The 71,111-nt window shown below is 53.8% G+C and overlaps 1 protein-coding gene, 1 long non-coding RNA gene and 2 pseudogenes across 2 annotated transcripts in view; 1 reads left to right on the forward strand and 3 right to left on the reverse strand.

Moving 5' to 3' along the window:
- Nucleotides 1–1,342, reverse strand: part of LOC119113372 (uncharacterized) — a 2,590-nt gene extending 1,248 nt beyond the window's left edge. Inside the window, exon 1 of the long non-coding RNA XR_005095900.1 lies at nucleotides 1,254–1,342. This is a non-coding gene — a long non-coding RNA (uncharacterized LOC119113372). The remainder of the gene's footprint in view (nucleotides 1–1,253) is intronic.
- A 1,170-nt stretch (nucleotides 1,343–2,512) lies between these two features.
- On the reverse strand, nucleotides 2,513–6,644 carry LOC119113893 (NHP2-like protein 1; annotated as a pseudogene).
- Nucleotides 6,645–15,378: 8,734 nt separating this feature from the next.
- Nucleotides 15,379–25,705, forward strand: LOC119114113 (diacylglycerol kinase epsilon-like; annotated as a pseudogene).
- Nucleotides 25,706–31,560: 5,855 nt separating this feature from the next.
- On the reverse strand, nucleotides 31,561–50,518 carry LOC119114114 (putative leucine-rich repeat-containing protein DDB_G0290503). The gene is made up of 17 exons (XM_037238329.1): nucleotides 50,453–50,518; nucleotides 49,070–49,317; nucleotides 47,030–47,135; nucleotides 46,523–46,609; nucleotides 45,332–45,390; nucleotides 44,013–44,108; nucleotides 43,312–43,485; nucleotides 40,260–40,274; nucleotides 38,617–38,797; nucleotides 37,986–38,126; nucleotides 37,404–37,535; nucleotides 36,509–36,649; nucleotides 35,735–35,860; nucleotides 34,434–34,604; nucleotides 34,006–34,119; nucleotides 33,501–33,591; nucleotides 31,561–31,580 (listed from the first exon to the last, which is right to left on the reverse strand). Exons 1-17 carry the CDS (start codon nucleotides 50,516–50,518, stop codon nucleotides 31,561–31,563), a joined length of 1,968 nt encoding a protein of 655 aa, XP_037094224.1.
- Between the last annotated feature and the right edge of the window lie 20,593 nt (nucleotides 50,519–71,111).

The following is a 71,111-nucleotide window of genomic DNA, read 5'->3' on the forward strand; positions in this document are numbered from 1 at the left end:
TCAGCGAAGACAAGTTCTAGGGAATCGTTCAATCTGATGCAACAATGGAGAGTTAGACAAGGTCACACATCTCTGAAATGGATTTATTAGGCAATGCAAATACTGAATGAGCAAATTATCTTGACCTAAGGTCAGGTATGAAAGTCAGACCAAGCTCAAAACCAACCTGTTTTATCAATCTAGGGCTTGCTGTTTGGGGGTACTTTCTGGTGCTCATTTCAAATTTACTAAACACAGAAACCACATTATACATTGTCCATGGACTTCTGACAGGTCAGAATAGGTCATTGAGCTAAAATGACCCCAGTCAACATTTTTCTTTTTTTGAGACATACTGCCCAGCATAATCTTTGTCACTTATCCACATGCAACACTCAGAACAGTTTTGCATGATTTTGGTCACCATGACCTTCAAAAGGTCAAAAAAGGTTACTGACCATGAATGAGCATGTGACTATTTGCTTAGAAACAGATAGCTGGATTGTGGAGATACTTTGGAAACCAACCAGGAACTTGACCTTGTTTGACCTGATTTGACCCCAAAGTCATGACCTACAAACCTCAAATTTTGACCCGAGTTCACATACAGATCAACATATCCTGCAAATTTGGTGTCTAGCTCTCTTAGTTCCCGGGATATCAGGGGGGTCAAACCGACCCCCCACCCGAGTGAATTGTATCTAGCTGGCCACCCGGGCACATGTTAAGCTTTAGCCACCAAACTATGATGCTGGCCTGAAATTTCATAATTACATGGTGTAGGTCAGGGTTCACATGGCAAACAATGCTTTGCATAGGCTCTCATCCCAGAAATCCATCTATTCAAAGGGACTTCAACTTATCTGTTAAGAAAGAAGTGATTTCCACAGCCACAGGATGGGGAGTCGGCAACAGTACCCATCCTTCTACCTCAGGCACGACATATACATATAAATAATATTCTGCATATCAGCATATCTGCAGAGCCAAAGTTTCCTGCATGATGTCCCTTCAGCAAATGCTGAGCAATGGTCAGTTATAAGTTGATTAACATTGCTTTTGTCATTAAGGTCACCTACATAGTTTACATCACTGAATGGTTGGCTGACGTATACCGCTATTTCATATTCACATAATGAAAAGATTAGCAACTCCCAGGTGTGGGAAAATGTGATCAAGTCAGTGTTTTCCATTTCTGAAACTATTCGGCTAGACATCTGCAATAGAAATAAGCATAAACGAGGCCAGAGAAAAAACGCTGTTACCCTTCCCACCTGGGTGCTGTCTTCGAAAATATCGTTTACGTGCAAGTTACCACCCTAATTTTACAGATAGAACCCCGGATACATGCCGAGCGTCGTGGAGGACCATTTAAATGCATGCAAGAAACGCAGCGCAGTCAAATGTCTTTCAGAGTGTCAATATTGTCTTCCCGTATTTTTTTCCTCTGATTTTCTCCTCACCGACCCCCCTGAAGGTGTCTATGTTGATATAAAAAGCGTTCATGTCGGCACTAGATTTACATGTGTATTCAGGGTGATATTCGGGACCAACAATATTCTTAAATTTAAAAGGGTATGGCTGCAAACTGCACTGCATGATCTTCAATAGGTCTATTTTGGTTCAATACCCCATGCAAATGTGAAACACTTCCCTCATGGAATATTCAATATGTGACTGACAATCCGCGCCAACGCATTGCAATCATCCGGGGTGTGAGCGGGATTTCCCAGGGGGAAGGGGTGCAGCTCTATTCATTGCAAAACAAATAGCATCACACGCGCAACATAAACGCTTAGTTTCTTTCATGACACTGTTATAGCACGGCCAGTTTGCACTTAGGTTAGTTTTCGGTTGTTCATTTCGTTTCTCCAATTTTCAAGAAATCTTCAAGTGTCTACGTACGAACAAAACTTTGATAGGGGTGGGGCCCGTGCCTCGGCGTCCCCCACCTCAATCGCTTCACTTACATAGCCCGTTCAAAACCGCTGCCAGGCAGCACGCAGGGGCCCCGGCGCTGCTACACGCTCACCCCCACGCGTCTGGGATTGGCATCACATTGGCATTCCCGCTAGCATCCTGCCTTGCATGTTTCGCAATACCTGACGCCGACGGAGCCCTTACGAAGACGAGATCTACGAAAACGTCTCGCGCAGAGCAACGTAAGACCTGGAACGTTATATTAACTAGTTTAGTGATGCAAGCACTGAGACCGCCGCGTCGCACTAGGTAAATGCAGTAAATTGCGGCAGGTACCGGACGATCTACAATGTTGCAACAGCACTGGCCGATCTACAATGTTGCAACAGCACTGGCCGATCCACAATGTTGCAACAGCATGGCCGATCCACAATGTTGCAACTGTACTGGACGATCTGCAATGTGCCAGAACGCACCCAACAGAAACTCAATAACTCACACAACATATTTGGATGACTGGGAAACCTCGCCGCACGCCCCGCTTCCGGGCGCGCCATTCATCATGTTCAATCCCGGTCTGTCTCCGAAGATGGACGCAAGCCGTTATGCCAATGTGTCGTGTATTTGTCAAAAAATCACTCCTGGCGCTATGATGGATTTCCTTCCCATCATTTGGAATAGCTCAAAACGGCACCCCACCGCGCGGCTAACAGACAACTCCCTGATAGTTGGGTGGCCATCAGAACAGTCGGCGACGCCATATAGAGACGCGGGATCGTTCAAACAGGCGCGATGAATGAAACAACGCAATATGACGTTCTGGTCGATACAACATCGGAGCCGACGAAATGACACATCCGACCACAAAAGCTTCGCACACACCCGTGACGGGACGCCGCGTCGGACGTCATCCAGTGACGTCACCAGAAACCCGCCCCGTCTCCGATGACGTCACAGTCAGCCGACCGGGCGGCGGCGGCGGCGGGCCGGCCGCCTAGATGAGCAGCTTCTCAATCTCCCAGGTGGAGACTCTGGATCTGCGGCTTGAGCTGCGAGCCTTCGTCGACGGTGACCCGCACAGGCGATGACGGCACGGGACACGCCGCAGGCGCGACCAGCGCTGGCGACACGGGTCACAGGGTCAGGCAGGGTCACAGGTCAGGGCACAGTCCACCAATCGGGCAGAGCATTGACGGTGTCAGAGGCATCAGAACTCAGCGTTAGGCCAACCAATACCACGCCAGCAGGATTACGGCACAGGTCAGAGTTCAAGAATGGCCTGAGTACCGGTCATGATTCAGGGATCGTACCTCCCACCTGAGCCAGGGGTGTCGGTAGTGCAGTGGTTAACGCGCCTGCGTCGACCCACTGCGCGTCTGGGAAACCAAAGGTACGGGGTTCGATTCCCCGCGGTGCCCGCCCTTCCTGCCACGGTGAGAGGCAGGCGACGCCATATAGCCTCAGCAGCTGAGTGCGTCATAAACCCCCAACGACCGGCCGACGACCCGAGCCACTTTATCATTAATTGTCATGAGCGACTTGCGCCTAGCACCAAATACTCCGTTGAGAGGTGAAGTAAAACAAGCACCAACCACCATGGTTAAATCTGGGTGCATGCATGCACCCAGATTAAAAAAAATACTCCCATCAACACACTGCAAGTGATCCCCATTTCTGTAAGTTCCCTCACATCAGCATCGGCTCACCCTGCTTGCTGCGCACGAAGACATAGGGGAACGTTCTTGTCCTCGCACAGCAGAGGTAGGTGAAGCAGGATCTCGAGCGGCTCGGCGTCGGCTGTCATCACGATGAACTCGGCCAGCCCACGGTTCAGCGCCTTGGTCGCCTCGTTCGCCCCCTTCTTCAGCTGCTTGTAGTTAGCAGCTTGCTGCACCAGGTTCAGGATCTTGGCAGTGAGAGCGGCGTCCGCCAATGGGTACGCCTTGGGGTTCACCTCCGGCTCCGCCTGTGGTCAATTTAAGTATTTCATGAAGCGATAATTTTTCATGACACATTCGCTGAAAGTTCTTTGGCCATTAGTCAGTGACAAACAGATCGCAGGAAGGGTTGATCATTGTTCTACACTCAGACCGCGACACATTTTGAATGTCTGACGTGCACCCAGACCAAAACAAACCAGCAGATCATGGATGGAAAAAATTGTTTGGACCACTGTTCTGTCAGGTGTGTTGGTAAGTACACAATGTTTCAAGCCAGCTAACTCTACAGCTGTAGTGAGGCATTACTGAGTCCTGAAAGACTGGAGGCTGTCTGCCTTCCATCCATATATGCAGCACAGCACGAATTCTCTCCGGGATCACCAGGATTCAAACCAAATGAGGATGAGTCTGAACAATTAAACCATTTGTGGTACTGATACCCCCTCCCAATCCTTTCATAGAATTGATTAACTAGCACATGACACATGGGGTTGATGATAATCATGAATGACAACTGTAAGAAAAGCAGCCCTTCCACTGAACTTTGACAGCTTGTCCGCTGATCTGAAACAAAAGCCTTCTATAATGTTGCAATACTCTGGACTTGATATGTGAGAAGATTACATGGGATTAGCCAGGAGGAACACTGGCAAAGCTAAACAAGCTTCATACATGCATACATAACAAGGGTGGTATTTGAACCTGATGAAGTTGGACCACTGAAAGCCAATTGGGACTATTTCCTACAATTCTTAGATAAACCATCATCTATATATATATATGCCTTCCGATCAACCCAACCTGTGGCGAGGTCGGTTCTGTCACTTTAAATGCTCCCTATTTGCCCTTCACAGGTATGGCCTGTGGCCAGTGGCAGCATCGCGCAAAAAGCCAGGTGACCTTAGAGGACAAGACGGACATCGCCCAGCATTCGCATTCGGGCACCATGTTAAGCTTTTGTCACTAATTCCAGCTGTTGTCTGGGATGGCATGATCGGATGGTAGGGGTCAGGACTTGTGCAAGCACTGCTTTGTGTGAGCTCTGATCCCAGAAATCCCCTGTCGAAAGAGTCTGGATCAAATCTTTAAAAAAGAAACTAGTGCCACAACAGACACATGCATCAACTAAAATGTCCCAAACATTGATTTGCCCCTACCCTTGATTCATCTCCTTCACAACACAGACAGACAGGGGAGACGCAATAGGTCTACACTGTCCTTTTCAAATTAAGTCAGCTGCACACTGCCCATTTGGATGGTAATATCCCTTGTATCTCCCTGGCAGCAGCAATGATTGTAATGGTACTGAACAGCTACAAAGAAAACTGTAGCTCCAAAAGGTTGGACATTTTTAGCTTTTGAACAACGCCTCACCATAAAAAGGTAAAGCTGGAGAGTGGCCTGAACAGGATTGCACAGTTGGTAATGTGCCATTTTGCTAGGTCAATACCTCAGCCCACTACGCCCATCAATGATCTCTTTTTCCAACACCTTAGCCTTGCAAGCCGTTATATGAAAACTGTTCTGCAGCAATGCAAAACTTTCACATGATTCCTTTTTTAGTTCTCAGAATAATTATTGTAGTCTTGTGCTTTGAGCGCTTGTTTTGGCTTTCCCCACATAACAGTACAAAATATTTACCTAAAAGCATTGAGCACACCTTGACAGGGTTTGTTAACTACAGCAGCTGCATGGCACAATCAGAATACAGTGGTTAGCACCAAGCACCATAATCTTCTTATGAAAAAGTGTCTGTATATCATTTTCTACCACTCAAACACACATTGTTTAACTTCTGCTCTGGCTGGAGCAGCATCAAGTTTAGCTCTCATTATCAGATATGGATGTAAAGATGAATATTACTGTCAATCTGTGCAGCGATACATTCACCACAAATGTTTGGAGGTATAAATAATGAAGCTGTGAAGTTTTCCAGATGGAATTCATCACATGTCCTAGTTCTGAATGCCTCCAATGTTTCCAAAAAAAGTTTTGCATATTTCTAACCAATATTTAACTAAGTTAACTTGGAGCTGAACTGCCCATGTTCTATAACCTGACGTACACCACGTGTGGATCAGACAATCTTGGCTGCACTGATATGCACACTTAACATATTTGGAAATGTTTGAAACCTGAAAATATCTCTAAAACTGACAAGAATCTGCTATAGGTAAAAATCTAAGTAAAATGTATGCAAAAACTACACCAGTCTCGGCAGAATCTAAGATCAGATTAGTTTGGAGGAACTTTGAGGATGCAAGGAGGAAGTTAGAGGAGCAACAGGAACAGGCCCCAGGCTAGTTGGGCAGTGGGAACATGCCAGAGGCTAGCGGAAACAATGGAAACAGGCCCACAATATCAGAAGATTATGTTGCAAGCATACTTAAGGCAATGAGGCCAAAAAATCAAGTCAGCGCTACTTGGCCTAGTCTGCATTCAGGGTGGTCAAACGCGAGCTTGTGTCCACCAATGTTGCGTGTTTTTGAAGGCACACACTTCAGTCCCGGAGTCTGGTACAGGCCCTAATCCAAGACAAGACATTTGCTGGCTCAATGGATAACTTTTTTGCTGACTGGACGTCCAGTGCATTCCACGAAATAGTTCCTTACCATTTCGTTAACTTCGGTGCAGTAGAAAAAGTGCTGTTATAAAGCTGCCCCCTTAGACACTGTTTGATGATGGATATGAGAAGCCTCTCCGCGACTTATGTCGCTTCACCGAGGGAAATGAATCTCCACGAACCGCACCACCAACACAGCCAGACTCTTCCCGCCCGGCAGATTTCGGAATGAGCCCACGTGGGTAACGTTCACGGACTCAAGGTACCAGGTTTACGAGGGACACTAAAGTACTGCAATTTAACACAAAAAACAGTCAGGTAAACTTTATAACATCTAAGTGGTCAACAAAAAGGGTTCACACACGACCATTGAAAAACTGTTTTACAAGCTGAAACTGAAACCATGGACGAAAAACTAATACTCAGATGTCACAGAAGATCATAAGTGCGGTTAAACGCGGAGGTCATATTGCAAAAGTCGTCTTATTGGGAAACTTTTCACTTGACTCCTGTAATTGTACAAGTAAAATTTAGGTAGGTAATCCTAATATTTAATTTGATATTACCGCCGTCATGAAGAATTATATATTCCCTTAACCTATATATGTAATTCTTATTGCATCACTGGCGCATTAAACACAACGGATGAGAAGATAAAAATGTTAAAAGCACACTAGCGTCCGCTTTGTAGAAACGTCTAGGGAACTAGTGAATGCCGAGGCGTCATCATTCTTGCTTTGCCTACACCGCAGAATTATTCCTTTTATTTATATTTGCTTGTCATGCAAACAGCATAGAAAAATGAGTGCTCTTTCCCCCGAGCGTCGGAGGGGCTGTGTGGCGTCGGCTTCGGGGTGACTGTAGAAACTGTTACTCATTAAAATAACGTTGAGGATGTACGGGAAGCTGTCTTGTGCACACAAAATAAGAAACGCGTTACAGCAAAACTTCCATCTTACAACAGTGAATACTGCGACCAATTCCTCACGCATTCCCACGGTAGCTGGTATTCCATGCCATCACTTGTTAAGTGGATTCATATCGTCAGACCATTGCTTGTTCTGCAACTAAGACTTCTCTGCTTGGTTGGCCTGTTTACCCTCCACCCACAGAAAGCGTTAGTTAGCAGTCCATAACATGATCTTTACGTCAGTAGTTGCAGCAACGAGCTATAAAGTTTAACGTCTGAAATCACCAACATTTTCCAATCGCGACTGCAGGAGTTTAAAGGCAACTCGGCCTGTTGATCCTTGTCTGTTCGAGATCCCGCTCAGGCAATCGAACAATGCCATTTTATGGATGTGATCGGTGCGCATAGGCGGATCCTGGGGGGGCACGGGGTCATGCCCCCCACCCAAACAAATGAAAGTATGTTCCCCCCCCCCCAAAAAAAAATCCCGGAACTTCATAAAAGTTTCGTCAACTGACCGTCTGTTTTAACTTTAACTGTTTTAACTGTTTTGTTTTAACCTCTGTTTAAGATTCAAAAGCATTTCGGTGCTTTTTTCGGTTTTGAATGGCGTCCCTACTAGGTACTCGCGAACGGCACCATGAACTGGACCCCGGATCCCACACCAGCCAGCTGGCGACGAACGGTTGCCCCCCCCCCCCCTAAAAATACAACTCCGGGCTAGATCCGCCCCTGTCGGTGTGGCATGTCTTCCCGAGCCGTGTCTGTTGGTAACTTGCCCACCGGCAAAAATATGCTGGAACGCCGCAACCATGTTTCCTCTGCGACGTCGGTATGAGTACAGCCAAGGCAGTTGGAGGACTTGGATTCTCTCATGATATGGCAGGCGCCCTACTTCTTGGACAAGACGCGCAGCTCATCGCTGGTCCGGCTCCAGCTGGTCCTAAAGCAGCTTGCCGAGCGGACTTCAGGTGGTGACGTCACACCCAGGTCATTGTCAACCTCATGCCTCTAAACGTGTTTGCATAATTCGGCCGATTGACGTCATTCACGCCGATTGACGTTGCAGTGTATTGCGGTTAACGTGCGATCTTTGTCTCGGAAACAAGCGTAGCGGTTGCACATTGGTGGAGGGGTGGAAAGGCGTGATTTGTACCTCGTTGCTTTCCACGCACCGTCATATAGCTAACGTTCGATGCTGCCCGAAGTTGGAGGGGGGGGGGGGGGAGGGGGAGAGAGTCTGCCGCTCTCATCCGCGGCCCGCGGAAAAACACACACTGATACCTTGGTACCTGGCAGGCAGTTTGTGTTTTGGAAAGAACAGGCCATTTACGTTTGAAAATTCTTCAATATCCAGGGTCCCCCATTCAGGGCACCCCACGTGTACCTCGGAACTTAGCCCAGTAATTAACAGCCGCCTGGTGCAAGGCTCAACGCAGCTTAACCACATAGCCCCCACCCTCTATCGTTACCGAATAATGCCTCGTCGGCACGCCGGAATCCCACATCAACTCATGATACTTTGTCGCTGGAATCACGCAACGGCACACCGGAATCCCTCGTCGGCTCTTAACACTTTGTCGCCGGAATCACATGTTCGCTCGCCGGAATCATATGTATGAACCTCGCCTCCTGGAGTCACCGTAATGATTCTAACAACAGCGCCCGCGGTGACCGAATTAACTAACAAGAGCGCCCGCGGTGACCGAATTAACTAACAACAGCGCCCGCGGTGACCGAATTAACTAACAACAGCGCCCGCGGTGACCGAATTCTTGAGCAGCGTTAAGGGTCAGTCACTCATGGTCATCTTAGGGAATCCCCTTCTGTGGCCGCAAGCCAATCCATCAAGGAAAAACAGCTAACTTTTCCGACAGCCCAATGCCCTTTTCCGACTTGCACCTTCTGGGAATCGCAAAAAGGCAGCTGAAAGTCGAATCCCACGTTATGGATGTGTCCCACCTCATCTGCGAGTCGCGGAGAGATCGACCGACAGCCAACTCCCTTATTTCTGTAAGGAGTGGGACCTTTCAGCCCCGGCTAAACAATCAATCAATCAACTCATCAGTCAATCAATCAAGCAATCGGCCGCGGCCTGCGTGCCGCGTGGGGCTTCTCCACCGTTCCCCGCGGAGATCACGACGTAAAACATCTCAGAAACTCATTTAGCATCTCGTGGCAAAATCATTTGATTGCAGTCGTGAAAAATTCACAGTCGCCCCCAAGCTGCACTTAACAACCGAAGCATGAGAGATTATCAATTTGACGTATAATGTGGACCTGACTATGGCGCGTCATCCCAGTATGTACAGCCGGGGGCACCGCAGGTCAACGAAGGGGTCAATATGTTGCCTTCGTTGTACTTAAATTCTGGGTACATAACGTACCCCAGCTGCCACGTCAGGCCTGTGCATTATTCGTTCCAAAATTATCATTGGGTCAATATGTAACGACGTTTTATGTAATATATAATTTTTTATGTAATTTTTTAATGTAATTGTAATTTTTATGTAATTTTATGTAATAATGTAATATATAATGGTCAATATGTAACCCTTGTGCTTGTAACATTCCGGCAAAATCGACCGCCCGGCTCGTCGTATGGCCTGGCAACACACAAGTGATAACTGTTGTATTACCGGTATCAGAGTACCCTAAGTTAGTAATCATATCAATGCATGGTGATGCCCCCCACCCCCCATTTAACTTAAGAATCCTTTAAGGTGGTGTTCCACATTTATATGGGGACTTGAATTAAATTAACCGTTTCGGGGACAGTTCACAGCCCTGCTCTTCTTAGACCTAAACCCCTCTAGTTTTTGAGCTCCAAACACGCGAGGATGTGCAGACCATTTCGGGGAGAGTATTTCAAGGTCACCTTGGCAATCATGACGTTGTACTAACGCCATTCAAATCCCGCCATCCCATAAACTTTGCGGCGATCAAGGTCAAGAAAAATGTAAGGGTCGAGTCATTCACATGTGGCGTTCGTGAGCAAGAGCTCCAGGTATATAACGACAGTTAAATGGATCCCAATCGATGCTGCACAAGGTAAGATGATGCAATCAAACAATGACGTATCGAGGAGCATGTTTATTAAACAGAGCAACTGTGCTGCCTTAAGCAGTCATTTCTACTTCAAAGTATATCAAAAGTCACAAGTGAGGTTTTTCATCATATCTTTTGGTTGCTTTAATATCCTCAAATGCGAAACACTCCTTTAAGTGGTGTGCGGTGGATGCGACCATGTGTACACTATGCCATGATCGAATCACTATCGGCAGACAATGTTAACTCTTCACCTGCCGACGTGACTTTTTTAATCAAATCACTCCTTGATGGTACATTGCTAGAGGCTGCTGGCCGGCTCGTAGCGTAATTGCAATCATGCGGCGGTTAGTGGAAACAAAATCAATGCGCAAAAACAAAACTCACAAACGCGCCCGAATAGTTCGGTCGTGTGCATGAGATACACGGTGATCGGGCTATCGTCTGCCAGTGCAATACGCTTGCCCGATTAGGAATCCATTTTTTTCGGTTGACCCCAGAGTGCCACACTGAACGATAGTGGGCCGGCCGCAGTAGCAATTGCAAAATGACGGCGTCCAATTTATAATACATTTAGTCTTTCGCCGTGGAGGCGACCACGTGTAAAAGGAGCATTGACGGTCGACACAAATTGCTCATCGGGCGACACGACATTTTCTGTTCAAACCTTCCAGGAGATAAGCATTGCTAACCGCCATCGGCTAACTTCGACCGGCGGCGTGATTACCGACATTTAACAGTGCGGGTAAAATGATTTCAACACTGCGCAAGTAATGCGGCTGTGCGCTTCCCATAATGCTGCTGCTGGGCTGCAATCGGCCAGCGCAACAAAGTTGTACGATGGAGACATCCATTTCACTCTGTCACCCCCCCTTCCTACAGTTACCCATTTAACACTTTCGGTCTATTCACAGTGAAGATTTGCAGTTACAGCGTGAAATTTAAAATGTGTATGCTGCGGCTGCGACCATTTGCAAGCGATTTCATTTTCAAAGCACTATCTGCCGGTAATGTAAGTTGTTCATCAGCCGACATGACCCCTGAATGAGCCCGTCTACAGGCCAGAATGCGCCTTCTACAGGCCACAATGGCCCTCCGCAGCCAATGACGGCTCCTTCACGGGCCAGAATAGGCACTCTAGAATGAATAGATCTCTGTACATACCAAAATGGGTCCTCCACAATCGGTAACGGGCTTCTACAGGTCGGAATGGGTCCTCTACAGTTCAAAATTGTCCCTCTACAGTTGACACTGGATCCTCTACATGTCACAATGGGCCATTTACAGCTCAATCCGAGCCGCCTATATGCCAGAATGGGCCCCTCTTAAGGTCAGAACGGGCCCTCCGCACGCCAGATTGGGCCTTCCATGATGAATAATAGGCCGTCTACATATCAAAATGGATCTCCTCAGGCCAGCATGGGGCTACTACAATAAGAAGCAAACCTTCTTCAGGTCAGAATGGGCCCTCTACAGACGCAAAATAACCCTCTTCTGGTCAAAATGAATCCTCAACAGGCCAGAATGACCAATCGACAGGTCAGAATTCAGGTCGTTTCATTCAGGGACAGGTCGTTTCTGGCCTTAATAGTGCCCGTTATGACCTGTAGATAGTTCCTCATAGCCTGTAAGGGGATTGAGTCTTAACTGTGGAAGGTCAATTTTGATCTGTAGAGGGTCGTTCTGGCCTTCAGAGGCCCATTGTGAACTGCAGATGGCCAATTACCGACTGTGACGGGTCCATTTTGACATATACAGCGGCCCATTCAGGCTTGTAGATCGCCTTTTTGCACTCCTTAGATTTCGGACTCGTCTGGTCTATTCTGAATGAGTCGACTCGGTCGCACAAACCAAGACATAGAAAACGTAAAAGTTCCATGGAGCGTATCGAGTTGCTCTCCCGGTTAGAAAGCGGTCCAGGGCACGGCGCAGCCCGGCAGACAGAGCGTTCGGAAAAGATCTTCGCACCTACTGAGCTTCATGTGCCGTCCGTTAGTCAAGGTAATGATGGCAACAGAGTTCCACGCTGACTGAGCGGTGGACTGCAGTTGCAGAGTCTGTCCCGCGGCCAGGGGCCGTAAGGGCTCGGATACCTCGTTGTTGATTTATATGTGGTGGGCTAATAAGGCGTATTGCCTTCGAAACGTGCCTTGTCAGAGATGAACACAATATGTGGTTTCGACCAATGACCGATTTACATTGCCCGCCCCTAGTGGTCGTTGTGTGTGTAGGAGGGAGGGGCGATATCCCCTCTCCCCTCTGAATCCACATACCAGAATGGGCCCTCCACAGGCCCTCTATGTTGAAGGGCGGGGGCAGAGCTGTTCCCATTACAGCCCCCCCCTCCCCCCCCCCCCCTATCCGGTCCCGCGTCCTTGTAAGCTTGCTCTTTTGCGGGTCAAAATGGGGACCTGAGAGCATCCGCTTCAGAAAGATTCATTAATCCGTGTGCTTCGTGTCAATTTTGATGACTTTGGATAACAAACTGAGTGATATGCGGGCCATAGTCTTCAGTTGTTTTCGTTGGTCGAGCAATTTTGTTCGTAGTTTCTGAAATCTGAGGCAACCGCATTGTTCTCCCGTGGTTGGCCTCTGACTCTGACTCAAGTCTTCCGTGACTTGTTAAAATTAACACAATGATCAGAAGTCATCATAATTATAACAGTTAGTGTAGTTGTATACTGCAGTTAAAATGCTACATATTTCAAGAAAGTCAGATGGCTGGTTTGCGAGTATCAAGCCGGCTGCAGAACGCGCAGTGATATAAGTTATTCCCAAGTTGGTATACGAATCCGACAGTATCAGCGACAGTTAGGATATGACGCTGCTCTTCGGTCTGTGACCATTGTCAGCGGTGCAAAAAGTGTCCGGGGTGCACATAAATACGGTGAGGTACGTTGTGGCTAATTTGGGTGGTATGTGTTTTCGAAGTCTCTGCGCGTGCCGGTGTCAGATCCCATGCTGGTTAATTATTGTTAATGAGACGCCAGAGAAGCTCATACCGGTCTGCAAAAACTCTGTCCACGGCGCCCACGCGACATCGGCCCACGACAGCTCATATTTGCATGTGTCAACCTCAGGCCAGGGTGAACTCTATTATTTTTCCAATTATTTTTGTGCTAAAAGTTTTGCCTGAAATTACCTACTTTCTGCAACAGTTCTGGTGTACATGAGCTGAATTTTGTGTAGTGATGTTGCTGCTATACTGGGCATGTTTAGCATAATATGTATTTTAGGCAGCCTGGGCTGATACGTGCATTGACCATTGACTGGTGTGATTGCCACATGGACTGAGCAGTCAGCTGACAGCTTAACATCTTTGGACTAAGATGCTGCCACAATTTAATCACTGGTACCTCATGTCTACATTTAGCAGGAACCAGATTAAAGTGAAAACATGGCAAATTTTACCAGTAAAGAACAATCTCTGGACTAAATGAACAGGCACAGGAATGATAAAATGACTAGTTCCTTAGCCACTCAGAGCAGCTAAGTAAATAATAGTTTGCCGATGATTTGGTCACAAATGTGCCACAGTAATTATGGCAGACAGCTCAAATTTGGCTTGGGAGGGATCTCAGGAGGGACTATGGTTACAAGGATAACTTAACTGTCACACTAGATTTAGATTTCCCTTCATTTTATTTGCTATGCATTTTTATGAAAGTCAAAATGGAAAACAGATTGTAAGATTTGCGGGATTATGTTGGTACAACTTATGTTAATGATAATGTCCAATGATTGATCTTAGCCATACATTTAATAGGAAGGGATGATCAGACTTGGTAGCTTTTAATACCTCCTCAATTTTACCAGATTGGTGAAATTACCGTTTTCTCAGGACTGTCCATTTCATGGAAAATTAGTAGAGCTCCTGGGAAAAGAATATTTTGTAACATATTTCTCATTGCTGATTTTTTTGAAGTCCTGTTGCTTATTTAATGGTTAGAAACTAAGGAAACTGTAGAATTTGGGAGGAATGAGCTAAGAGCAAGTAAGACATGTCATCCTGTGAGCAGCAGATATATGCCTGAACTTCCAAAAAAGATCTTAGAATCTTACCAAAGGGTACCATAAGCATGAAACCCTATAGGACCTTGGACCCACCCTTGGAATCCAGGCAGACATCTGGCAAGCGGGGTTATCTTTTTGTTTGGGCTGATAAATATGATATTGAAAATAAAGGGTTTGTATAGTCATCTATTATTATGTGTTATCTATATATGGTGTTATGGTGGCATGGCAAGAGTAAACTTGGATGAAAAACTTTGTTTTAAAATGGAGGAGTTTGGTCCATGTACCAGGCCACACTAACAGGAGTATTACATTTTATTAAAGGAGTCAAGAGTACATTTTTCCAGATTCAATAAAATCTAATTAGAATCAATTTTTCAACACTTCCTGTAAATTATGATACTGACTCCAGCTGAGGCATTGGGTATGCTATTATAATCACATGCTGGGCAGCCTGATCTTGACTTGGACTCAGTATGCAAGCTTTATCCAGGACAATTTGGATCAGATGCCTGTCAGATAAAATTACCTGACTTTTATGGTTTGGTTCACAGCCTGATAGTGTTGCATACATCTGATGTTTATCATCTGTCAATGGTACTGCACATCAGATGGCATGATTTAGTGATGTAAACAGTTGCTGACACATGCTGCTGTTCAGTAGGCACATGGCACATGTCCAAAGTGGGCTGGCATTTGTGGCACTGGCCATCAGCAATGAGTAGTTGTACTTTATTGCTTAAAAGTTTTTTGGAGGTATGGGGACAATGTGTTCCCTCCTTCTTGCCATTCTGTGCAATCCTGTAGGGTGATGCCAGATTTATGCAAGGATGAAGAGAGGTAACTCTCTCCCCCCCCCCTTTCCTCGATACCAGTTTAAGTGTGGCTACTAACAGGAACCCTCCAGAGCAGCCTGGTCCAACCGCGCCAGCGTCGGTCAGCACGCCCTCCTACTGCGGCGCCACTCCGCCACGTGACCGGGCCGCGCCAGCCTGCCCCTGGCCATGGAGGCAGAGGTGTCAGTTCGCGACGCGGCCGCCTCGGTGTTGGTGGCGCTGCTGGTCGGCTTCCTGGTGCGCCGCATGCTGAAGCGGACGCCGCGCGTGCTGACCCGCGACACCCGGCGCGGCCACCGCTGGTCCCACACCGCATGTTCTCTCAGGTGGGACACTGGGGCATGGACTCAGGCGCTCAGTCATCCCGAGTCGGCGTGGTCGTTGGGGCGTCCTGCTGTGCCGTGATGCTGGGCGAAGAGCCGAGGCTGATCATGAGTTCGGTAATTGCCCCGCGAGGAGCTCATGGGAGAGCTCAGTGGTTAGCTCATGGGAGAGTTCAGTGGTTAGCCCATGGGGGGAGCGCAGTGGTTAGGTCATGGAAGAGCTCATTGGCTAGCCCAGAGGAAGATGCAGTGGCTATCTCAGGGGAGGACCATATGCCCGACGCCTCACAAGCTGTCACAAACAGGAGCCCACTTAGACTCTTCCGCTCGCCGCCCGCGCCCTCACACCCCTCCCCCTCCGTCCGCCAGCCGAGCTACTGCAACATCTGCGAGTCGCTGCTGATGACGTCACAGGGCGCCTGCTGCGACGCAATGCGGCGTGTGCGCCTGCCATCCGTGCGTGCGCTCGGCCAACAAGCAGCTGACCTGCAAGGCGGTGACGTCACGCGAGACTTCCCACAAACACCACTGGGTGCAGGGTGAGTCGGCCGGTGACGCGCCACCGAGCGCATCGCCCGGTGGAGAGAGGGAGGGAGGGGCGTGTAGGGAAGATCAGGATCGCTCCACGGTAGAGCGTGTGGGAAGGAATCGGCTGGCGTGGAATGACCTCCGCAGTTGAGATATCCTTAAATTGAAATAATGCTAAAATCTAAACTCTAATCATGTTAATCAAACTTAAGTCCTTGTCGCCTACCTGTGTGACAAGGAGGTTGGAGCGGACCATGCCGGACTCCATGCAAATGGATGTGCCCGCTGCCGCGCATGCCCTGCCGCGTTCCCCGTCATGGATGAAGCACGGGCACGATTGGGGAGTGCCCGAGCGAAGTTTGGGTTGGGTCCAGTGAGAGTTGTTTCGGCACCAACGGGGTTCTGCGAGTATTGTTACACGGTGATGGAGGATATAGGTAGCCACGGAACCGCTGCTTCGGCCGGAATGCGTGTGATTTTGCTAGGTATATCATTCTCATTTCAGAACGGTCTCAAAACGAAAGTAATATGCCTGAGCAAAGGACATCGAGCTTTTTCGCAGCATGCTGCGAACTAACAGCTCTGCCACGCACGTGCTTCGAGCTCCGCAATGATCAAATAAGTGACATTGTAACATAAGTGGCATTGAGTGGTTGGGTGTCGTGGCATGGGTGCCAGTGACGAGGACCGACTCCAGTGGCATGGGTGCCAGTGGCGAGGACCGGCTCCAGTGGCATGGGTGCCAGTGACGAGGACCGACTCCAGTGGCATGGGTGCCAGTGACGAGGACCGGCTCCAGTGGCATGGGTGCTAGTGACGAGGGCCGGCTTCACTGGCATGGTGTGCTAGTGACGAGGACCGACCCCAGTGGCATGGGTGCCAGTGACGAGGACCGGCTCCAGTGGCATGGGCGCCAGTAACGAGGACCGACTCCAGTGGCATGGGCGCCAGTGACGAGGACCGACTCCAGTGGTATGGGTGCCAGTGGCGAGGACCGACTCCAGTGGCATGGGTGCCAGTGACGAGGACCGGCTCCAGTGGCATGGGCGCCAGTAACGAGGACCGACTCCAGTGGCATGGGCGCCAGTGACGAGGACCGACTCCAGTGGCATGGGTGCCAGTGGCGAGGACCGACTCCAGTGGGCATGGGTGCTAGTGACGAGGACCGGCTCCACTGGCATGGGTGCCAGTGACGAGGACCGACTCCAGTGGCATGGGTGCCAGTGACGAGGACCGACTCCAGTGGCATGGGTGCTAGTGACTAAGACCGACTCCAGTGGCATGGGTGTCAGTGACGAGGGCCGACTCCTGTGGCATGGGTGTCAGTGACGAGGGCCGACTCTTGCGGCATGGGTGCCAGTGACGAGGGCCGGCTCCAGTGGCAGTGACCGTGTCCGGTGCGTGCTCCGGCTCGTCCGCGTTGGACGGCCGCCAGCCCGCGGCTGTCCCGCGCGGACGGGCCGAACCGTGCGTCCGTCTGGGAAGACGCGCCGTTTGGGGACTGATGTGTGGGGGATGGGGAGAGGACTGCGCGCGGGCAGCGACGCTTGACCTGCGCGTGCGCGGCCGGCCGCAGGGAACCTGCCGTTCGACTCGGCCTGCGAGGTGTGCGAGGCGGGCGTGGGCGACTCGCCGGCGCTGGTCGGCCTGCGCTGCTGCTGGTGTCAGCGCACCGTGCACGACGAGTGCAGGAGGAACATGTCCGAGGTGAGGACTGCGGCGGGGAACGTGGGCGAGGTGAGGACTGCTGTGGGGAATGTGGGTGAGGTGAGGACTGCTGCGGGGAAGGTGAACGAGATGAGGACTGCTGCGGGGAATATGTCCGAGGTGAGGACTGCTGTGGAGAACGTAGGCGAGATGAGGACTACTACGGGGAGCACGTCGATGGTGAGCATCGCCGCTAGGAGCATATGTCCAAGGTGGGGACTGCCGCTGGGAAGGGGCATGTCTGACCTGAGGACTACCACTAGGGGTCATGATGGCGAGGACTGCTGTTGGGACGTGTTTCGAAGGAACCGTCCGACCAGGTATCAGAGATGTCTGACCTTAAGGGTAGTACCTGAAACAGGGCGCGTGGCGCCGGTCCCCTCTCCGTCCGGCTATGTAGCGCACCTGCGTGACCCGCCCTCTGTCACGCCCACCTGCGCGCGGCAGGTGTGTGACCTGGGCGAGTTCGCCGAGTTCGTGGTGCCGCCGCACTGCGTCAAAGTGCGCGCCACCCGCACCGTGCCTCGCCGCCTGGCCATCTCCCAGGTCGCAGAGCCCGGCGCGGCCGCCAACAGAGACTGGACGCCGCTGGTGGTGATCGGTGGGTGAGGCGGCGTCAGAGGCGCGCGCGCGCGGGGGGGAGGCGCCTTCGCGCCGCGCTGCCGACCGACGGTCGTGTGACGTCACGGACGGATACTCAGATGGGGCGGACTGGAGGTGGGATAATTATTGTCGTTATGTCGACGGTCAATATAAGCCCAGTGGACAGCAGCCTGGTAGACAGTATGCCGGGACAGTACGATGATATCTACGATCTTAGCGGACGTCACACGTTGTAGAATTAACAGAATTTAGGCGTAGCTGGGTAGTTCGTTCTGCCCTCAAACTATCCAGATAAAACCCATGTTATACCTCCTAGTTATATTGCCGTTGTACCTCCAATTTGTATTGTCGCTCTGTCCGCGTAGATCCGCGGGCGTGTACGCGAACATCGGCAGAACAGTCGGGATTCTGATCACGTGCATCGCAGGCACTCACTGTGGGCGGCCGCCGCGCTCCTGTTTGTTTGGCGTGGGTCAAAGGTCCGGTCGCAGACCTCGTGCGCAGCGGCGTGCTCTGCACCCAGCTCTGCATCGCAGACCTCGTGCGCAGCGGCGTGCGACTGCACCCAGCCGGCGTGCTCGGCTGGGACCCCGTCTGCCTCTGACGTGACTGTACCCAGCGGGCGTACCCAGCTGGAACCCCGTCTGCCCCTGACGGTCATTGTACCCACCGGGCGTACTCAGCGGGCGTACCCAGCTGGTACCCCGTCTGCTTTTGACGGAACTGTACCCAGCGGGCGTACCCAGCGGGCGTACCCAGCTGAGACCCCGTCTGCCCCTGACGTCACTGTACCCATCGGGCGTACTCAGCGGGCGTACCCAGCTGGGACCCCCCGTCTGCCCCTGACGTCACTGTACCCATCGGGCGTACTCAGCGGGCGTACTCAGCTGGGACCCTGTATGCTTCTGACGCCGGTGGAGCGGCCCTGTCCGCAGGTAATCGGAAGTCGGGGAACAATGACGGCGAGCAGGTGCTCTCGGCGTTCCGGAGATATCTCAACCCGGCGCAGGTCAGCGCGCCGCCTGCCCCGCCGCCGGCACCTGGTGGTGTCCAGTCACGCCCCGTCGCTCGACCCCAGCCCAGTCACGCTCCGTCGCTCGAACCCCAGCCTGGTCACGCCACGGCGCTCGACCCCAGCCCGGTCACACTCCGGCGCTCGACCCCCAGCCCTATCACGCTCCGTCGCTCGACCCCAGCCCTGTCACGCTCCGTCGCTCGACCCCAGCCCGTCACGCTCCGTCGCTGGACCCCAGCCCGGTCACGCTCCGTCGCTCGACCCCAGCCGGGTCACGCTCCGTCGCTCCACCCCAGGCCGGTCACGCTCCGTCGCTCGATCCCAGCCCGGTCACGCTCCGTCGCTCCACCCAGCCCGGTCACGCTCCGTCGCTCCACCCCAGCCCTGTCACGCTCCGTCGCTGGACCCCAAGCCCGGTCACGCTCCGTCGCTCCACCCCAGCCCGGTCACGCTCCGTCGCTCACCCCAGCCCGGTCACGCTCCGTCGCTCTAACCCCAGCCCGGTCACGCTCCGTCTCTCGGCCCCAGCCCGGTCACGCTCCGTCGCTCCACCCCAGCCCGGTCACGCTCCGTCGCTCTACCCCAGCCCGGTCACGCTTCCGTCTCTCGGCCCCAGCCCGGTCACGCTCCGTCGCTCCACCCCAGCCCGGTCACGCTCTGTCGCTCCACCCCAGCCGGGTCACGCTCCGTCGCTCGACCCAGCCGAAACTGAATCCACGGGGCCGACCAGGCCTGCGCTTGGCGCCGAAGTCGGCGTCGCTGTTGTGGTATAGACTCGGCGATTGCAGTTTGGGTGAAATGTGGATCAGAACATGACGGGTTCTGTGGGATTAGCTCGTATTGTCGTATCTCCCTCGTGCCGTCGTTGTATGTGACGGTGTTGATTTTGTGTCATCTTCCGTTCTCCCTACGCATATCATGGCTCCCAGTTTTTGAATGATATTTCAGTATTAACCAATAATTGCGTCTATTTGCGTTCATACCATATCGAATGAAGGATCTCAGCTTTGCCATATGTTCCAATGTTTGATAGCTGCAGTGGGCCACGTAACAAAATAAGTTCAGTGTCTTTGCCCAGTAGTTGACTTGTGCGTTGGTATTAGACCATGCCATTGTGGTGGTAGTGGGGGGGGGGGGGGCTACCACCAGAACTGGTGAAGACCTCAGCTACTTTGCCGGTGTCCTCCACCAGATCGCGTCCCGGCGGAGCGGCCCGCGGAGGACGGTCGGGGACAATGCCATCTAGTGAGCCACGTCCAGACTGTCAGTTGTCGATGTCGCCGACAGGTGGTGGACCTGGCGGAGCAGCGGCCGGAGGACGGCCTGGAGTGGTGCCACCTGGTGGGCTCCGAGAGGTGTCGCGTTCTCGTGGCCGGAGGTGATGGCACGGTCGACTGGGTGCTGAACGCCATCGACAACCTCAGGCTCGAGGCAGGTCACTGCACTGCTCTGGCACTGTTGTCGTTTTTGCAGCGGGGTAAAGTTGCGTGTGCCAGTTTGGACTGCTCAGCCCCATGTATTGTTGCATTTGAAGAAGTTTGGTTATGTTAAGCTGTACCAGTTTCGCACGGGACGGCAGGTGCATGGCGCTCTGTGTTGAACATATTTCTTTCTTGAACGCGTTGAACATATTTCCGTTTATGTAAGCCCTGAACCCTTTGGTGTGAAGCTTATTTGGCGTGGTCGGATGGTCTCATGTCCATCAGGTATTTGGGAATCGTGATTGTGTACTAACTGTACACATTGGCTGACTAACACAGCATCACACTGCGGTAAAGCCTTACGGACATCCATGAAGTCTCCGCCAGCCATCATCCTGCCAGTGGGTTGTACTCCAGCATGAGTTAACCGTTATCAATCACATTTTCCACGCCGATCGCCAGCCAATGAGCGCCGACATGTCCGCCTGTGTCTCTGCCGCCATCTATGCGCCGCCACCAGCGGCGGTGTTTGCGTGGGCCGCCGCTGGTGGTGCTGTCCGCTGACGCTGGCGGTGCCGCGCAGCCGCCGCCGGCCGTCGGTATCCTGCCGCTGGGGAACCGGCAACGACCTGTCGCGCGTGCTCGGCTCGGGCGAGGCCTACACCGAGGTGGACCCGCAGCGTGTCATTGCGGCGGCTCGCCGACGCCCGGGTCATCCTCGTCGACCGCTGGCTGGTAAGCGGGCTCCGGCGATGGCCGCGCCGCTGACTGAGCTGGTGCTGTGCCGATCCGGGGGGCGAACCCCCGCGGTTTGACCTACTTTTAGGGATAGCTGGATAGGAAGGGCATCAGTGTGGGATATGATTTGCTCCATTGAGTCCCCCCCCCCCCCATTGTTGAGGCCTTCGCTTGCATCTAAAACGTGAGGTAAGTAGTTAAGCCACTGTACTTACTGACGTCGTTGTACTGGTGTGGCCAGTATCAAACTATGTCTGAGGTTGTGCGAGTATGTTAGAGGCTAGGTCAAATTTGCGCGAAGTTTTCTTTTGTGGTTCTGCCTAATCTGTGGTTGGTAGAACCAAAAACAGCTGATACGATGACCTGGTTAAGGTCGATTTTAGCTTGGGTTTTTTCGGAATATTTGCTGGGTTAACTTTGGGAATACTCTGATATTTGCGGATACACTAATACATACGTTGACGCATACGAATATTGGGTATAATATCCCAAACATGAAAGATCAACTACAGAGAAGCTTCAACAGCTGTCAGGTAGATTCATTCTTGTCAACCCTCTCGCCTGCTAGAATGTAACGGACCCGTGACCCCCACGTAGGTCCGGCTATAATTAACACTCCGCAGCTCCCAGGTACGTTACTGACCTGGCACGCTGGCACTGCTCGGTGGAGCACACTGGCTGCCGGCTCATGTGACCCCCGTGAAGCGGATGCGCCTGATCCTGCCCCTCCCCGTCGGAGGTGTACCGGCTACGCCCCGCCCTTCCCCTGCCGGAGGTGCAGCAGCTGACCGCCGAGCCCTGGCCGTGCCGCAGGTGCAGCTGGACCCCCTGCGGCACGTGCACCTGCCCGGCTCCACGGTTCGCATGACCAACTACGTCAGCCTGGGCGTGGACGCGCTGGTGACGCTCAACTTCCACAAGACGCGCGAGTCGCCGCACTACCTCTGGAGCAGCCGGCTGGTGAACAAGGTGCGTGCCGGCACTAGAGGTGGGGAGGGGGGGGGAGGGGGGGCGGGATGACGCCTGGTGCGTGCCGGCCCGAGAGGGGGAGGCTGACACCTGGAACAGCCGGCTGGAGAGGGGGGGGGGAGGGGGCCGACACCTGGAGCAGCCAGCTATTGAACAAAATACCTGCTGGCCCGAGAGGGGGCGGGCTAACACCTGGAGCAGCCAGCTGGTGAACAAGGTGCTTGCCGGGCCGAGAGAGGCGGGCTGACGCGTGGCCAGGCCTGGGCACGCCCCTTCAGTCCGGCTCCTGACCTGCTGACCGGGTGTGCTCCGGAAGCCTCGGCTGAGTCATGTGGCGCGTGTTTGTTCAGGTGGGGGGTCGCTATGGAGCTCTGGGAGATCTTCACAGGTCATAGGCTGCCTGTTGATTTGTTAACGGTAGTGAAGTTTCTCTAATTAATGGTGGTTTATTATTTACCTGCTCTGGCTGTTTTGTGGCTCAAGTAGAATTGAACGACATGTATGTCCGAAGTCCAGACTCTGGACCCTTTTGGTGAGTTCATCCATATAATGGCAACACAATACAGCACAGACACTAATATAATGCAAACAAAAGGTGACCATTCAGTCAGCTGAGCACTCACTGACGGTGGCTTCTGCGGGTGTCTATGATACTTCGTTCTCGGGTTTGCGTGCTTACTTTGCGTATTCTCCTCTACCATGATAAAACCAGGGTTTGAATCTTTCCGGTTTCGTGCACGTGCGCTCACGTTTTTGCGTGGTCCGCGAGATAGTCGCGTCGGCAGACTCTCAATCGATTACGCCACCTTGAAGCGCCTGTGCGTGACAGGGTGCCCGGACTCTCTTCTGACGCCTTCCGGCCGTCTCAAACGTACCCCTACGGCCCGGATGTGACAGCCGCCCTGACCTGTCGCCCGCAGCTGATCTACTTCTGCTACGGCACCAAGGACGTGCTGGAGCGCGAGTGCAAGGACCCTGCAGCGCAAGCTGACCCTGAAGATGGACGGCCGGCTGGTGGAGCTGCCCGACATCGAGGCGCTGGTGGTGCAGAAACATCGCCACCTGGGGCGCCGGCGTCAGGCCCTGGGAGCTGGGACAGGGTGGGTGCTGTCGAGAGGTGGCGGGGCTGATGGTGGGGAGCTGGGCTGGGCGCAGGGTCAGCACAGGTACCTCGGAGCGCAGCTGCGGCGGGGCTTGGTTCTGTTAGGCGTGGCACAGAAAGGAAGATGGGGCGAGGCTTTGTGGGCTTTGAGAGACGCGTGGTCGGCACTCCGGAGGTCTTCGATGATTCATCGCGCCGTGGTGTCCTGTCGTCTCCGTCCGTCTCGCGCCGAACCCGCGCATCCAGGCTTGGACTGACCTGGGCGGGCTCCGACGGTGCTGCCACCTGGACGCCACGACGCCGTGTGCGCGAAACTCACCAACTTTGACTCCATAACACAACGGCGCGCCGTTGTTCACCAGATCACCATAATGTGATCGCCTGACATCGCTTGCCGCGGCGCGTTCGTGCGAACGCGGTAGTGCTCGGCCCGTGCGGTGATTGGTCGGACCACCGCCGTGCCCCTCTGGTGGTGACCCCCATCTGCCCCGCGGCGCAGGCGCCGGGCCCGCCGGCTGCCAGCGGGCCGACGACGGCCTACTGGAGGTGTTCTGCGTCTACTCGTCGTTTCACAATCGCCCAGATGCAGGTGGGCCTGTCCGAACCGCTGCGGCTCGGGCAGGCCCGCACCATCGAGGTAGGTGGCAGCACCGGCGCAGCGGCGCGGCCCCGGACGGCCGCTCCTGGCGCCGGAGCAGGGGCAGGGCGGGCGGGCTCGCCTAGCACCGCTCCTGGCGTCAATAGCAGAGATGCGGTTTGGTTTGTGACGTTGGCTTGCTGAACAGCTGTAGCCATCGGCGTCGCAGTGTGCTATGTCAACTGTAGCGGGAAAAACCGAAACGGCCGCCCGCGGTGAGCCTCATGAGATGAAAGCAAGCATGTACCCTGCACCCTGCTTAGATCGCGCGGTGCAGGGCCAGAAACGGGGCATTATCCGTGATGATTTTGGGTCTTGGACCATTGATATCAAATCAAAGGCTAGCCACATTCATGGAGTGTAGTTGTCTTTGAAAACTAATACCTCAGGGACGCCTACGTCCGTGCCCCGCGAACGAAAGATGTAGCATCTTTCGTTCGCTAAACATTTTTTCGTTCGTTAAAGTGTCTCATAATGCAACTGCCTGCCGAAACTAGGCCTCGAGCCCGCACCCTGCGGCTTGCGGCAGGTCCGCCGCTCCTAGCTGCGGCGATTGAGCGCGTGGCCATGCCTATGGGCTGGGAGGTTAGCCTCTGCCTGCGTCAGGTCGGGGGAGATCCCCTCACCTGGGACTCGTGACCCGAGACGAGCGTGCCGCACAGGGACAACCGGGCAAGACCTGCCACCTTGGCTGGTTGGCTGCGTGCATATGTGTTCCAGCCGTCCATATCGTGTTTGTTTTCATCCCAGAGGGCGGCTCGCGCGGTTATTATCGCCCACTTGATACATAGACCCACGATAGCGATAGACCCACGATAGCGATAGACCCACGTGATATGGTTCTGACAGCAAAAGGTGAAAATGTGTAGCGCAATTTCTTGGAAATAGAGTTGTCGATAGTCGATTTAGCTCGAAGACCTGCATCTTGTGACCTAAAGACACAAATGCGGAAATATTTGCTTCCGAAATATGTCCAAATTTCCCTTTCTAGGGGTATAAGTGGCTCGATGCGCCGAAAGCTGAAAGTGCTTCTCCTGGTCAGTTTGCGTGGTGGTAGTTACGCCAGTTTTACCTTTGGACGGCAGAGATGCATTCACATAATTACGGCCAAGTCTGATATGTCACGATCCTGCGTGACAAACGAGACCAGATGAGATGAGCAGCAGCCAATCAGCGTCCGGCGAAGCATCAGCCGGCGCGGTGCACTGCTCTCGAGCTCGGCACCTGTAACTAACCGGTGCCGCGGGGTTGCCCAGGTCACGCTGTGCTCCAAGGTGCCGATGCAGCTGGACGGCGAGCCGTGGGAGCAGGGGCCGTGCGTCATCCGCGTCTCCCACCACAACCAGGCGCGCATGCTGCAGATGGCGTGGCCCGAGGGCTGACCGGCCGGGCGCGACCGATCGCGGCCGCAGGGGCGAGCCGGGTCAGGTCAGGGCGGATGAAGCGGGGTCGGATCAGGACGGACTAGCTCAGGTTGGGTCAGCAGGCAAGGCCAGGCCGGGGACGCCGCTGTCAAGGCCAGATCTGGTCAGTCGGAGCCTCCTCCCGTCCGGGGCGGGCGAGGGCGAGCCAGTGACGGCCGAGCTAGGGCAAGGTCGGACCGGACCGGGCGAAGTCGGCGGACCGTTACGCGTCGTCCGGGCCGCTCCCGCCCGTCCGGTGTCCAGCCTCGCCCGCCGGTGGCGCCGGCCGCGCCGCGGCTGGAGCCGCCCCGGCCGCCGCCGAGCGCCGGGAGGCCGGAGGAGAGACAGAGAGAGAGAGGGCGGGAGCGGCCGGCGCAGCTCTGCGGTACGGCGGCACTTCCAGCCCGGCGGCAGCCGCCGCCTGCCCACCGAACACACCAGCGACACGCACAGTCCGGCCCGTGTCGGCAGCGCTGGTGACGCAAGAGCTGACCGAACAGCGCTCCTGGATAGCGGCTGGATTGTCAGATGGGCGGGGCCCGTGTGCCCGCGTCGAGCTTAAGCCCGGGTGGTGCATGTTAGTGTCAGTGGTGAAAGTGTAGCATGACCCGTTTTACGCAGCCCGAGGCTCGTTGTCTCCATACTTTTATTGTTATTGCGACTCGCACGCGCTGTGTCCTAAGCGTTGACCGCGGCTCCTTGTCACGCAGCAGCGGTTCAGTCCAGCGTTTGGTTGTTGTGTTCACGTCTCGTGCCAGTTCCTGTCGCGCGGATGTCGGTGTGTGACTCGTCGTGTTTTAAAGTGTTGTTATTGCGCGCCGCTGTAGCGTGACCCTCGTGTTCTTCCTTGGCGTCTCCCCGCGCGCCCCCGCGCTGTCAGCGTGTGAACGCAAGTAGAGGTGACGACCGGCGAGCTTCTGTTCCTAGCAGAACCATTGACTGCTGGTTGTGCTCCCTGCTTTCCCCGCCAGCGCAAAGCGTGCACTGTTGTCGGGCATTACTTCCCGTGTACTCTGCCTGTTCGTGTGCCTGCGTGGCCCGCGGTCCGCTAGTGCGCTGCTGTTGCGGAATAGTGTCCTGCGTCTCGTCCGTCGACCCGCCTGCCAGCGCGGCTGACGTGACGCTAGGGCCGGCCTGTGTCCGGCTCGGGCAGCCGCTAGGACCGGTCTGTGTCGGCTCGGGCCAGACAGCCGCTAGCGTCGGTCTGTGTCGGCTCGGGCAGCCGCTAGGGTCGGCCTGTGTCGGCTCGGGCAGCCGCTAGGCCGGCCTGTGTCGGCTCGGGCCAGGCAGTCGCTAGGGTCGGCCTGTGTCGGCTCGGGCAGTCGCTGGGGCCGGCCTGTGTCGGCTTGGGCAGCCGCCAGGGCCGGTCTGTGCCGGCTCGGGCAGCCACCGCCGCTGTGCCCTGGCGTACGTGGCAGGGCCGGGGAAACGGAAGGGATGGTGTGTTCATAGGGAACGCAACATGTGTAGGAAGTCCGCGGTGACCCCTGTGGCTTATGCGGGCGTGGTTATTATTAGTTCGGTTGTGCTGTAGGCGCGGGAAATGAAGTTGTATGCATCAGACGTATCCATTCGTGTTCAAGCGGATTGACAGCTGGGATGTTTTAATGGGATGTATTTTTCAACTCTTTGTATTATTTTGTTAAGCGCTTTCATTTAACTTCGTGATGCATTCCAAATATTTACAGTACCTGCACTTCTGTGTCAATAAAATGTATCGCGCTGAACCCGAACGTGCGTGGTCCGAACTTTGTGAGTTTTTACAACAAATTAGCGAAACCAGTCTGGACAAGCTACGGCCCATTCAGGGGTATTGGGCCCAGACGAAAATTGCGGCCGTGCAGGAGACAGGAAATTCGTGCGATTGAGCTGTAGTGGAGGCCATGTGCGAAACGAGTGGTTGTGGGGTACCGTGGACCGTCGGTTGGCCATCGTGACTCACGGCTGTAGTTCCATTTCTTGTTTAAAAAAACGTCATTATGTACGAGGTTCGCTGAACTATTTTCAAAGCATTTGCTTGTAAGCTTTCTGAACAACCTTGCTTGTCATCCAAACTTCCAATATGATGCAATTTTACCCACCCATTAGGTTCAAGCGAGAAGGATAAATTTCCAATCGGAAAACATCACACATTCCGAACAGAGTTCGATCTCGGACCTGGACGAACCGAGGCCACAACGACATGACTGAGCATGGTTTTACCGAGAGAGGAAGGGGAAATCTACGAGACGAACGCACGTCTTATCAAGCGCGCTCGGCACGTGCTGTGGATCCACAGTTATGTTTTTGCAGCGCTCCTTTTAAGAGCAATGATCCGCCAAAAGACGTTTTTTAAACGAAATTTGTAAAGTTGTGGCGCAATCCTTCGATCTCTACCGTGTTTCGCTTTACCAGGAGCTCTCCTCAGGAATCGTCCATAACTCACGTTGCGTATTTTTGGCTGTTTTCAAGCCTTTCCTGCTGACACTGGTCGCGTCGGGCGAACACCCCCCCCCCCCCCCTCTCCCTGCCTGGTGCCACTGCGTTAAGTGTGCAACCGGACAGCGTTAAGCGTGCAACCAGACTGCGTTAAGCGTGCAACCAAACTGCGTTAAGCATAGCGTCCTAAAAGTGAACACCCATTTAGCTCGTCATTGCGCAGAGGCACGGGACAAGGACGACGTGTTGTTTATCATGAGAGAAAGCTGACGTCATCCGCCTGGTTTGAATTCGTTTTTTACATAAATAACTGGCACGGATTGCAACCACACATGAGTGTAACGTCACACTGCCGTCACGTCTGACGTCATTCCCCCTGTTACGCTACTGCCCCTCCCCTTGTTGCGCTTCGGTCACGCCCATACAGCCTCGATCCATGCGTAGTGTAATAAATAGGCCTGTGCAATAATTTTGTAATGTTTTTGCCTTAGCACCGATCGAGGCTGGTCGGCGAGTACTTTTGCGTGGGTGGCGTGTTAGTTTATGGGATCAGGCCGATGGCGTAGCGGAAGCCACAGCGTCCCGGGTGCTAGGAACACGCCGAAGTTAAAAATCTGTGTTTGAAGCCTGAATTTGGTTCATTCTGGAAGCAGTTTGGGAAACGCTTCTGATAAGTCCACTCGCTCGAAGGAAAAACGCCAGGTCCCGGCAACCAGAGCAGATGCATGCTTTAAAGATATTGCGCAGCCTAGACGAATGTGCCGTCTACAAATGACAGGCATCTTACATATCCGCACTGTGTGGACGCCAGCAATTTGCCGGGAAGCGGTCAAGGCAGCCTCCTAGCAATCAATTCCCAATATAGGTCAATGAAATCTAAAACCAGACAGAACCATAGAAACCATAAGGTCATAAAACCCGACTAACTGTTACCCAGACGAAAAGTTATTAATCATGGGCGCGTTCAACTAGACTAACCGTAGTTATCCAGCTTTGAAGTGTGCGTATTTGCAAACGCCTGGACCATCAGCATAATATTGAGTGAATTGAATTAGTCGATAGAGCTGACCGAAATTAACTGGGCTGGCAATATTCATACAATGTTAGCCCCTTGCTGGCCAAGATGCAAGGAATACCGTCCCTGCATTAGCGCGCGCATGCAATAAGTGAACTTCTCCGAGCATAAGTTTCGTAAGACTATGAAGAGCAACGATAAGACCCTTTTCTATGCATTTCGGAATCGTCGGATTCCATTTACTCTCAGTGGTCTGATTTCATTTACCCTTAGTATTTGCCAAAATATGCCATGCGATATGATCATGATGATCATGATCATGACCACGATCATGATCATGGTCATGATCATCGTCCCGCTGGTTCGAGCAAAACAATACTTAAACGGCGTTCAGACGTTTGGTTGTCCAGGTATGCATCGTTCTCATAACAAACTTGTCTTTTAGTTGGTGATGTATGTCGTGCGATTCATACGCACCAATATTATGGACGAATAAGCTTTATTGCTTATGAGAATGCTTCAGCCTTCAGCCGTGATTGCCGTGATTGCCGTGTCGTGTCTGCCGTGATTGCCTCAACGACACTCACCGGCACAAGCGGCCAATTATTGTCCAGCGTGCGTAGTCGAAGCTACTTTTTTCGTTTGGCACGCGCTGCACCACCAGCCGTTTCCTCCGACGTCGGACGCACACTCATTGTGCGGCTTGGTTTGTGGTCACTGCTGTTTCTTTGTTGCACCTCCTTCCTTTTGTTCATCTTTGTCCTCACAACACGGCAAACGGCAATAAATAACCGCATAATGCGACAAAACATCGTGTCATCTAATCGACAACGAATGATCGATAAGCAACCGTGTCAAAACATCACTAGACCGGTGGTGGGGATTTCAGTTTGCCTGGACCACAAGCAGGAACAAAATCAGAAACTCACCAAACACCGCAAATCCAACAGCCTTGCGCCGTAGCTGAAGACAATATTGAGAAAAGAATGCATCCCTTCACTACTTTCCGATCGCAGAACGGAATGGACACGAATGCGCCAATATTACAGCGGACAAATTCATCACACGCATTGACACTGGTACCGCGGGCTTTTTTTCTTTTGGCTATCTTTAAGCACTCCTCAACAGCTCCTGTAGCAAAAATACATGAATAACAGGTACATTCGGAATGGCGTATCGAACAGAAATGGTGTGCAATATTTCAACAGTACGTGCCAAATGGACAGTGGCCAACGTGATCCTTAAAGTTTTCGGCTCGCCTCAAAAAAATTACGCACCTGGGTTTTCTCTGGTTGGAGCATCGTGGCTTCCGGAACAGGTGTACTATGGTTGCTCATCGATGATAGCATATTGCACAACACCCGTGCCAACAACTCTGAGAGCCACGAGCCGAATCGACCGTGGGCCAGGCCGGCCCGGCCCGTGCCAGTGGCCCTACCAGGCAGGAGCCCGGCACAAGGCAGCCGCAGGCGAGCCTCCCAGGGAGCCCACGGAGCCTCGACTCTCGCGGAGCCTGGGCTGGAGCGAGAGGCGCGAGCCTGGAACCGGCGGGCTCCCAGGGAGGCGGGGAGGCGGGCCCTCACCCCCTGCCGCTATCACAGGCTGTTTCGAGGCGCGCGACCGGCGCGTGGCAGGCGGACAGGCGCTACGGGGCAGGGAGCTCCCACTCACCCACGCACGCACGCACGCACGCACGCACGCACGCACGCACGCACGCACGCACGCACACACACACACACTCGGAGAGATGGTGCGCGTCCCGACCAGCGGGCAGGGAAGCAGCGCACGTGCATCCCGGGGATCCAGGCGATCTAGAAGCCGGGATTGTCGTGGAGTGCGTTTCGGGGCACTCCAGGACTCGGACAGGGCGGGGCGGGGTAGGGGTGAGAGGGAGGAGGCGTGGTGCGAGAGATGCTGAGCACGGCGGGTAAGGGCGACGTCAGCTAGTGACGCTGTGACACCCGGACAGGCTCGGCTGTGTGGAGGTGCTAACTCAGCGGCTGGGCGGTGCCGTCGGCGGCAGCGGCGTTGCGGGCGCGAGGCTTGGTGAGCCGAAAGGAGGAGTCGCGGCGTGGCGGACTCATCGCTGCCGGCTCCGTGGGATCAGCTGATCGGAGACGTGTCAGAACAGCTGGCTGGCTCAGACACGGGGCTGAAGAGTTACCCGGTCCAGCCGCGGTGCTGAACAGTCAGCCGGGCAGACGGTGAGCTGGCTCAGATCTCTGAGGCTGACTGTGACTCGAGTCGATCAGCTGACTGAACAGCTGGCCAGGCCGAGTCGCTGGATCTGGTTGTGACTCAGGGCGGTCAGCTGATCACACGATCGGTCAAATCAGCCTGTCCGGAGTTCCGGCCCGTCAGCTGATCTGAGGCAGCACGTGTCGCCCTTCTGACCCGTACTGAGGCCAGCCGTCTGCTCCGTCCGGAGCGGGTCCGACCGGCCTTCACACACTCCTCGCCTCAAGTCCAGCTTAGTAGTCGTCGATGTAATCTGCGGAGCATGGCGCACCTGTCACCGTGTCATATTGTGACTGCGGCGGACGACCTCAGGTTTGATTCTAAGCGATTCACTGCAGCTATGAGCCACGGGGTGATCGTGGCACGTGCTCGTTGAGGCAGAGCACGACGCAAAAGAGAGGTTTATGGCCCATACGAAGACGCAGGGGCCCATAAGCTTACTGCACACATCGTGTCAGAAGAAAACAATGACAGTAAATTCTGGAATGTCTCCAGATATGATTTACAGTTACACCAACGCTCAGTAGTCAAATGCCATCACCGTACACCAGAGTGCCTCCCTGTGACCCAGCTTTGTCCCGTCGCGTGTCTGGTCAGGTGTCCGCTCCTCGGCCGGACCCGGTCAGCGGGCGGTGAGGGGTGGTGCCGAAGTGACACACCGTGCGGCCCCAAGCGCGGCTCCGGTGGGGGTGGCGGCAGCGGCAGTGAGTGTGCTGCGGCGTCTGGGCCGGGCCGCGGCCGCGCGCGGCTCGGGGCGGCACGGTACCGTCTCGTCAGGTGCGGAGGCCTCGCGCTCCTGGAGGGACCGTCTAGGGCTCGTCTCCGCCTCCGTCAGCCGCCGGGGTTTCGCCTTCGCCTCCCTCCTGGCCTCCAGCATCTGCTCCCTCCGGCTCGACGTCGCCTTCCTTCTCCGGCTCCGCAGCTGATGGCTCGTCAGGCGCGCCGGCGTCTTCCTTCTCCGACTCTGCAGCTGCTGGCTCTTCAGGAGCGCCAGCGTCTTCCTTCTCCGACTCTGCAGCTGCATCCTCCTCAGGCGCTCTGGCGCCTCCTCCCTCTTCGCCGTCCTCACCCTCTCCCTCCTCCTCTCCTGCTCCTCCGCCGTTCCCGTGCTCTCCGTCCTCCCCGCCCTCCTCGCCGTCGGCGTTCGGTCCGTCCTCAGGCGCCGGCGCCGCGTCCCCTTGCTTCTTCTTCTTGTACGCTGGCGTTCAAGAGCGCGAGCTTAGCTGAGCGAGTGGGGACGCGCAGGCATGGGCCAGCTAAGCGCGGTGAGTGGCCGAGCGGGGCGGCGGAGGTCAACAGCGGGTGTGGCCCGGCGGAACGCCGTGTTGCGAAGCAAAGCTCAGCACAGCAGACGTGCACCGCCGAGTAAAGTTGCGAAATCACACCGGCAATACCGGTGAGCACTGTACAGCACAAGGAAAGGTACAAAGCGAAGTGGTAAAGGGGTGAAGGGGTAAGCGGCCGGAGAGCAACTTTGTTTCTGACAGCCCATTTACTGCCATCTCCATGTGGTTAACAGGAAATAAAAGGTGAACATGTCAACCTTCTGCCCTAAATATTGCTTTGTAAGCCGCAATATCCGCATTGGGGCCCCCAAACCCAGAGGTTTGGGCCCACCACGGACTGGATTCACCAGATTAGATTTGGATTTGGGTCCCCCAGTAAGTTGGGTTTACCACAAAAGCAGCAGATACTCGAATTTCGTGGAAGCCCCTAATCCCCGAGCTGTAGCCGAAGGCGTGAGTTACTGCCGTCCCCCGGCACCCCCGGTAGTCCTGGTACTTCTGGTACTCCCCCGTAACTCCCGGCACTACTCCGGTGTCCCTGGTACTCCCCCATACCCCGGTACTCCCGGTGCTCCTGGTACTCCCGGTACTCCCCCGGTACCCGCTGCTCTCCGACCGCTGTACCATCTTCCAACGGGAGCTTTATGATCCTAGCCAGGCGAAGGCACACGTTGGCTGGCCGTACCGGCTGTGCCAACTCATTTGCACAGCAGGGAACATTTAGCCACAGCGAGAAAGAACCCTCTGGTTTTGCGACAGAAAAAGCGGCAGGAAGAGGTTCGACACACCATCTTAAGCAGCGCCAGCACATCAAGCATCCTTAACCGGAGAAGAGCGGCAGCACGTCCTGGTAGGTGTACACACAAGTTCATGCAGCGTGGCTCTACCTCTGGGGTGTTTGATGCGCTCTTTGAGATCCCTCGTCTTGGCGTCCAGTCTCTCCACATCCCGCTTCAACACCTCCGTCTCTTGCTCGCGCTGGGGGCGGAACGGGTGGTCTAATGGTCAGAATCCTCCCGCCAGATTACTCAAAGGCGTGCTGGGTCAGTTATGCATGCATGAGCACGGTGGCCTGCTTTTATCGAACTATTCACCTAAGCCAACAAAGGAGCGGATTGACGGGCGTTGGTCGTGTGTTTCATTACGGCAGCTGAAAGGCAGAGCGAGGGAGGAGAACCTTAGCAGTAAGCAACCAACGAGCGTGTCTTTTCTTCCTAAGGGAGGACATTAGACATACAATGACGCGTTCTCGCCATGAAAAGGTAGACTACAGAATCGAAAGAAAAATCATTGACCTTGGCTTAAGATAACCACAATTCCCTCCGACGAGAAACGTGGAGAACGAATGATCGCCTCATTCTGGCAGCCGACGATGGTCAGCGTTTCACTTACCGTTCTCTTCTCATCCTTAACCTTTTCGCCGAGCGTGGTTTTGATGATCTGCACGGCCTCGGCGAGCTTGGTGACGGACGTTTGCGTGTCGTCCACGTCTTGCTGCACGCGAGCCTGTGGACACCGGCAGGTTTCACTGAAGCTGGACGAACGAGCCCATACAGACGCATTGATGCTGACAGACGTCATGCAGACTAATCTGGGCGGCGTTGTGGATGGGCTTTCCTGCGTTAAAGCGAGGCTTTGCGACAGAGTAAGACTCACAAAAATTCTGTATCACTGCGAATGGTGGTGACTGAAATGTAAAGCCAAAAGAAGATTCCTGATTGCCAGATTACGGAGTTATATGCAATGAAGAGTTGCGGCGACCAACTGCGGTCGATATTGACGTTGGAAGGGCGCGGGGGGAACTAAACCATCGGACTCACCAGACTGGTACCCCCGCCGCTGTCCTCTGAGCCCATCAGGCGGCCGAGGTCGCGCCGCAAGTCCTCCACGTCCTCGGTCCTCTCGCGCGTCTCCTGCTCCAGCTTCTTGTTCAGCCGCGACTCCGTCTCCTGTAGCTGCTCCTTCACCTCGGCGATCTCGCGCGGACACTCCTGAGGAGTGGATACGAGTGGACAATGAGCGCTCCTGAGGAACGGTGACGCCTGAGGAACTGTGACGCCTGAGGAACGGTGAAACCTGAGGAACGGTGACGCCTGAGAAACGGTGACGCCCCAGGAACGATGAAACCTGAGGAACGGTGACGCCTGAGAAACGGTGACGCCTCAGGAACGGTGAAACCTGAAGAACGATGACGCCTGAAAAACGGTGAAACCTGAGGAACTGTGACGCCTGAGAAACAGTGACGCCCGAGGAACTGTGACGCCTGAGGAACGGGGAAACCTGAGGAACGGTGACGCCTGGGGAACTGTGACGCCTCAGGAACGGTGAAACCTGAGGAACGGTGACACCTGAGAAACGGTGACGCCTGAGGAACGGCGATACCTGAGGAACGGATACTAGCGGGAACGATCACTCCTAAAAAGTGGACGCACCTGAGGTACGGAACCTTCTGTCAAACAGCCTGCGCTGAGAAAGCTTCTTTCGTGAGGAAGCATCACTGAGGGGGGCAGACGCCTTTGGCGAACGACTGTGAGGGAAATACTGGGAAACTGTCACTCCTGAAGAAAACGTCTTGGAGCACTCCCTCCACGACATGCTCTTGTATGTGAAATGACCACCTCTGGCAAAAGTGGGCACCCCGGAGTAACGGACACGTGCGGAGGCCAGATTCTCTTGAGGAGAAGGCGCCAGCTGAACAGACACGGGCGAATTCCAGACACCGTTGACGAGCAAGCGCTACGATAACATAAAGCCAACTTAACAGACGACGAGCAGATAAAATATGGCCTAAAACGACCAGCATCACAAGCAAATTGGCACAAAATGCGAGCCTCAACGAACGCACCTTCCGGAAGGATTTAACTCAGCAATTATCTCCACGCAACCCTGGACCGAGGTGGTCTTCTTGCAACTTGAGACATATCTGCCAACTCTTGACAGACATGCGATACGAGACGCCTTGTTTAACCTACCGGAGAGCGTCCGTTCGCGATTCCCGCCTACAACATGAGGCTGCGGTCGAACACCTGGGACCATTACAACGCTGGCACCGTCCAGAGACTCTGGCCGAGATGCGGCACCAGCCAGACGCTTCCAGTCGCAGCCGGCCCCTCGCTCTGACCTTGACAGTATCCTCCAGCTGGTCCACCTGGCGCTTCATCCTCTCCTGGGCGAACATCACCGAGTCCATCTTCTGCGTCAGCTTGTCGCCCATCATGTTGCTCTCGTTGTCGTCCGACCGCTCCGCCTGTAATGGCAGACCGTTACCACCTCAGATGGGACAGAGCTGTAACGTTGTGTTTCTGATGGCAGGAGGTCGCTATGATACTGTGTTTGTGGCCGCACGCATACTCAGGTCCGCTCAATGCATGTCATATGTAACCAATAATCATTTCGTCATGCCATATGACTAGTTCGCGTCGTGTCGAGGGGTTCTGTTGTTGGGCGCTCTCGAATCGCTTGCAGGTTGCCCTGTTATGGGTTTAATCAGTTGTCTATTATTATCTTATCATTTTTTGTTCATCATTTCATCAGTTGTTTATCATTTCTGACATCCATTTACGCTGATATTCGTTTTGATAAGGGCATGCAGCCTGAATATCAGTGCACCTATCTTTCCGTTCTCCTGGTTGCTCTACGCGAAATAAGGCTGTTAGTACTGCCTTATCCATAAACATCCATTTGTGTTTACCTGGAGCTGGCGGCTAACTCGGTCTGCAGCCACCACAATCGATACGACCTCTCGCCTGTTGCACGAGGGTCTGGCGTGGCAGTCTTTGTGCTGCTTTCTCCGATCGATAGTGACCTGATAACCTGATTGGACGGCGATCCACAACCTGATTCTGTGCTGTGACCTCTAGCCTTGTGACCTCTAGATAGCGCCGTGACCTCTGACCTGCTTCAGCTTGTTCTCGATGACCTCGTCCTGCTGTTCGACGCGCGTGCGGAGCTCCGCGATCTTGGTGTCTACGTCCGCAATCGACTTGGCCATCTGCTCCCGCACGCCCTCGTTGTTCATGTTCTGGAGACGCTCGATCTGGGAACGGGACACTGTCAGCGGGCGGACCGCAGCGGCAGGGCGATCAGGCAGCCGTGGGCGCACTGGCACGCAGGGAGCGAGTCCAGCGACACTTGCTATCCTCGGATGATCTTAATTATTGCTGGAGGCCGCGGTTTATATAGTCTTGACGCCTCAACCGCCGTGAAGTATTTCAGCACTGCTGTTCAAACATTGTGCAATACCGTGCCTAAACACAAGTTGCATAATTTTCCTGACGTTATGCCATCTATTTTCAATGTATACAATGAGCAACTGTAAGCTTTTCCGAACGAGACGTGCGTCCGTTGCTGTTGGCCTCTATGCCCGATTATCTCCGCCACATTACCTACCCCTGGGGCAGTCCAGACGCCGGTGGGTTGTCAGTCCTGACGCCTCTGGCTAATCTCCCCTGCTGTTGACCTCGCCCAGCGTGTCCACCTTACCTCCTCTATGGGCAGCCCCGGCGGCGGGCCCGGCTGGCCTCCCCTGCTGTTGACCTCGCCCACCGCGTCCACCTTACCTCCTCTATGGGCAGCCCCGGCGGCGGGCCTGGCTGGCCTCCCCTGCTGTTGACCTCCGCCTCACTGTCCACCTTACCTCCTCTATGGGCAGGCCTGGCGGCGGGCCCGGCTGGCCTACCTTGCTGCTGACCTCGCCCACCGTGTCCAACTTACCTCCTCTATGGGCAGGCCTGGGGGCGGGCCCGGCTGGCCCCCCTTGCTGCTGACCTCTGCCACCGTGTCCACCTTACCTCCTCTATGGGCAGCCCCGGCGGCGGGCCCGGCTGGCCTCCCTTGCTGTTGGCCTCGCCCAGCGCCGACTGCAGGGAAGCCATGCCGATGCGGAGGCGGTCGCTGATGTCGTCCACCTTGGCATCCATCACCTGCCGGCCCGTGACGGCGACGTCAGCAGCCCAGAAGAACAGCATAGGCGGAGCACGCGCAGCGCGTGCCAACGCGCTCGCAGCGGCCTGTCTGGTCAGGCGATGACGCCGGGTGGAAATGAATTATGGGTTTTCATTGGGCTTATTCGTCCGATAGGTACATCGTTTGAATACGACCGAGGCAGGCGTCGCCTCACGCTTCCCGCAGCTCAGCTCAGTGCAGCGCAGACATCAGCTCACTTATCTGATCTGATCCCCCATCTGATCAGTTCATGGCGCTGGACGAACTCGACAGACGCAAACGCACGGCACGCTGAGGTCGGAGCTGTGGGATGAACGGACTGTAGCCCAGGTGTAGAGGTATCTGTGAAAACAGCCCCTTCCCCCAATCTGCCCATCTCAGCCTAACAATCATCCGTACAGGGCAGTGCCGCGCTAGCTTCAGCTAACCTTCTCCAGGTTCTCCCGCTCCTGCTCCTCCTTGGCCAGCTTCTTCTCCGTCTCCAGCTTGTCCTCGTTGAAGCTGCTCTCCAGCAGATTGAGGCCGTCGTTCAGCTCCTTGAACCGCTGCCGGGTCTGGTCGTGCTCCGCCTGCGATACCGTCAGGTCAGGTCAGGCCAGGACAGGTCAGGTCAGGTCAGGACGGGTCAGAACATGACAGGTTGGATAGCATCATCATTCGCGTCTTACTTGTACCATGGCAACAGTTTGTTGTGGATTCAGGTGGAGACAGACAGGCTAACACACGCCACAGATCATCTCCTGTAGGATGTGGTGGTGTCAGGTGGGGTCAAATCGAACTGCGTGGGAAAGTACGAAGCGATGTTTACTCGAGCAATCGGTAAGTTAAACAAATTTATAGACAGATCCATCCGATATAATCGGAGCGTGCGGCCGTACTTAAGACTGATAACACGAAGCCTGACATGAATACATGAATAGCGATCATTGGTCGTGAGAATTTTGGTTGCTGTGCCTTTTAACGTACATGAAAACACAACAAAACATGCCCGTGATGTGCATCATTTGACGATCGGATCGACTGGTACATCAACCGGCAGCCTCGTCCTGCCGTCCTGACCTCGGTCATCTTGCGAATGCCGTTGAGCCCCTCGTCGCCGTACACCTTGATCTCCTCCAGCTTCTTCTCCACCTCGTCGCGCAGCGCCTTCTCGCGCGTGGTGCGCGCCGTCACCTCCTCCTGGAGCGAGGTCTCCAACTGCTTCACGCGCTCTCCCGTCTCGCCGCGCATCTTGTCCCCTCTGGCGAGCGGCGCGGACACGGCCGCACGCCGGTTAGAGCGGGCACGTGTGCTACCATCTACATGCCAATTGCCACTACATGCTATGTCTGCCATGCCCTACGCGGGCATGGCGGACGGCGCATGACATGGCGAACATGGCATGACATGGCGGACATGACATGTCCGTGTGTGTACGCGGTCATGGCGGTAAGCGCTGGGGTACGCTGTCCCGCTGAACGGGAAACGGTAGAGTGAGTGAAACAAACTGACCGCGAAGAATACGCGGGATGGGCCACCATACACGTGATGAGTTAGTCGCATACAGTTTGTGGAGAAAGAGGGATGAAGGATCACGCCTGTCTGCCGCGACCTCTGGCGGACCGGAGGGGAGCTGGTGCTGGAGGGAGGGCGGCAGCAGACTACCGTCAGAGATGGTTGGCCCGGGCCAACGCCCCGAATGGTGAGCCAGCCGACACAGCGACCGATAAACGATGTCGGACTCATGCATCAGTGCTGGTAGAAGTGGAGAAAGACGTGAGTGCGCTTCGAAAGAGCTGGACCAGGTTAGCTGCGGCAGAGTTCACATGTCGCCCAACCCATCTAGAGGATTCCAAAGTTAACCCCGCGTCTGGCGAGGGAGCAGTGTTCCGCGCAGAGACACGACGCGCCGGCAGCATTGCCACCGGGCGCCTTCTGCGCAGGCGCGCGCCCGTCCGCCCCTGGCATGTCTGCTGTTCCGCACGACAGCGCCTTACAGCGCCGTGTCGTGGCCCGGCGAGTTGGGCTCGCGTCACTACAGCGCGACCACGGAAGCAGCGGCGGTGAAGCTCCCCCGGCCGACGCCTGGGTAGGACAGCTCTCGACCCGTGCTCACATCTGCCGCCGAGTGTTCTCCCTCGAGGCAGTGTGGTGCGGTGGAGTGCGGGTGGCGGCGTGGTGGTGGGGTGGTGGTGGGGGCATCGAGGTCAGGGAGCACCTGGCGGTGCTCAGTGGGTCCCGCTCGCGATTCGTCGGCGACCGGGATCCCGTGCTTGGCCTGCGCTCAGGACAGGCAAGGCTGGCCCTTGCTTGGCTTGGCCCGTGAGGGGCTCTCTCATATACACCGCCGCTGCGGGGAGTGGACAGTGAAGCCGGGGTCACAGTAGAGAGGGAGACCACGCGGGCTAGGCTGTCGCCTGCCGGACGCGGCCGGCGCAGTTAGGAAAGGAAAATTCAGCGATGAGGAGGGGACTGGTGGCGTCTCAATCGGAGCTAAGGCGGCCGTCACTGTTTTCTGTGGCGGTAGGCACATCGCTTCGGCCCCACCGGGCTGGTGAGGTGGTGGGCAGCGAGTTATTTGCGAGAAACACTCCAGTCGGTGGCTGTTTTGGCGTAAGCGCGTTCTCACTAATGAGCTCAACGGCAATGCGAAAGCCAGTCGGAATAGGCACAGCGATGAAACAGACAGCCGCCACGCGTAACAATTCAGCAGTAGGCTTTACCCGCCATCGTCGTTCCTGAAAATCAAGGACACGTGTCATTTCGGCACGGACAGACAGCTTCCAGTCACGCGCAACCAAGCTGATCACGCGGCACGTGTGACAGGACCATCCAGACAGCTGTGTGGGCAAGTGGCTGGGAAATGGCTGGGAAATGTTTAATTCATCCGCAAATACCCGTAATACTTCTGATATACTGACCACCGTTTGCGTTGCGTCGCCCTGGGGTGCGTAGCCCCGAGCTACCGTCCCTTATGCGTTACGTTTCAGTGGGTCGTATCGTACTAGCTGTACGGTCGATTCACCATGGTTTTCCCCATTCGACTCACGTTTAGTGCCGAGCTCCATGTATGGACGGTTGGCCGGCAAGGAATAGAACTGCATAGTCCTGACCGGGCCCTGGTCCCCTGAACTGGGCTACCCTTGACCGGACCATGACCCCCTGAACTGGGCTACTCTTGTCCGGACCATGACCCCCTGAACTGGGCTACCCTTGACCGGACCATGACCCCCTGAACTGGGCTACTCTTGTCCGGACCCTGGTCCCCTGAATTGGGCTACTCTTGTCCGGACCATGACCCCCTGAACTGGGCTACCCTTGACCGGACCATGACCCCCCTGAACTGGGCTAGTCCTGACCGGACCATGACCCCCTGAACTGGGCTACCCTTGTACGGACCCTGACCCCCTGAACTGGGCTACTCTTGACCGGACCATGACCCCCTGAACTGGGCTACTCTTGTCCGGACCATGACCCCCTGAACTGGGCTACTCTTGTCCGGACCCTGACCCCCTGAACTGGGCTACCCTTGACCGGACCATGACCCCCTGAACTGGGCTACTTTTGACCGGACCATGACCCCCTGAACTGGGCTACTTTTGACCGGACCATGACCTTCTCAGCTTCACCGACGTACCCTTTGCCCTTTCCCTGCACGCTCAGTTTTACAACGAGCTGTATGCCTTTTCCTGCCTGGCGGTTATTTGGTTGTCGCCGCCGTGCTGTTACCCTGCCCAAACGGCTTTTAGTATCGAGCTCAATTCCTTTTTGTGCCCGCTGGACGTCACATGGGCGACTTCTGGCTTTCCCTGCCCGCCGGCCGTGCGGCAGTTTGCCAGCCGTTACCACAACACACGGCCGGCCGGCACTGGGTCATCAACGATGGTCCGGCCGGCTTATGGCGGCGGCGCAGGGCGGCATGCCACTGGGCCGACGAGGTCACGGTCTGCACCGCACGCCCGTCCCCCCCCCCCCCCCTCCCCCCAGCGGTGCGGTCAGGGAGCTGATACCATCACCAGTGCTTTGTTGATGTTCAGACGGGGTTCATACGAGGTCACGGTCCGAACCGCACCCCCAGTGGTGTGGTCAGGAAGCTAATACCATCACCAGTGCTTGGTTGATGTTCAGGCGAGGTCCATACGAGGTCACGGCCTGCACCGCATCCCCGGCGGTGCGGTCAGGGAGCTGATACGATCACCAGCGTATGGTGTGCGTTTAGACAGGTTTTCCCCGCCTGGGGATAATGAATGAAAGCCGACTAAAAACTTGAAAAGATAATTATATGAGGTTATGATATGTATTGGTTTTTAATTCACTATATGGGGCCTTCCATTGAGGGCCCACTCATTTAAGAGGAGGTGTTTTTTATGGGCATCAAAGCAGACTGGACGGGAAAAGCACCTCCATTTTACAAAGCGAAGCCGAGCCACTGTGGCGAGTGGAAATGAAAAGTGTGTGCGCTAGAGGAATGCCATATTGACTCTGACACGCTGCCTGACCCCAAACCACGGCGGGTGTCGCTGGTCCGCACCCGCGTGTTGACCCCGTCTCCGATGTCACAAACAGACACCATCATACTAGCAACCTGCACGCTAACCTTCGCGTTGTAATTTGTGTGTGAAAGGAACTCACTAGGGACTTAAAGTGTTTTCTGTGCTCAGTTCGCGGCGCTGAAGACGTCGGGTGGACGCTCGCTATGTACGTACACCAGCTGTTTGCTAATGGAAAGGAGCAAATAACTGCTGGACCGACCCAGTGCTACCGCGATGGCTTCATGATAGAAAAAAGGAGGCATAGCCTCAGGCGGATGCATTGAAACTGCTCACAATTGTTTCAGCAAGTTTTCCTGCGAAAATGTCAGGGAAGGTTGAGGAAAACATAGGAAGCCTCAGTTTTCCCCAACGGGCTTGGGAAATGCTTGGGGTTTCCAATCTTCCCCGTTCAGCCTGCCGTCGGTCATCGCTTGGGGAAGCTTCGAATTTTTCCGAGCTTCCCCGATGATCAGATGTCATATCTGCTTGGGGAAGTCAATTTAGCGCGAAATCGCCATGGACAGTTTGGGTAACGCGCCAGACATCTCGCTTTGGAATTATTAGAAAACGGGCCGGAACAGGTTGGGAGTTCCAACTAAAGTTTCCCACTTTAAAGTTCCCACTTTCGGAGCTCATCACGGTCGTTCCACAGTCGGAAAGCTGGGCAGCGGTCGGAATAGCCCGGATGGGATCGGACCGAAATTGCTGGCTGGACCTGCACTTGCGATTGCGCGTGTCTGTGAGTTCCCACCGGAAAGACGTGACCTTTTACGTTCCAAACGTTCCAAATGGGCTTTAAAATGTGTGCGTTACGAGTGCTTGCGTGAGGAGAGGAAGGCATTTTGTGACTGATAGTGGCATGCGGTGGAATCCTGCGCTTTATCAGCTCGGCTTCGGTGACCACACCTCGACGGATATGGTCTGAAACTGATTTTACTGCAGTATAGCCGGGATTTTGCACAGAATATATGCGTATTTGACTGTATAATTTTGATGGATTTTCCAAATTATCATGATGGCGCTCGTACCCACACTTGAAGGCACAATTAGCTTACTCTATCCAGGGGAAGCAGCCCAATCTCCGTTCAGACAGCTAACTGTAACAACACCAAGTGCCATCCTGTAGCAGTATCCTGCTTATTACACCTCATTCGCAAGCCACCCGCCTCTTGCCCCGCAGACCCTCAAAGACTCCAAAGCCCGGAATGCTGCGTTCGTCCGAGCGTCCAGTACGTCGACTCACTGTTCCTTGAGCTTGCGCTCCAGGTCGCTCTGCACACTGCTGATGGCCATCTGGAGCCGCTTCTTCTCCGAGTCGGAGAGTGACGCCATCTCCTTAGTCTTGAGCTCCAACTCGCGCAGGTCGTCCTCGCGGCGTCGCTTGATCTCGCCCAGCTCGGACCACAGGTCGTTGATCCTGCGCCGCAGGTCGGGTCAGGTCAGGTCAGCTCAGGTCAGGTCAGGCAGCCCACCGGTGCGCAATGGTAGTGAGTGCCGGCGGACGAATGCAGATGTCATCACCGTGCGCTGAACGGCGGTGAACTGGGAGCGACATGACGGCAACAGCGTGATCGTCTTAGTTCCGTGGCACGGCACGTATGCGGGCATTCCAAGACGCCACGTGTGCGGGTACTCCAATGCGCTATTTAAATCGTAATTATTTGTGTAACTGCTCGTGAACTGCTGTCAAACAACTGCTGCAAACTGTCGAACGTGACTGAAGCGTCAGAGCGGTAAACAAACAAACAAAAACAGGAGAACCACCCCCATCACACGCCGTTGATGGCTGTTGTCATCCCTTAGATACCAAACAAAACGCAGAATGGCAGCGTGTGCCACATGTGAATGTGCCGTCTCTCCCCGCTGTTAGCAGGCTCTGTGCGGGCTGCTGGCGTTTCTCTGGGTCGGGGAGAGCGGCCGGCTCGTGGCTCATCCTCCGCTCACCTCTCGCTCTGCTGCTGGTCCACCATGTCCCGGTTCTTGGCGTCGTGCACCAGGCGCGAATTGACATCCATCACGTTCTGTTGCAGCTTCACCACCCTGACGACACACACACGGCACCGTCAGGCCCCTGACGATGTGGTCACGCTTCGACGCTCGCTGTGGGGAAAAGGATGCACCGCCAAACAGCGCTTGATCGTTCTGAAAATCTGAAGATTGGGGTCGGTGTACGGGATTGTTGGCGAGTTGTTCAATAACAGCTCGCATGGCTAGGTAACACAAGTCAGAGTTTTGGTGGCGAAGCGCGAGGCGCCAGACCGATCACAGCTTTGTCAAATGTTATCAAAACTCAGTTTGAGAAGAATGGCGTCTGTGAGTTGTGGACGCAGTCAGATAAATTCGGACTTCCCGTCTTGCTTGAGATAGCAAAACAACGGCTGTCCTATCGGACATCAAAACATGCATTTAAGAAGCTTCGCTGGCGCAGTGGGTTCTCCTCTTGTCGCAAATAATCCGAGAATGCCAACACCGGTGTGAGGCCCGATGCCGAGGAAGAAACAATCGCAAATGTGGCGCACACGCTACATTCAGTGCCAGGTCAATAGCGAGCCGGTGTGAATAATAGAAAATCGTGTCGACAAACGGAGCCGGAACCAAGGGAACGCGGGATACAGACGTCACAGCGTGAAGCGGCGGTGACACGGGGCTCTTATCGCCCTTCGGTGTAATGCCGCGCTTACATTTCGCCCGTATCTATCACCGTATTCGCTTGACCGATGCTCTTTGAAGCGGCGATCAATAAACATTACCGATTTTCACAAGCGATATGTGCGGTATTTTGCCTGTTGAAACGCTCAGACCATCATGAAAAATAAATTGCAGCTGGACATTTTTATGAACAAGTGAATGCATTTGAATAGCTGAATTGGTGCATCTGGCGAGTACGTTATGGAAAGGCATTATGTCTATTGCAGTTCATCGATTTTGTTGATCTTAGCACGAATAATGATCACGGCATCCACGGCTATGAAACTACAGCGTTTTTGCGGAGCTTTAAGATCGCCCCCTCCTCACGTTTCGAAAACTTTAACATTTCACATAAAAAAGCACTTACCAAAACAGGCTAATTAAAATACGTATGAGCCTTCAACGCTGCGTTTGCTTCATTTGCCACGCCTCATCAGTCCTCATCTTACCTAATGGCCTGCATTTTGCATTACGGCACAGAAACACATGCCGCCTCATCCTTGCGAAACTGAAAGCGGACAGCGAATGGGCGATGCGCAAGTGCACACGCCACGTCAGACTATCGCCGTGCTTACTTTCCCTCGAGGGCCATGGCGACCGAGTTGTTCATGCCGCCGCTGCCGGAGCCCCGCATCTGGCGGCATCCAGGGGAAGGAGGCACGGTCAGGCGCTGGCGGTGGTGGGTTGGTGACGCGGCGTGGAGTTATTAGCTGAGTATGGTAGCCTGGTCAGTTGTGTGCGCCGAGTAGAGGCTCATTTACCGCCGCACACCATCCTCGATTGATGAGCAGTTGGGGTCGTGGCAGCAGCGCCCGCGGTAGTGACATGCCCTTTCGGAATTGCATTATGTCAAAGCGGCGAAACGTTATGCTCAGCCAAAGAATCTCTGGAGAGTGTTATACCCGGCAGGGTCCGTGTTATGCCCAGCTGGACGGCATTATGCCCAGCGGGACCTGTGTCATGCCCAGCAAGAGATGTGTCATGCCCATCCGGACCCGCGTCATGCTCCGCCGAAGCCGTGTCATGTCCAGCGGGAGCCGTGTCAAGCCTGGAAGGAATTGTGTCATACCCAGCAGGAGTCGTGCCATGTCCAGCAGGGCCCGTGTCATGTCCGGCGGGAGCCGTCTTACGCCCAGCCGGAGCCGTGCCATGTCCAGCAGGACCCGTGTCATACCCAACAGGAGCCATGTCATGCCCAGCAGGGCTCGCGTCATGTCCGACGGGGGCCGTGTTATGCCTAGCAGGACCCATGTCATGCCCAGCAGGACCCGTGTCATGCCCATCCGGACCCGCGTCATGCTCCGCCGAAGCCGTGTCATGTCCAGCGGGAGCCGTGTCATGCCCTGCAGGAATTGTATCATGCCCAGCAGGAGCCGTGTCATGTCCGGCGGGAGCCGTATTACGCCCAGCCGGAGCCGTGTCATGCCCAGCGGACCCGTGTCATGCCCAGCGGAACCGTGTCATGCCCAGCGGACCCGTGTCATGCCTAGCAGGACCCGCGTCATCCCCAGCAGGAGTCGTGTCATGCCTAGCAGGACCCGTGTCATGCCCAGCAAGGGATGTGTCGTGCCCACTAGGACCCGTGTCATGCTCCGCCGGAGCCGTGCCATGCCCAGCAGGAGCCGTGTCATGCCCAGCCGGAGCTGTGTCATGCCCAGCAGGGCTCGTGCCATGTCCGGCGGGAGTCGTGTTACGCCCAGCCGGAGCCGTGTCATGCCCAGCCGGAGCGGCCTCAGTCCCCGCCTGCGCGGCGCGCCGCGACTCACGTTCTTCCTGGAGCCCTCCTCCATGAGGCGTCCCTGCAGCTTCATCGTGTGGTCCACCGCCTGCACGTCACCCTGGAGGGTCTCCACCTGCGGCGGCGGCGGCGGCGGACGGTCATCAGGCCGGGACCACAACCCGCACAGCCGGCATCAGATAACACACAGCTGAGCTGCGCGGCAGCCGCCGACAGACGCCACTGAGCTTCGTAGTGTCGACATTGCACGGGGACTAAAGTAAGGATCTGAGTTGAATGGTCGACATCCCTTAGCATGTCAAGAGCGACCGCAGAACAATATTTTACCCCATGAGGCTAGGTACAGAAATTATATAGCTGAATTGTCCACCATTCGTCATCACGGTGTCACTACAAAACAACCAGCGGCGGAGCAATGCCCAGCATAGCCATGTTCAGTGTGCGGTAAGAAACAGGCAGGACCCGACGGTCACTCATGTGGTGCTTCTGTTGCGGGACGCGCGGGCTGCGCCAGCCGGAGCTGGTGATACCGCACCTTCATGTGCAGGTCTCGCACGTCCTCCCGCAGCGAGTGGGTCAGTCGATCCATCGAGTCCTTGGTCTGGTTGAGGCCGGAGACCTCGTGGCGCAGCTCCTGTAGCCTAAGGGTGGCGCACAGGGGCTTCAGGTCAGGTCAGGTCAAGTGTGCGCATCTGCCCGCGGCTTGGCGCTCGCTTTGATAATTGCTTTGATAATTCACGTACCGTCTTCATGGTCCACTACCCAGGCCACCTAGCACCAAATAGTCATGGTGTATACCTCCCCCCCCCCCCCCTAAAAAAGTTTGTACATCACCCGTCATGGTCTCACTCAGCCAAGCTCCGAATCTCTCTCGGCGACGGCCCACTCATCACTTGGCCATGATTTATCCTAACCTTGAGTGGCATAGTTTCCTATTCAGTAGGGTGACTTCAGCCGCTGTGTTCGAAAAAAGTGGACAAAATCCGGGAGAACCTGTTTGCTGGCACATTCTGTGGGGGGGGGGGGACTGAGTAATTTTTGCAGTTCGGCACGCTCATTTTCGGAAACTACTTTTTTTGTCCACGGTTACACCGCTCCGGTGGCCCGGTCTCACCTGGTCATGGTCTGTCTCTCCCTCACCATACCCACCTGACCATGGTCTGTCCCTCCATCACCACGTTTTCACCTGCGCACGGTCTGTCCCTCCCTAGCCACGAACTCACCTGGCCATCGTCTGTTCCCCTCGCTCACCACTTTCTCACCTGGCCATGGGCTGTCCCTCCCTCACCACACCCTCAACTGCCCACGGTCTGCCCCTCCCTCGCCTCCCTCACCTGGCCATGGTCCGTCCCCCCATCATCATGTTTTCACCTCCCCACGGCCTGTCCCTCCCTCATCACACCCTCACCTGGCCATGGTCCGTTCCCCTCGCTCACCACACCCTCACCTGCTCACGGTCTGCCCCTCCCTCGCCTCCCTCACCTGGCCATGGTCTGGTCTCGCCGCTCCATGGTCTCGCCGCTGTCTCACCTGGCCATGGTCTGGTCTCGCCGCTGTCTCACCTGGCCATGGTCTGGTCTCGCCGCTGTCTCACCTGGCCATGGTCTGGTCTCACCGCTCCATGGTCTCGCCGCTGTCTCACCTGGCCATGGTCTGGTCTCGCCGCTCCATGGTCCTCGCCGCTGTCTCACCTGGCCATGGTCTGGTCTCGTCGCTCCATGGTCTCGCCGCTGTCTCACCTGGCCATGGTCTGGTCTCGCCGCTCCATGGTCTCGCCGCTGTCTCACCTGGCCATGGTCTGGTCTCGCCGCTGTCCTCACCTGGCCATGGTCTGGTCTCGCCGCTCCATGGTCTCGCCGCTGTCTCACCTGGCCATGGTCTGGTCTCGCCGCTCCATGGTCTCGCCGCTCCATGGTCTCGCCGCTGTCTCACCTGGCCATGGTCTGGTCTCGCCGCTCCATGGTCTCGCCGCTGTCTCACCTGGCCATGGTCTGGTCTCGCCGCTCCATGGTCTCGCCGCTCCATGGTCTCGCCGCTGTCTCACCTGGCCATGGTCTGGTCTCGCCGCTCCATGGTCTCGCCGCTGTCTCACCTGGCCATGGTCTGCCGTCTCCGCCGCTCCATGGTCTCGCCGCTGTCTCACCTGGCCATGGTCTGGTCTCGCCGCTCCATGGTCTCGCCGCTGTCTCACCTGGCCATGGTCTGGTCTCGCCGCTCCATGGTCTCGCCGCTGTCTCACCTGGCCATGGTCTGGTCTCGCCGCTCCATGGTCTCGCCGCTGTCTCACCTGGCCATGGTCTGGTCTCGCCGCTGTCTCACCTGGCCATGGTCTGGTCTCGCCGCTGTCTCACCTGGCCATGGTCTGGTCTCGCCGCTGTCTCACCTGGCCATGGTCTGGTCTCGCCGCTCCATGGTCTCGCCGCTGTCTCACCTGGCCATGGTCTGGTCTCGCCGCTGTCTCACCTGGCCATGGTCTGGTCTCGCCGCTGTCTCACCTGGCCATGGTCTGGTCTCGCCGCTGTCTCACCTGGCCATGGTCTGGTCTCACCGCTCCATGGTCTCGCCGCTGTCTCACCTGGCCATGGTCTGGTCTCGCCGCTCCATGGTCTCGCCGCTGCTCGTCATGACTGCGCGCTCCACGTTCTTGGTGTGCGTCACCAGCGACTGGATGGCGTTGCGACTCTCCTTCAGCGCCGCCTCTGTGCGGCCCAGGCGGTCGTCCAGCTCGGCCATCTTGCCCTGGGTGGCGCGCATGGCCATCTCGAGCCGGCCGCGTGTGTCGCGCTCCTCCATCAGGCTGTGCTCGTTCTTCTTGACGTTGACCTGCGGCGGTGTGGGGGGGGGGGGACATGCAGGGTCATGGCCGGTTGCAGTAGTGGCAGTCAGTTTCAGCTGAGTTGCCGTGGTCGCAGCGCCGCTGGTGCGGAGATTGGGAGAGGGGGGGGGGGGGGGGACAGGCGGCACTACTCCGTCCGACACCGTCAGCACCGCTGGCATGCCCAGCGCGCTCCCATTCCGTCTGGGGTGTCAGCCTGGGGTAAGTACGTGGTCCTTAGTCTGATGGAGTCCTCGTCCATGAATCTGACTTCGAAATTTTGTGCGATTGTGGAATTATGCTTTGTGATGGCGGCCTGAGGTCCTTGTGCAGGGATCTAAGTCTGAGGTTGCGTGATGATCACTCCCGCCACGTTTTTGTTTAGTTTAAGGTCATGTACATGGACCCTAGTCTGAGGTCTCATTGTCAACGAGCCCCTGTCAGCGATCTCCTGGTAACCATTTTCGTTCTGTCCACGGGTCGCAGTCGGGGCTTCCTGTGCGGAGACGGAAGTCTAAAACTAAAGTTGTCCAATAGTTTTCTTTGTTCTTATAGAATAATATAACAATATGTACGTATATAATATATACCATAACAACATAGTGATATTAATAGTTTTACTTGTTCATTTTGAGGTGATCTTGTGACCCCCTCCCCCGTTCCAGAGATCTCAGTCTGAGGTGTCCCTGCGACCCTCTCCCCTCTCCAGAGGCTTCCTACTTCCCATGGATAAAACCCCATATGTTAACTATTGGCCGTTTTGCGTGTTTGATGTCCTCTGATTCGTCCAGTCATGCTGCATTTGGTCATTAAAACCATCAGCTCAAATTTTACAAGCTTTTAGCCCATTCTTTGAGCTAAAAGTTTGTGCAAATTTGAGCCGTTGGTTTAAATACCTGAATTCAAGATGAGAAGACGAATCGGATGACATAAAAAACGCAAAATGGCCAGAAATGAACATGTGGGGTTTTACCCTTGGACGGCAGAACTTGGCTATCACAGCAGTCGTATCCAACAAGATGGTGTGATTTTTATCAAATACAGACATGGACATAACCAATATTTTAACCGATAAGAGAAGGACGATGCAGATAGCATAACAATACGAAAACAGCATAGCGGCAATAAAAGGTCGTGGCCTACCTTGGTGTCCTGCTGCATTCGCATGAGCTCATCCAGAAGGGACCGGTTGGCTTGCTCAGCGGCCATTAGGCGCTGTTCTAGGGCATCAATTCGACGAGCTGTCGACCCAGGGGCGGAGTTAGGCCAAACTTGGTTAGATTGGTCAGTCTGAACACCAGAACAAGTCTTGTCAGGCGAAGTTAGGCAAGAGGAAGCTGGATTCGATGAGAATCAAGACCGGGTCAAACGGGCTGTCCGCAGAATGGACGAATTCAGGTCTGGTCTAGTTCGGCGGACGAAGTCAGGTCAAGTCGAAAGAGATACGGAAGGTTTAGCCTGTTCTGGACAGATCAGGCCAAAGGGGTGGACGGTGCAAGAGGAACAGTGATATGTCAGGTAGCCTCGGGTCAGGCCAAGTATGATCAAGGCAGGCCGTTGAAATATTTGTCTGTTAAGCAGATGTGACGCAGTGTTCATATGTGTGAGACATTCATTCATTTCAGCTCAGACTGAATCAACCCTGGCCATTACACCAATCCGACCGTTCTCCACCGTAGGCAACATCGCTAATCAAAATCACGGTTTATCCATGCGTCATCGGTTCATGCCAGGCTACTTCCTTTTGGATCACGGATAGGACTACGGCACTAGATCGGGCACTAGATCAGGCATTGTAGAACCAGAGGATCGATTGAACACATTCAGGTGCGTTTCGTGAGGCCGAGTCTGGTGGAGTCGCTTGCTCGAAAAGGGTCAAAGAGAGGTCAATCAGGCCACGGCAGGTCAAGTCATCTGCGAAATGGTACAACTTCGTATTCGTTGACACCAGCTCCATTTGGACGATGCATGTTCATGTTCATGTTCATATTTATATTATATTATATTATATTATATCATTATATATATATATATATATACATATATATATCATATTATAAGTCTGTGAGCGTAATGTGATGGAACTAAAATACGATGGATAACGAGCTGGGGCAACAGGTGCATGCAAACGACTTTTTCATATATTTTGAACAGTACATAACCAAGTCTATATAGATCTGAAGGTACTAGCGATGTCACGGGGGTCAGATGTGTGAAAGGAGATGACAGAGACAACCTTCCAGGAATCGAGGAAAAACAGAAGGCTACAGAGGTGTTGATGAGATGAAACAAATGTGGTCCAATAGCAGGGAAATATTCACGTAAGGTATGCAGTGCTACGCCATTAAATTCAACCGCCCAGGATGATAACAGCTCGTTTATAGCCCTCGGTAGTTCAGGCAAAGTCCCAGGACACAGCCTTAGACTGACAGGGGTCACACACGGTGGCCTGAATGGAAGATGAGGGCCGCCCGCTACCAGTTCGGCAGCGAAGCGTGGGCCGACAGAAGTGAAGTGCCGATTACAGTAGGCCTTCTCTACCGCCATGTCCTCCTCCCACCTCCTCGCTCACCGTGTTACTCTCCCTCCCTGCCGACATCGGCTGTAAGGACAGCACGCTCTCCGCTCTCCGTGTTATTCTTCCTCCCTGCCGACATCCGCTGTATGGACAGCACATGCACCATTCCCCGTGTTCCTCTCCCTCCCTGCCGTCATCCGCTGTAAGGATAGCACGCTCTCCGCCCTCCGTGGTACTCTCTCTCCCTGCCGACATCCGCTGTATGGACAGCACATGCACCATTCCCCGTGTTCCTCTCCCTCCCTGCCGTCATCCACTGTAAGGACAGCACGCTCCCCGCCCCCCGTGTTCCTCTCTCTCCCTGCCGTCATCCCCTGTATGGACAGCACACGCACCATTCCCCGTGTTGCTTTCCCTCCTTGCCGTCATCCGCTGTAAGGACAGCACGCTCCCCGCTCTCCGTGTTCCTCTACCTCCCTGCCGACATCCGCTGTAAGGACAGCACGCTTATGGCTCCCGTGTTACTCTCCCTCCCTGCCGACATCCGCTGTAAGGACAGCACGCTCTCCGCCCTCCGTGTTACTCTCCCTCCCTGCCGACATCCGCTGTAAGGACAGCACGCTCCCCGCTCTCCGTGTTACTCTACCTCCCTGCCGACGTCCGCTGCAAGGACAGCACACACACCATTCCCCGTGTTCCTCTCCCTCCCTGCCGTCATCCGCTGTAAGAACAGCACGCTCCCCGCTCCCCGTGTTCCTCTCCCTCCCTGCCGTCATCCGGCGGCAGAGCTCGAACTCCACCGCCCACTCACCACTGCCCACGTCCTGCACAGGCAAGGCGGGCGCTGGGGTCGGCTGGTAGAAGTTGTTGGCCGGCGCTCGCTGCTGGAAGCGCGGCGCCCCGCCATTGCTGCCCAGCCCCGGCAGCGAATTGGGGTTCCCGAACATGCCGCCACCCTTCCGTACGCTGAAAGAAGACGAGGACGTCAAACCCACCAGCCAGTGCGGCCATCACTCCAGCGGTTCTATCCCAGGTGCGCGGTTGTGGTCCTGGGTGCGACCAGGCATGCTTCACGCGAGGTAGTTTGTTACTAACGTGTCTGATGTCCTGGACGAGTTCTGTTTGTTTAGTCCTCCCGGTTCGATGTGTAATATGAGCTTTGTCGGCTTGTTATCCAAACCAAACTTTTCACGACTGAACATTCGCCAAGACAAAAACACGCATTCTATGTCAAATAGAATTCAAACGCAAGCACTGAAACTTACACCGCTGAAAAGGTGTAATTCACCGACACACTTCAGGGGTGGGTGCGCTTGTCAGTCTGTGGCTGGCTCTTGTGATGGGTGTGTTACAAATGCCTTCGGTGACGAATACAGGGGACTAGTATCACCACCGATGGCTCTGGCAAGCGCAGCTGACTCCTGGGTCGCCGAAACTTTGCACTGGTCAGGTCATTTTGATCACCTTTCAGGCATGAACAAGCAGTAATGTGAGTAAACAACGGTGTTTCACCTTGAGGATGGCTGCTGCTGTCCATGTCACGGTGGTAGCGAATAAAAGGTCGCTATGTTTGGGATTCGACCCCTCAAATTCTGCGCATGCGTGGTGGCGAGGCCGCGGAGCTGTTGGTGGCCGGAGACGGCTATCCCCTGCGCTAAAGCCTACGACGCCAGGTTACTGTTGCAAGCGCAGCTGACTTACCAAGGAACTTACTCAAGGAACGCTTTAGTTAGCGTTATATTGTTTTTTTAATGTAACACGAGCTCTTCTACCTTTTATGGCCAAAGACATTTAGATATAAAGCCAATTTAACTACCGACGTTACCATAACCCTTCCGCCGTTTCCAAAAATAAAAATAAAAAAGGCAAGATGGGTTTGCTCGCTCTTCGCGGATGGCACTGCAATTGCCGGTTGGTCGCATATGACCAAGTGGTGATAGTGCTGTTAAACAGCTTTGTCCGTCTTGCGGGAATAAGACACTTCAGCCGTAAGTAAATACAACCGCAGTAGATATTGTCCGTTGTAAACTTTTTGAAAATGCTGGGTTCAAATCATTTGAAAAGCAGCCTTTTTAACATAGGAAAACATGGCGTGCCATGAAAGTATCTCGAAGAATCCATCTGATATAGATGAGACAGCATTGTAACTATTCTTCCTTGTATAATACACGGGACAATGATCACATGGATATCATAATTTGGCTGCACGCCTTTATCAAAACCAATTTCTCTAATAAATTCAAAAATGCCTGACGATCTTACTCGGTTTTTCATTTTTTAAGCTGCCTTATCTGTATGCGTACAATTCCTCGCAAATACACTTAACAACTTACGTAACTCCTTTAAGATGGAAAATGTTCGTGATACTGAAATAAAGTGGATAAAAAATCCGAGAGGCCCACGCCTGATCAAGCCAAGAACACACACGTTTACTTAGAAGTATTTGAAAGGCGTCACTCGCGTCGTGCTGCTTCACTAGCTTATTGGAAAGCGGCGAGTTCTTGCGTCATTAAGACACTTTCTCTTACTACACCGGACAGCGAAAAAGAGGGTGTCTTTCTTTGTTCTTGAATTCACCATTTATTAACGTATTATCCACCGTCTAATTACAAGGCGACAGAAGACAGCGCACGTACATGGATTACATGTTTCGCTCCAGGGGTGTAGTTCCGCAACTTGAGCTGGAAGGACTGAACCGTGAAAGAGCTGAGGCCTAGGCCCAAAGCCTTGCTTGCGGCTTGTTTTTTCTCCTAACTTTAAAGAGGGGGAGGGAGGCTGTGGCCCAAATTGGGGAGACTGACCCCCGAACTGAAAAGGAAACTACACCCCTGTTTGCCCACTTGTGAACAGATAAAAAGCGCATACTTTAGACTGCCTTCACGATCACGCCACCAAATCGGAGAACGTGATCGTCGTCCAGGTCAGTGAGGCATGCAGACGGCGCTGAGGTTTCACTGAGTGGCGTCCTAACAGTATTTGACAAGCTATGCGACATATCGTGCTGGTGTCCAAAGTGTTTGGGCAGAACAAGGCTAGCCGTTGAAACATCTGCATGTTGCTGTGAGTCGAACTCTGCCCTGGTGGCTTGACATCATCGCGCTTGATGCGCTTCTGGTGGACGTTTCTCATGACCTCTCTCCGACCTGGAACTGCAACATCACGATGATGTAGGTCAGGATGGTGGACCAAATACTGAGCATGGTGGAGCGCCGCAAACAGAACAATCCCACGTTGCCAAGGGTGTCTAGATCGCGCTCGGTCATCTTCTGGGCCAGCGCCGCCTCGCTGCCGAGCTCGGGCCTCTCCCACTCGATCTGCAGCAGCAGCTTCCGGCTCTCTCCGAGCAGATCCAGGACTTCCTGGCTCGCCTCGCACGGGCTGGACAGGGTGGTGACGGCGGAAAGCACGTACACTGTCATGACTCCGAGCTCGACCATGCCAAAGAACGTCATATGGACCATGTTTGCAATCAGTGAAATGTGGGCGAGGATGCCGAACGTCATAGACACGATCAGTTCGGCGGTCATGGCGTCGGTCAGACGGGAGAAACTGAGAGACAGACGCTTCTGAAGCAGTGTGATGCCACGCAGCCTAGCGCAGGTTGGCAGGTAGCTGCCAGTGGCTATGAGCTTCAGCTCGCGATTCACTGTCTTCAGGCCGGTGGTCAGAAGGTTGGTGGCGAGCATGAACTTAAAAGGAATCATTTCGAACGTGCAAAAGAACGTGGCATTGCTACAGGTTCTCCAGACTATGCCAATGCAGGCCATCGACAGGGTACGGCAGGTTAAAAAACCTCTGCTGATGGCCATCGCGGAAACCATATTGCCAACGATAAGCAAGACGTACACGAACCAAAGCACGATTGCTCCTCGGCCTTTCTTAAACGTGTTCGCACTGTGCCATCCGAACTCTTTCATGTTTTCCAGGTCTGCGTGAATGCGCACAAACAGAGTTGCGAAGCGTTCCCGACCCCAGACAAATGTGGCGCTTAAGGATAGCCACACAAAAACAAACATGGCTCCGAAGCCGCTCGACTGCGTGATCGCCGTGATGACAGGTTTTCCGGCATCCAACATCGCTATTCCCTGCATCACAAGTCCCCGGACTATCACGAACGAGAAATAGGTCTGCACGCCGTAGAGGACGGTGGCGTACAGGCGCCACAGCCGGCCCGGCCGGCCCGACATGCCGGCGATCTCCAGCAGACGGAGGAAGGCTCGAGTCGCCCCAGTGATTGGGGCGGACTTCCGGACCGCCTCCCCGGCGCCATCCGGGTCTCCCGGCCAGATCACAGAAGGACCAGCCGACTTCCAGGCCAACCTCGCCATAGTGACGTACGAGCTGTCCCCCCGGGTTGATATCGGACGGGGGCGGGTCAGGTGCCAAGTGAAGCCGCGGCTGAACGTGCTGCTCCTCGCGCTGCTGCCGGCAGCGGCGTCAGGTGCTCGTCCTGCGGGCGCTCTGGGACAGGAGCGGTGTTCACCGCCTACCACCGTCAGACGCTCTTTCTCTCGGCTATCTGGAGAAGGAACGGGACTACACCGCCTGAGGTAGTGAGATCTTAGTCGTCTAGGTCCTCGGGGATACAAGCACACCGTCCGGCGGTGTCCGACACCCCAACCTGAGGTCAAGTGAGTCGCCCCACGGTGTGTCCGTCCCCTGTAGAGGCGCGTGCTGCGGATCGAGCCCTGCTCGGCCCGGCACTGGACTGAACTGGGCGCCGGGAGCCGCCGGCAGCCGGAATCGCACCGCAATTACTCAGCTGTCGAAGACCTAAGGCTCGACAAACATTGCAGTCGCGGCAGCCAAACAGCGAGCCATTGACTTCGGCAGGCACGTGGCCGTGGTTCGAAACCACTCAGGTTCTGCTCCTGTTTGCCGGTGGAAACGACCAGCACACAAACGGTGGACGATCGTCTGTTCGCTTCGGTTGCCTGAGCAGCGGCACTCGCCGTGATGAACCACCCGCCGTCTCGAACTGTGTGAGGGTGGCGATGGCGGCGCGGCTGCTCAGCACGGCGCTCAAGGCTCCGATCAATAGCGGAATGTTGCGACCAAAGTCACGTGCCGCAATGCTTGACACGGTTCTTCCTGCTCTCTCAGGTCACCCGATCTTTGGGGTAGCCGGTGTCAACGGCCGCAGGCCATCCCAGTCAGGCGCGTGGCAAGCACCTAAAGCGACTCTCCCCCCCCCCCCTCCCGCCATGGGCACGTGAATCGGTACGCGGCCGCTCTCACGAACTTGACATCGAGGTGGACGTAATGTTGGGTTATCCATGCGATTGTGATCTAAGTCCACAGTCCACAAAAACAGAACAACACAGTCCCGCAACTCCACAAATGATTTCCATTTGTTGCTTTTCAACTTCCCTGTGGTCAATTTTAAAGATGACTATTGCTATCAACGTTTACCACACAACTGTATGCCAGCAGCAGCATGAAAGTGGGCTACAGAATGTAGTCACACGACGCACTCGCGCAGCATTTACATAATTCCAAGCAAATGTCCCATGTCAAGTATGATCGTATCATTTGCATTTTGGGGATGCTGGCATGCATACCTCTATAAGGAGATTGTACGTGTAAGAAATAGTTTGAAAGGCATTGGATTTCAGTTGCCTTGAATTGGCTGATCTAAGCTATTTTTTCATTTAATGTCAATGTTCAAATCTTTTTGAGATGAAAAATGACGCAGCTTAAGGCCCACGTTTCGTGGCCTTATACGTTTATCAGATATGAGTTTGTTACTTTAAACCTTCCCAAAGCACATCCAGTACTCAATATAGTAATCCTGTCGATGAATAAAAATACAATTACTGGCAGCTTGGCAATGACGGACCGCATAAAACATACTTTTAGAAGGAGAAAAAAAATATTGCAAAACAAGCCGGAGATGCGTTTTATAAATTTTCACATTTGGACATATCCTGTTAAGAGCGGTGATTGGAGGTCCTCGGTGAGGCGCAGGTGCACATATAATGTTTTAGAAATTTTCACATTTGGATATATCTGTTAAAAGCGGTGATCGGAGATCCTCGGTGAAGCGCAGGTGCACGTATAACAAGTTTGCTGCGCAATGCGAGGTTCGGTAAATGTAGAAACATCTTCTCAAAGCGGTTTAAACCACATGACCGCAAGTTCCGGTAGAAAAATAGCGGATTGGTAGGTGGGATAGGACAAAGCAATGATGGAGTTTGGCGAGCTAGCTCCTGATGCCCATATAACATGTTGCCGCGCAATCCTGGCCGGAATGATGCTAACCTGCGTATCAAAGATGAAAAGTCGTCATGCTGTCTTGTACAAGCATGTGCAGCTGCCATGAGCGTGGGCTGAACAGACTCGTGCCTTTCGGCGTCGCTTCCGCTGTCGCAGCTGTCATCGATCGCGCTAACAGGCTGAGAGTATGCGCTTGCTTGCCCGCGCGTAAGTCTCTGCCGAGTTGTTTGTACAGTACACTGCTCTCTGTACGGTGCATGTTTGTGCAAGCCTCGCCAGGCGGCGGCAGCGTGGCGGTGAGGGTGAATTCATTGCTTTAGGATTTACGAAAACCCCTGATGCGTTAAAGGTGACGAAACTGTAGGCATGTGGTATGTACGGACTTGTACGCTTGCGTGTGAAACTCTTGTATTCGTCTTTCGTGCTTTTAGAGCCGTTTTTTCCGTGCCGGTAATGAATTGCAGCCACCTGGCAAGGGCGGGTCGCGGAGTGAGAGCGTGACGGACCAATCAGCGGCCGCCCCGTTATTTGACGCAACTTCGCGCAGACACCCCCTCCCCTCCCCCCGGCGTGGCGCCGGACTCGGCAGCGGCGTGAACGACATAAAAAAGACAGATTTGTTCATGAACCGTATGGTTCCACGATGTGTTAATAGATTCGAAAATAGAAGAAAGGACAAAAAGCCCATTCGTCTGTACAGGTGGCACTTCTCCATCGAGAATTTTCCGATATAACACCTTGTCCTCGCCTGTATCCCCCTCGAAGCAAGAATGCCTATGACATCCATTGTTCATCTGATATACGTCACTGAGTGGCCTGGACTAGACTCTCAAGACTTTAACACTAAATGTCAACTCCAATTACAACTGGGAGCGGGTCCATGGTTGGTTGGACTCAAAATCAATCCCTGGCTCAAGGTCATGAGCTACTTTGACTCGAGTACAGTACTTTTACTTTAATAATGAGTAAGGCTAGACGTAATCTATATTCGACGATTTTATTCCGACGAACAATGCACACACAATCAGATTCCGACTGCGGCCCAAGCTTTAATCACAAGGACCAAAATTATGATCGGAAGATGTCCGCGATCGTGATCTTGCATAAGTTTGAACCCATTGGCTCCGCTGCTGGTCAGGTCTGAGCAATATGGGGTTGTTAAAGCATTTGTTTCCATGCAACACCGTGTCCATGGGCGTGACGCTTATGTTGTAAGTATTGAGTGGCCCTGCCTCCTTTTTCCTTCCCGCTGGCCGAGACTTTACAAATCAATTAAGCTTGCAGCCAATCCTGAAATAGCTTACTCCAACCGATGACCCATCCAATAAGGTGGGGGCCATTGCAATGATTCTAGCGAAAAGTCTATCGTACACCTCCCATTCAACGACCTACGTCAAGGCGAGACATTTCGTCGTGAAGAAAGATAGCTTGTTGCGTAGCACAGCCTCTTGACAAATTACCAAGAAGGTCAGCTTGTCCAGCCTGCGTTGTGGCCACCGGCTGCTGCAGCTGTGGACGGCCGTAGCGTATCGTGCCGACGGCTAACACTTCTGTAGAGCCCGCTGGGAGCCGGGGAAGACGGATGGGCCCCCTGTCATGCGACTGCGATGCGGGTGACAGCGTGCACTGTTTTGACGCGCGAAATGCATGATGCTTCATGTTGCTTTTGGGTACACTGGCTCCCATGTTTGCTCGTCCTATGTGGCAGGCGGCGGCGGTGTTGGTGGTAGTGAAGCCGCGTCCGTGCCGTCGCGCCTATCACCGGTCGTTGACCCAGCGAGGTGGACTGATCTGGAGCCTGACCTCTACCTGACCTCTACCTGACCTTTACCTGACCTGACCGCGCCGCCCGGACCCCTCCAATCGGCGGTGGTGTGCCACAAGCCACCGGCTGGACCGGGCGGCACGACTCCGCCTGGTTACCACCAACAGCTGGCTGTCTTGGTGATCGGCCAACGGCTGCGACGCCCGCCGCCGGCCTGCCGGTCGATAGCGCGGGACGCCGAACTGAGGTCAGGCCGCAGCTTAGACGGCCCAGCCGGGGCTGACCACCAGGCTGTAGCTCTGAGGCCGACTTCACCAAAAGAACCTCGTCATGATCGTATACAGGGGAAACCGACAACACAAAATCCACGCCGCCGGGTTTGCTTTTTACGAGAATTTCCGGACTTCGGTATCTCTGTCGTCGATGGTGCGAGCGACGTTGCCCACGATCATGCGCTTGAAAGTGTAAATAATGAGGAGGTCGTGGATTAAGCATTCAACTGAATGAACATTAGCCGCGCACATATTTGACCCGGGGCTGCACCACTCTACACTGAAAATGGTCATAGGTTGCCCTTCCGCGCTGGAGATTTCCTTATTTCTCTCAGGGAAATTAGGAAATCTCCAGCAAGCAAAACGTTGTCTTGAGATTCTGCGCTGTCATGCCATGGACCAACCCGAAGAAAACTCTGAAAGGTTGTGCTCACAACCTTCATAACCTTTACCTCGCTAGACGGGCCGCAGAGAGCACCCAAACTTTTGGCAAAGATAATTTCTTAACGGGTCATTTTATGCTAACTCAACCAACGACAGATTCTTTGACAGTCGACCGTCTGGGATTTCGACAAGATTTTGTCAAGCAGAATTCTGCCTCCCTCTAAACAAATGTATAGGAAACTTAACGTGATTGGAGCAACCGTTTTTAAGTTAAGATTTTTTTCATTCCACATTTTAGAAAAAAGTATTTTCTAAGACCATATGAGAAAAAGCATTTATCACGGGCCCAGAGTAAAGCAAGCGTGGCAGTCGGCTGTACGCACGGACACATTTTAGTTCTATCAATGCACTACAAGTATCATCTTAAATACATACATATACTGAGTGCTAAATTTTTAAAACTTAGTGCTAAAAAACAGCCCACGAAAAAGCCACTGTGGCGGAGCAACTGGAACAGCAACGACCTCACTGCGCGAGCTAGTCTCCATAGGCCAGTGGACAACCAAATCATCATGCCAAGGGGCGTGCTTGACTTCTGTATCCCGGATCAGATTCCACTGACTGTTTTAGGAAGGGAGCGGAATTATATACCATCGTTCTCCCCCTCCCCAAAGAAACAGCAGCAAGACTTAAGCCACCATAGCGTTGATCTGCAGTTTTGGGCTGCATTTTGCTTATGTGTAGCCCAACCAAAAGCCTGGCCTGCGCAGAAGCTAGGACAGGAGTGGCCTGTGCGTTTGCCTGTATTATATTTGGTGTTTAAGGAAGCATCCGAATAATTGATCTTTGTTCTTTTTGGTTACGTTCGCCGCCTGGCCCATTTCGGTGGGCTTGGAATCTTTAACCTGCCCTGGAATCACGATAGTCTTGTAGTTCCTGACAGCCTAGTGATGTTTCTAGGATGCATTATGCTACGATTCTTATTGAGATTTGCATTAAGCTTGATTTTAACATTCAACATGTTTGTGGTATCAGCATATTTCACACCTTGAGACATGCATTTCCTACACAGCCGGGTGGGGACCAAGTTAACACCCCCTCCCCCCACCCGATGCTTCTTTCCAAAATCAATCCCGAACGGTGCGGCGTAGCTGTGTCAAATGTTGCATATCTGTGAGCGATGGAAGAGCAAATCTTAGGGTGTCCAATATTTAGACGTACTTCGTTAGGTCGCTGACCTACGCCAGGTCAAAATTACACCGTGGATTCAGCACAGGCAGTTTCTAGATAGTCGTTCAATTTGATGCAACAACGGAATGTTAGACGGAGCCATGCATTTCTGAGATGATTTCTTAGGCAGCAAAACAGTTAAGCGAATAAATTGCATTGGCCTAGCGGCAGCTATAAAAGTTACACCAAGGTGAAAATCAACTTGTCTTTTACTCAAGGGCTTGCTGTATTAGGGAGTTTCTGGTACTCATTTTGAAGTTATTAATAACATAGACCACATCCTACATCTTCCATGGAATTCTCTCGGGGTTGAAACATGTCACTGACCCAAAATGACCCAGATCATCCTCTTGTTTGGAATATACCGCCTAGCGTAATTAGTGACGCTTATTCAAATGCAAAAATCAAAGCAGTCTTGTATTTTTGTCACCATGACCTTCTAAAGGTCAAACAAGGCCACCGACCTTCTATGAGCATCAGCCACCTTTTTCTAGAACAGGTATCTAGGTTTATATCGGTTGTATGAGAAGGTCTGGGGGGCACTTTCAACACCAGTCTGGAGTTTGACCTTGTTTGACTTTATTTAACCAGAAGATCATGACCTAGGAACCTCAGGTTTTTACGCAAATAAGTTCACATACAGGCCAACACACCTTGCGAGTCTAATGTCTTTAGCTTCCTTCGTTTTTTTTTCATTTTTAGGAGGTCAAGGACTCCCACCTGAGCAAAGGGTATTCAATTTGTTACCCGGGCGGGCATTAATATAAATGTCATTAGGAAAGAGTGACAGGAAATGCATTTCTTGAACAGGAGAGCAGATTACGATGCGCTTTCCCCCCCCCCCCCTCCCCCCCACTAATATTTGTTCAAGGACACCCCTTCGGCGTATCGTGCAATCACGCGCCAGTTTTTGGTCGCCCCTGAAACGTTTGTTGTGTGTGTTTCGACACAAAAACGTATGCTTTGCACGCCTGGTTTTCAAGTAGCGGTGCTTCGCTAGAAACACTGTACAGCGATCTACGTCGACTCAGGCGGCGGACGGCAACAGAAATCACGAGGCCCCGAATCAAGCCGTTGAAATGTGTGTGTGTGTGTGTGTGTGTGTGTGTGTGCCGATAAACCTTCCAAATGTTTCAGTGACCGACGCCCAATAGGTCTCCGTCGGCGATTGGCGGCGAATCCCCGATCTTGTCCAGACTGTTGATAGCTAAAATCATTTAAAAGTCTCTCAGTCACTAAAGACTCCAGTCAGAGACCGCTCAGAGTCGGAAAGCCGCGTCACGTAGCCAATAGCTCCAACTAGAGCATCATAAAGTTCATTTCGTCTTGCGCCAACGTCTGCAATGTGTTTGTTTCGTCGCGGGACGCAACAGACTCACTTATGGTCTCGACCGAAGCGTTCTGTGTATCATTTCACTAAAAACGAACGCCTCGGTACAGTGTGCGCTGACAAGGAGACACATCTGGTGACATAGTTCAATGTCGCTGAGGATGCAAAAGTGCACCGGAGGGGAGCGCTGAAGTTGACGGACATTAGCAAATGTTACGTAATGGGGAAATATGCCATCTTTAGGGCTCCAGCATATGGATCATTGGTGCTCGAATCAAATGAATACCTTTATTCCCACAAAATATTCCGAAGGTCCTGTAAATGAACCAAGCGTGCGATTGTATGATTAAGGTAAATTCCTTCTGGAAAAAAAATGGGAAAACCGCTCCGAGAACACCAGGCATGCCAAATTTCTGACCTCATCAGTGTTCCGGCGCGACCTTGAGTTTCACGACTTCTTGCTGCGGGGAGACCGGAAAGGCCGCCGAACATCGCCTCACTGGCAGCCACGCTGATCGGCACTGACGACCAAGCGGGGCAGAGCAGGGCACCGCGAGCCTGCCGCAGCCCCGCGCTCTCACCATTACTTATTGAGGCGTCCGGCGCTGGCCACGAGGGGTGGTGTACCCCGAGGCAGGATCTGCAGAATGTAGTCCAGTGACGTGTGTTTGGTCTCCTGCAATCCCATGGTGTCATGGAAAGGTCTGTGTTTGCGAGTTGTCGCTTCTAAGGCTGACTATGCGTATTAAATGACACAAAAATGATTTGGAGCCAATGTTTTGATGACTAAGGCGCCATACATGAGCGGAGGGCTGTGTCCTTTTAAGAGGCTTTGCCAAAACTTCCCAAAACACGCTAAAAGCCGAAGTCACCGAAAGATCATGTTTTCATCCCCAACCACGCTATAGGAAATCTTGGGCAATTCTGGCTCGGGCACCACAGGGCAGCTGGGTCTGTTAATCTCCCTGAAAAGTTGGTATGTGTCTTCTCGTTGCATTCGTCCTCCAATCAAAAGCAGGATTGCTTTCAAGCCGACGTTTTCAAATCACAACAAATCCCAAACATACGAAATATCGCCACTTTGCAATCTATCCCCAGGCGTAACGGCGTGGGCCGAAATGCCACCATATTGCAAGTAACATTACGTCGTTTCTATTGACCTGCTATAGGATCCGAACTGACACCAATTTTTTGGAATTATTGTAGTTCAAAGAGCAGGTTCTTGGAGAAAAGAGACACTAATAAGGCATGTCTACATACCTAAAGAGCTGAAATGTTTGTAGATCGACCATATGTGCCCTCACTCTGATCCGCCGTTTTTCATAACAAGGGCTGATAAAGATGGAGGGGTTGATGTCCCCCTGCCGTTCCCAATCTAAGAGAAGTAGGGCTCAATGAAAAACACCTGTAGATTGTTCTCAGTGCTGTCTCGCGATTGGTAGTTAATTGCATGAGAGAAGATTAGTATTTGACCCTATTATGCCATGCCAAAGGCCATGTTTTCCTTTAAGTCAAACTTTTTACATGCTCATACGCACGCGACTATGCCTTACTGCGACACGAAACCTAAACAGGCATAATCCGTATTTAGTTTAGTACAAATTGAATAGCGTGATGTGTTTTAAGCACATGTTAATGATACATGACTTCGGTAATGCAACAATGTTGGCCCACCGCGCGTGTTCCGCAGCATCGTCGGTCGCCGTCCGCCTCCCACGCCGGCCGTAGATCGCCGTGCAGTGTTCCTCAAAAATCACCGTTGCCCCAGAACCAGAAAAGCTAAGAGCATGCCTTGGGTGTCAACGCGTGCCATAAATACCCCGTAGGTTACAAAAACGTCACGATTACACGACGTGGTGGCGAGGTATCCTCGGAAAGTCTTAGGGGTGGGGGTCGCATCGCCTCCCCCCCGCACTCCCACCCCATCCGCTATCAGGACAAGGGTTAAAGGGATTGTTCCACATCTAAAAATATTTAGGCAACCACCAGATATGATGAAACAAGCTCCCTTTCAAGGGAATGTGTCTAGTCAAGTTAGGATTTTTGACTGTGCACGTAGGATGGTAGGGAATTTTGATTTACAAATTTTGATGTCATTGGTTTCTACAAAGTCGCCTCCACTGACGAGATATTGCCACAGCCCCCAAATTCTCTTTGGTTTTTATGAAAGAATCAATTAATCGCGTAGCCTCCAAGTAATATTCTCTACTAAATACGTCGACATCGTTGCGAAGGTATGGTTAGCTGTAGCCAATGGCTTTTCGAGGATGTCGCTTGTCAGCGCTGACAGCAGCTTGCGAACGCGGCGATGGCGGTGGCCATTATGCTGAATGTTTTTTGTTTACATTGAGCACCATGCACCAGCCTCTAGGGAAATGCGATTGTTCTACGTTACCTAGCAACCAAAATAATGTTCATCTCCCTAGCGCGCAGTTAATCGCCACATTTAGGCCAATGCATTCGTCCTTTCCTGCCTGCTGATTGGTTTATCTTTTAGGATTGTATTTCATCACGCACAGCTATCGATGGGATGGATAAAGGTAACTAAATCAAAACCGTTGCAAGTCCCAAATGCACGTTTAGGAATCAAAATTATTCATAGATAATTGCTAAACTCCCCTTGCGCGTGTATTGAGAAAACCGAAAACGTTAGACACACCCGCTTCAGCTACTGGTAGGCCTTTGAGCGCATAGAACTACTCTCGAGAATATAATTCTACTTTTTAGTAAATAGGTTCCTCAATACACCGTTTTATTACGCCATGAAACATTTGAATGACGTCAGAGTCGCTGCCAGACTGGACGTGTCAGAGCTTTCACTAAATCGGACGGACTGCCTCACTTATAGTACTTTAAACTTACCGACAGGTGGCTCGGTAAAAATGGGTGTTTGCTGAACACGAATGTCGTTATATGGGCGTGCTTTGGCCCTGCCTCGTTGTATTCTTGCATTATTGTCCGTAATTATATTTTTCTTGCTTGCATTCACATACCTGTCCATGGGTCATTTCTGAAGTTATTTGATTCTCTTTCTCGTCTCATTTCTGTCATAAGTAGTATCACTGCACAAATTTCGTTATTATAGGGCACAAAACTTGATTCGTGCCCAAATTTTTTAATCAGCAAATTTAACCCGCTTGTTCGGCCAACTGCTGTCCGCTGATGTCTCGAATCGTGCCGACGCACGCCAGGCATAAATAATTCGGCGATCATAATTTGATGACCTTGAGCACCCCATGGCCATTCAAAATGCGGGATTTGTGTGACAATTCTATGGCATCATATACACCTGGACGATCTTCAAACAGACCGCGCGAAGCAGTTCTGACGATAATCTCTTTTATCCTGAATAAAGGTGACACTTCCGACATTTCTGCAGGGCGGACGTGATAGGCGCTCACATAATCTTAAAAAGCAGCGGCAGTCAGTATTCACGGCACGCTTGTGGAGCCGAAACATCCAGCGCTCAGCAGATGTCTATGAAGAAGAGCGACCGGTAACTGCAGCATGTCTATGGGAACGAAAGTGGTCAAAGTTGAAGGTGGAAAGTGGAAAGTGGAAAGTGGTCAGAGTCAACAGGTCAGACAGAGAAGGGGAGAGTACTTACAATATGCCTACGGAACGAGAGCGGTCAGTGTCTACATGTCCGCAGAGAGGGGCCGGTCAGCACTTACAACGTATTTGCGGAGCGGGGGTGGACTGGACAGTGCCTGCGGACTGGGGTTGACAGTGCGCGCAGTATGTCTGCGGAGCGGGGCCGGTCAGCACTTACGTGTCTGCAGAGCGAGGCGGTCAGCACTTACGTGTCTGTAGAGCGGGCCGGTCAGCACTTACGTGTCTGCGGAGCGGGGCGGGTCAGCGCTTACGTGTCTGCAGAGCGGGGCGGTAAGCGTTTACATGCGGAGCGGGGCTGGTCAGCGCTTACATCATATCTGCGGAGCGGGGCCGGTCAGCGCCTACGTGTCTGTAGAGCGGGGCAGGTCAGCACTTACGTGTCTGCAGAGCGGGGGCCGGTCAGCGCTTACGTGTCTGCAGAGCGGGGCCGGTCAGCACTTACGTGTCTGCAGAGCGGGGCGGTCAGCGCTTACGCGTCTGCAGAGCGGGCCGGTCAGCACTTACGTGTCTGCAGAGCGGGACGGTCAGCGCTTACGTGTCCTGCAGAGCGGGGCGGTCAGCGCTTACGTGTCTGCAGAGCGGGGCGGTCAGCGCTGACGTGTCTGCAGAGCGGGGCGGTCAGCGCTTACGTGTCTGCAGAGCGGGGCGGTCAGCGCTTACGTGTCTGCAGAGCGGGGCGGGTCAGCGCTTACGTGTCTGCAGAGCGGGGAGGTCAGCGCTTACATCATGTCTGCGGAGCGGGGCCGGTCAGCACTTACAACATGTCTGCGGAGCGGGAGTGGCCTGCGGGCTGCGGCGGACGAGCAGCTGCGCCCGGCCGTCTCCGCTACATCCCCGCCGTGCGCCGGGCACGACCACAGCACAGCACGGCACGGCGCGGCACGGCAGGGCAGGGCTACTGCGGTGGCGCGGCCGCAGCGCCGTGCGTCACCGGCGACACGCCGTCGCCAGGGCGCCCGAAGTCGTAACCGGAGCCCCAGCCCAGCTACAGCCAAACACAGGCGTAGGACGCGGCCGGCCGCCGCGCGACCCGCGTGGCAGGCTGCGCCGCCCGCTGCTCGGCGTACTTCTGTTCAGCAGATTGCTAAATGTGTCGGTAGCCCGGTCGAAGCTTCAAGTGATGGGCGAAGAGTGTGACGAACAGGTCTGCGAGTAACACACACGGTCAATTTTTGTCGCGTTCAGTTTTGTTCTTGCGCTGAGCTTATTCATTTCCTGATTTGTTGTCAGCTTTTGGTAAACCCGCACCGAACTTGTACCCAGCGCTAAATCACGATCGCCTGGGGCCAGCGGATGATCGAAAAACATACAAACGACAATGGAGAGGGGATGGGGTTCTGCGAACCATACTTTGCTAGCAAGAAAGAACAAGCCAGCAGGGAATGAGGCAGTCAACACCATGCGGTGGTCGTGAGCAGCGGCTCTCGGCGCCCGGTGCAATCCAGCGCCAAGCCGAGCGTGGTCCGGTCCGCAGCACGCACCTCTACAAGGGACGGACGCACCGTGGGGCGACTCACTTGACCTCAGGTCGGGGTGTCGGACGCCGCCGGGCGGCGTGCTCGTATACCCGAGGACCTAGACGACTAAGGTCTCACTGCTTCAGGCCGTGTAGTCCCGTTCCTTCTCCAGGTAGCCGAGAGAAAGAGCGTCTGACGGTGGTAGGCGGTGAACACCGCTCCTGTCCCAGAGCGCCCGCAGGACGAGCACCTGACGCCGCTGCCGGCAGCAGCAGCGAGGAGCAGCACGTTCAGCCGCGGCTTCACTTGGCACCTGACCCGCCCCCGTCCGATATCAGCCCGGGGCGGACAGCTCGTACGTCACTATGGCGAGGTTGGCCTGGAAGTCGGCTGGTCTTCTGTGATCTGGCCGGGAGACCCGATGGCGCCGGGGAGGCGGTCCGGAAGTCCGCCCCGATTAACGGGGGGACTCGAGCCTTGGTCCGTCTGCTGGAGACGGCCGGCATGTCCGTACGCCACCCTCATCCACGGCCTGCACGCTGGCTCACGTCCACGACAGCCAAGCATGAAAAAGGGTTGCGATGGCGGGATGCTGATGAAAGCACTCGCCTACACCGGCGTTTTCCAAAATGATTTCAATAATCACCACGCGACTGTACTCGACCGCTATACGAATGTGAGCGGCGATACCTGGCAGTTCAGCTGCAGTTCTAAAAACGGTTTATCTGAGTCTGAGTCAGTCCACATATTCTAAACACATCTCTAACTGCGACCACTTCGGTCTCTGCGGCGACTTCGAAAGACGTAGCTTCAAGTTGCTGCAAAACTTCCATAACCGGTGTCAAGCCACTGATTAGTGGTCAGCTGATCAGTGATGATCAGATTAGTGATCAGCTGTGTCGGGTTTACGCAACCAATGCCCGTCTTTCTCCTGATTTTCCCAGTTCGCTTTTGCCGACGGATTTTCTATCGACGGACTTAATTGCGGGACAGACCTGCGGTCAATGGACGTGCTGTCGATGGTTAGGACTGAACTGGCACGCAAAATGTGCGCGCTAAGTTTATAGATGTAGTCACTAGTGGATACCTGACGGATTTTGCATGGAAATGTGGCGCAACGCGTGGTTCGAGTTGCACTGGTTCCGAGGTTTGTCTGCTCCCACGCTTTGCTTGCCTGCTGAATTGATTATGACCACGGCGTGGGGTATCAACTCCCAAGTAGCACGGCTTCTGAACACGTGGTCAGCCTCTTCATTGGTGGGTGAGGTGATCGTCCTAGCTCTGGTCGTGCGCTTGATTCCCACCAGCACTACGCTGGCCGGGTCCTGTGAAATGAGCCAGCACGTCCCCAGCCTGATCGGAGAGGGAGCCGAGACCTGTCGTTGGAGGCTGAATCGGAAAGACCCGAGCTCGGCGGGGAGGCAGCCCTTGCGCAGAGGTCGGTACAGCGCCATCTGCACACCCTGGCCGACGTGCCGTTGTTCCAATCGCGACGCTCCACCTTCCTCAGCATTTCGTCCAGGGGCGACGCCACATATTTTGAGTTGGGGGCGCCGGGGTTAGGGGGTGGGATTTTCCACCGGGCCTTCGAGACAAAATGGGGCCTTCTCACAGGGGTTCTCCTGAGCGGTGTAGTAAGCGAGGGCAGTAGCAGCGAGGGCATGCACCCTCTTGTGAACTTGGTCATGCATTGTATTCAAGTAGATAAATGTCGATCATTAGAAAACACCAGTGTGTGAACCCTCTAAATATCCAGCAAAGGGTCTCACTGTATTAAAAACATGGTCATCGGTTACAAAGAAAGAATCCTGTTGCAAAGAGGGAATTCCTTATCCAGAACAGGATTATTCCGATTCATGAAGGACCTTCAAATCTCGCAAAGTGGCCTCATTATCCCACAACAGGTCACCCTGATCTGGAACCTTGGCCATCTGATGCATGAAAGGGACCTTCTGAATATAGAGGGTGCCTCCCAACCCAGAGCAGGGCTTCCTAGCTCGCAACAGCAGCCTCTCAAGCCAGCAAATGGGCCTACTGAGCATATCATTGGGTCTACGAAATTATCTGGAGTATTGGTCGCCTTTTTCATAAATGTGACCTCATGATAAAAACGGCCCTCTTGATGTAGAAATGAACCCGATTTGTTGCTGCCTGGCTCAGCTATGGAGCACCTTTGATCTGGGGCCTGGGATTTACGTGTATCTACAATGTCTTTAGTTTGGGAAAAAAGGAGCCTCCCAAAAATTTTGAGACTGCAAAAGCATTCTACTACCTCTCCCCGCCTGCCGGTGGGTGGAGGGGCAACTGCCCGCCTCCTCCCGCCTTCTCATACTGCGCCACCCCTGATTTTGCCGCCATCTTGACCTACATAATCGTGACGTTACAGTTCCACGTAATAAGTTCCAAGTTCCGCGATGGCTTATTTGGAATAAGAAACATTCACCGGAAACGTGTTAAATGCTGCGATGCTTCGGCACCATGGCATAAACCGACCTGCATTCTGGCGGATGTTTCAACAAAATCTTGTGTTGCCTATTAACCAGTTCAAGCAGAAGTCAGCATGGCCATGTACGGTAGGCCGGCCAGACGCAATAGTTATGGCGCCAGTTTCGGAAAGGCTAAACTGCCTAAGTTACGCAATGCGGCCGTGTGAAATATCAGTGTTTTTGTGCGAGTGCTACCTAGTGCAATGGAGAGGCAAGGGCGGTGCACAATCATTGTGCACGTCATCACGCACTCAAAGACGGTTATCTAATATAGACAAGATAGCAACTGACTGTCCATCCTAGCAATGTAGATTATCAGAGCGTTGCTTTCCTTTACTCCCAGTGTGAAAAGGAAGTGACGATGTCTGGTACAGAGGCAAGTGTTTCAAATTTTGTATTGCCCGAAATTAATCAAAAAGGTAATTTTGAGAAACGTCAAGAAAAACACAACGTAAATTGAAAAACAATTAAAGACACAACTAGAAACGCACAAAATCAATCAATAGAGATGATTCCAAGAAACGTCTCG

The sequence above is a fragment of the Pollicipes pollicipes genome, unplaced genomic scaffold (genome assembly GCF_011947565.3).
Source record: "Pollicipes pollicipes isolate AB1234 unplaced genomic scaffold, Ppol_2.1 Scaffold_7262;HRSCAF=8765_pilon_pilon_pilon, whole genome shotgun sequence".
Classification (NCBI taxonomy): Eukaryota; Metazoa; Arthropoda; class Thecostraca; order Pollicipedomorpha; family Pollicipedidae; genus Pollicipes; species Pollicipes pollicipes.

Excerpts from the sequence above, each read along its gene's own strand:
- LOC119114114 (XM_037238329.1), bottom strand. The coding sequence starts at position 50,518 with ATGGCCGCTGAGCAAGCCAACCGGTCCCTTCTGGATGAGCTCATGCGA. Across the intron at positions 44,109-45,331 it reads GCCATGGCCCTCGAGGGAAA|GGTGGTGAAGCTGCAACAGA; the intron begins GTAAGCACGGCG and ends GTGTGTCGTCAG. Across the intron at positions 33,592-34,005 it reads TTAAGGATGAGAAGAGAACG|CGCGAGCAAGAGACGGAGGT; the intron begins GTAAGTGAAACG and ends TTCCGCCCCCAG.